The sequence below is a fragment of the Phocoena phocoena genome, chromosome X (assembly GCF_963924675.1).
Source record: "Phocoena phocoena chromosome X, mPhoPho1.1, whole genome shotgun sequence".
NCBI lineage: Eukaryota > Metazoa > Chordata > Mammalia > Artiodactyla > Phocoenidae > Phocoena > Phocoena phocoena.
Window position 1 is genome coordinate 11,001,590 of NC_089240.1, and position 72,089 is coordinate 11,073,678.

A 72,089-nucleotide genomic window follows, 5' to 3' on the forward strand; every position below is an offset into this window, starting at 1 on the left:
CCACGTGGCACACGGAATCTTAGTTCCCCAGTCAGGGATTGAACCAGCACCCCCTGCAGTGGAAGCACAGGTCTTAACCACTGGACCACCAGGGAAGCCCCAAAAAGTCTGTTGAATTTTATTTTTAAGGGTTAAAGATTACTTGGCCAGATCTTAAATGTTCAGAAATTGATGCAGTATGACACTGTCTGCATTAGACGGGTTGTGTTGGGGGTGTGGAGAATTATATGTAAATTCTCAGAGGCAAGGCAGTATGAAAAAGTGGGTAAGAACATAAGCTGTGGAGTCAGGATTCTGGGTTTTACTCTTCGATCACTCCATTCTAGCTGTCACTCTGCAGAACTTACCCACCTGTAAATGGGATAAAAATAGGACGTGCCGCATAAAGTTGCTGGGAGGCTGAAAAGCGTTGATGCAGGCAAACCGCTTAGTGCAGCACCTGGCGCATAGTGGGTACTCAACAGGTGTTTGTTTTATGGAGTGGGGGGCACTTGTTCTGCCCTCCGCATATTTCCATAAGGGGAGAGAATTTCCGTTCCATTTTCAAAGAGTGTAGTAGGCAGAATTCCAATATGTCTGCCTCCCAGTGAACACATGTTATATAACCCCCTCCCCCCAAGTTCAGGCAGACCCTGTGAATATGACACAATATCTCTTCTGTGATTAGGTTGCATTATATGGCAAAGGTAAAGGAATTTTGCAGATGTAATTAAGGTCCCTGATCAGTTGACTTTGAGTAAATAAAAACAGAGATTAACCTGGGAAGGCCGACCTAATTAATGGAGCCCTTTAAAATAAGAATTCTCTTTCTGGACTTAAAGAAAACTGCACTCTTGTGGAGAGGGTCACATGGCAGGGAGTTGTGGGCAGCCTCTAGGAGGGGAAAATGGTTCCTGGATGACAGACAGCAAGAAAACTAAGACTTCAGTCCTGTAACTGCAAGGAACTGAATTCTACCAACAACTAGTGAGCAGGGAAGAGCACTCCAAGCCTGTGATGAGGATGCAGGCCAGCCAAAACTTTCATTTCAACCCTGTGAGACCCTGAGCAGAGAACCCAGTAACACTGCGCCCAGAGTCCTGACCCATGGAAACTGTGAGATAATAAATTTTTGTTGTATTAAACTGCTTAGTTTGGGATAATTTGTTACATAGCTCTAGAGAACTAATACAGGGGATGATATAGCTTGATTCCTCTGGATCAGGGGTCACCCAACTATGGCCCCGCTCATATGCCAAATCCAGCCTACCACCTGATGTTTTGTTTGTTTGTTTTTAATGTTTACTGGTACTTTTTGCATTAAAAGGAATTACAAATGTGTTATTAAGGTTTCCACTTTAAATGTACAATTTTACCTCATTTTATTTATAAGGAATTGTTACAGAAAATGCAAATATCAATATTTGAAAAATACATTCCATTACACCGACTCCAAAGAAACAATGCTGCTAAGCACCATTGTCCTCTATGATGCTCTCGCCCCACACTGAGCACCACCCGGAACGGCTTGGAAGCCAAGGTGATCAACCCAAATGTGTGCCTGCAGTTTCGGCCCAACCCTCCCCCTGGGTATAGCACACAGGTGTGTCATGGTAACAGCAACACATCTGCCAAAAAAGGACATTAAGTCATTAAGCTGAGCAGGCTGCCAACTCAAGACTCCCTAGCTACAGAAAACCAATGTTGTCGGTTGTAACAGGTTAACATATTATTTATGCCACACAAAAAAGTAACTGTACAGGCAATGATCTTCCAAAGAAAATCTCTAAGGCATCTATGATGACTTCTGGAAATTTAATAAGTGTTTAGTCACATAATCAGCTCTTCACTAAATTACTTCCACAAAATGAGAGTGTGGCTTCCAAATGCTTTAGAAAGTTATTTGTCCTCGGCTTCCTCCTCTCCCCGGCGGGGCTGGGGAGCTTTGGCCACCACCTGATTTTGTAAATAAAAAGTTTCATTGGCACATAGCCATGCCCATTTGTTTACATATGGTCTATGTATCTATGTCTGCTTTTGCACTAGAGTTGAGTAGTTGCAATGCCTAATATGTTAACTATCTGGTTCTTTATAGAAAAAGTTTGCTGACCCCTACTCTAGAAGACCTTGGATAAATACTTGAGAACAAGTAGCTTACTTGGGTGGCAATACCTAGAAACACTAGAGAGTGGGGAGTGAGATGGGTAAGGAAGACAGCCAATAAAGAGTGTATTTTTCAAAGAGTCAGTTACAAGGGAATCCCCATAATAAGGCTTTCAGCTGATTTCTCCATGAAAACTTTGCAAGACAGAAGAGAGTGGCAAAATATATTCAAAATCCTGAAAGGGAAAAGCCTGCAACCTAGAATACTCTACTCAGCAAGATTATCATTTAGAATAGGAGAGACAAAGAATCTCAGACAAGCAAAAACTAAAAGAATACAGCAGTACTAAACCTATCCTAAAAGAAATATTGAAAGGTCTTCTCTAAATAGAAAAGAAGCAAGCATCTATAGGAAAGGGAAAATCACAGTAGGAAAGGCAAATATAGAAAAAGATTGAAGATCACTTAAGTAAGCCAGTACATAAATTAAAAAACAATCAAGAAATTTTGTAAAGGTGATTATAAACACAATGAACAGCAAAGGATAAACATGAAGATGTAAAAGAGAACATCAAAATCACCAAATGCGGGGGAGGGGAGTAAGAGAATGTAGATTTTTTAGAATGTGTTTGAACTTATATGACTATCAGTTTAAAGCAAGTATATATAGTTATGGGTTAACATACTTGAAAACCAGGGCAACCACAAATTGAAAACATACAATAGATTCACAAAAACCAAAAAGAAAGGAATTCAAGCATAATACAAAAGAAAACCATCAAACCACAAAAGGAAAAATGAAAAGAAGAAAGGAACAAAGAAGAAATACAAAATCAACTGGAAAACAAGGTTTAAAATGGCAATCGATACATACATATCAATAATGACTTTAAAAGCCAATGGACTAAATGCTCCAATCAAAAGACAAAGAGTGGAAGACTGTATAATAAAACAAGAGCCTACAATATGCTGCCTACAAGAGACCCACTTTAGGGAGAAAGACACACATAGATTGAAAGTAAGAGGATTGTAAAAGATATTTCATGCAAATGGTCATGACAAAAAGTGGGGGTAGCAATACTCATATCAGACAAAATAGACTTTAAAACGAGGGCTACAAAAAAAGACAAAGCAGGACACTATACAATGATAAAACAATCAATACTCGTTAACATATATGCACCCAATATAGGAACATCTAAATAAATGAAACAAACACTAAGACCCATAAAGGAAGAAACTGATGGAAATACAATAATAGGAGACTTTAACACCCCATTGACATCAATGGACAGATCTTCCAGAAGGAACATCAATAAGGCAACAGAGATCCTAAATGACACAATAGAACAGTTAGACTTAATTGATATCTACAGGACACTACATTCAAAAAAACCAGAATACACATTCTTTTCAGGTACACATGGAATATTCTCTAGGATAGACCACATACTAGGACACAAAACACACCTCAACAAATTTAAGAGGATAGAAGTTATTTCAAGCATCTTTTCTGACCACAATGGCATGAAACTAGAAATCAACCACAGAAAGAAAAATGAGAAAAAAATGATTACATGGAGACTAAACAACATGCTACTAAAAAACCAATGGGTCAATGCTGAAATCAAAGAGGAAATAAAAAAATACCTCGAGACAAATGACAACAAAAACACAACCCTACAAAATCTATGGGATGTACCAAAGCAGTCCTAAGAGGGAAGTTCACAGTAATAAAGGCCTTCCTCAAAAAAAACAAGAAAAATCACAAATAAACAACCTAACCTACAACTTAAAGGAATTAGAAAAAGAAGAACAAACAAAGCCTAAAGTCAGCAGAAGGAAGGAAATAATAAAGGTCAGAGAGGAAATAAATAAAACAGAGATAAAAATGACAGAAAAAATATCAGTAAAACCAAGAGCTGTCTTTTTTAAAGGATAAACAAAATCGACAAACCTCTAGCCAGGCTCACCAAGAAGAAAACAGAGAGGACACAAATAAACAAAATAAAAAATGAAAGAGGAGAAATAACAATTGATACTGCAGAAATAAAAAAAATCGTAAGAAAATACTATGAACAGTTTTATGCCAACAAAATGGACAACCTAGAAAAGGACAAGTTTCCAGAAACATACAGCCTGCTAAAACTGAATCAAGAAGAAAGAGACAATTTAACAGACTAATCACTAGAAGTGAAATAGAATTTGTAATTTAAAAAACTCGCTGCAAACAAAAGTCCAGGACTGGATGGCTTCACTGGAGAATTCTACCAGACATACAAAGAAGAACTTATACCGCTCCTTCTCAAACTCTTCCAAAAGACTGAAGAGGAAGGAACACTCCCAAGGTCATTCTATGAAGCCACCATCACGCTGATACCAAAACCAGAAAAAGACACTACCAAAAAAGAAAATTACAGGCCAATATCTTTGATGAATATAGATGCAAAGATACTCAACAAAATATTATCAAACTGAATCCAACAACACATAAAAAGCATCACACACCAAGATCAAGTTGGATTTATTCCTGAGTCACAAGGAGGGTTCAACATACGCAAACCTATCAGTGTGATACACCACATCAACAAAAGAAAAGACAAAAACCACATGATCATCTCAATAGATGTAGAAAAAGCATTTTATAAAATTCAACATCCATTCATGATAAAAACTCTCACCAAAGTGGGTATAAAGGTAACATAGCTCAACAATAATAAAAGTCATTTATGACAAACCCACAGCCAATAAAGTACTCAATGGTGAAAAGCTGAGAGCCTTCCTGCTAAATTCTGGAATAAGACAAGGATACCCACTCTCACCACTTCTATTCAACATAGTATTGGAAATCCTAGTCACAGCAATCAGACAAGAAAAAGAAATAAAACGTATCCAAGTTGGAAGGGAAGAGGTAAAATTGTCATTATATGCAAATGACATGAAACTCTATATAGAAAACCCTAAAGGCTCCACACAAAAACTTTTAGAACTAATTAAATGAATTCAGCAAGGTAGCAGGATACAAGATCAATATATAGAAATCTGTTGCATTTCTTTATACTAACAATGAAATATCAGAAAGAGAATATTTTCAAAAATCCCATTTAAAATTATTTCAAAAACAAAACAAACAAAACCAACCTAGGAATAAACCTAACCAAGGAGGTGAAAGATTGAGGACTATGAAACATTGATAAAGGAAACTGAAGATGATTCAAAGAAATGAAAAGATATCCCATGCTCTTAATTGGAAGAATAAATATTGTTAAAATGGCCATATTACCCAAAGCAATCTACAGACTTAATGCGATCCCTATCAAATTACCCACGACATTTTTCACAGAACTAGAACAAATAACCTTAAAATTTACATGTAACCACAAAAGACCCAGAATTGCCAAAGCAATCCTGAGAAAAAAGAACAAAGCTGGAGGCATAACCCTCCCAGACTTCAGACAATAGTACAAAGCTACAGTAATCAAAATAGTGTGGTACTGGCACCAAAGACAGACATATGTATCAGTGGAACAGAATAGAGAATCTAGAAATAAATGCACACAACTACAGTCGATTAATCTTTAACAAAAGAGGCAGGAATATACAATTGGGAAACGACAGTCTCTTCAGCAAGTGGTAATGGGAAAGCTGGACAGCCGCATGTAAATCAATGAATTTAGAACACTCCCTTACACCACACACAAAAATAAACTCAAAATGGCTTAAAGACTTAAATATAAGACATGATCCCATAAAACTCCTAAAAGAGTACACAGGCAAAACATTCTCTGACATAAATCGTAGCAATGTTTTCTTAGGTCAGTCTCCCAAGGCAAAAGAAATAAAAGCAAAAATATACAAATGGGACCTAATCAAACGTATAAGCTTTTGCACAGCAAAGGAAGCCATAAAGAAAATGAAAAGACAACCTATGGACCGGGAGAAAATATCTGCAAATGATGTGACCAACAAGGGCTTAATTTTTAAAATACACACACATCTCATACAACTCAATATCAAAAAAACAAAACACCCAATCAAAAAACGGTCAGAAGACCTAAATAGACTTTTCTCCAAAGAAGACATACAGATGGCCAATAGACACATGAAAAGATGCTCCACATCGCAAATTATTAGAGAAATGCAAATCAAAACCACAAAGACGTATCACCTCACACCAGTCAAAATGGCTATCATCAAAAAACCTACAAATAATAAATGCTGAAGAGGGTGTGGATAAACGGGAACCCTTGTACACTGTTGGTGGGAATGCAAATTGGTGCAGTCACTATGGAAAATAGTGTGGAGGTTCCTTAAAAAACTTTAAAAAAATGTTACCACAGGATCCAGCAATCCCACTCCTGGGCATATACCCAGAAAAGACGAAAACTCTAATTTGAAAAGATACATGCACCCCAGTGTTTATAGCAGCACTATTTATAATAGCCAAGACATGGAGGCAAACTAAGTGTCCATCGACAGATGAATGGATAAAGAAGATGTGGTGTATATATACAATGGAATATTACTCAGCCATAAAAAAGAATGAAATATTGCCATTTGCAGCAACAAGGATGGAACTAGAGATTATCAGACTAAGTGAAGTAATTCAGACCAAGAAAGACAAATATTATATGATATCATTTATATGTGGAATCTAAAAAATAATACAAATGAACTTATTTAGAGAACAGAAACAGACTCATAGACATAGAAAGCAAACTGATGGTTACCAAAGGGGAGAGGGAGGGGAGGGATCAGTTAGGAGTATGGGACTAACAGATACACACCACTATATATAAAACAGATAACAAGGATTTACTGTATGGCACAGGGAACTATGTTTTATACATATGTGTGTGTGAGAATCACTTTGCTGTACACCTGAAGCTAACACAATATTGTTAACCCACTATAGTTCAACTAAAAAAAGAAGAGTATGTTATTGAGTCGGCCAACTATCATTGTGGGTGACTGGGATTTAATCCCACCAGAAAGCTCTGTGAAGCATCAGAGAACATGTACCACAGAGTTATCTATGTGATGGGCAAGGGAGCAAGGGTATTCAACTCCCATCAGTTACTGGTTGTGGACTGCTGCTTCCCTCACTTTGGAGAAATCCCTTGAGCAAAAAGATAGCAATACAGGCAGTTGGAAGTCAGCCTTGAGTGGTAAATCCTGATGGATAGAGGCAGGGCAGGAACAGGGTCTGCTACAGGAGGGAAAAGGACATGTGGACAAGTCCAGCTTCTCTCCACGCCCCCACCAGACTAATCATCTCTCCCCAGAGAATAAGGAGTGGCACATCTGTTTGGTGAATTTGGAAGAAGAAGATGAACATGCTTGGCTCAGGGTTTCTTGAGTTATTTCTCTTTCAGATTTGCTTGCCCACATAGAGGGTCCATAGAGTAGGTCTGCTCTCCACTACGAGAGGAGCTGCTTATGGGGTGAGCGTTGCCCCAGAAAGAGTGGAGCCCAGAGTTCAAATCAGTGGGAATGTATTGGGAAGTCCACTTGCCCCTGGATTTAAGGCCACATTCTTCAATCATCTCTTCAGTAACAAAGTTGATATTTCCATCTCCATCGGTTGGACTCCTAAATTTATTTCTCACTTGGTTCTGAACTTGGGTGGAAAGAGGGTGGCAACTGATCAGGCTCTTAAACACCACAGATAATTATTATTTCTATGCACTAACTTACTTCCTTAGGTTCTTAACACAACCTAACAAATTACTGTGAAAGACTGAAACAATGCCCAATTTGTGGAATGGGTGTCTTGCGGCTATAGTTATTCAGTACATTTATTTCCTTATATGAAACAAGACTGAGTACAGAATATAGAATGTTTTATCAAAAATCTGTTTTTCTAATTAGTACACAAAACTGTTTTGCTGGAAACATGACAGAAAAGTTCCATGTGCTGGAAAATGCTCACGATGGATTAATCTTCTTCTTTTCATCACTTGGGCAACAATCGCCTTTTGTGAGCCAAAGAGACATATCATATTCTAAAACAGAAATAACAGATGTGCATGTCCACCATCAAGAGAGACTTGCACAGGGAGTGCCATTTACCCCAGGGAAAGCAGAAGGAATCACAGATGAGAGAACAGTAATGCCTTTTATGGTTTCTTTTTAGAAACTTGATTTTTATACGCCTTTGCTTTTCACTGCATGCATGGTTACAATGAGATTCTCTGCTACTTGTGTTGCTTCTATTTGGTAACTACTATTTCTACTGTACTTGAAAAAAAAAACAGCTTGAATCATCTCACGAAATGGCTCTAACAGAAAACAGAAAGGAAAGTAACTATGTGTAGGGAAATAGAAAAGTCAGACAAAGTAAGTTATTATAAACGTGATTAAGGGGAGCAGAGGATGTGCGCTGATGATGGGAGGAAGTTACCATGGCTGCTCTCCATCTTGAACAGCCCAGATCCTGACTGTCCTGACATAGGCCTTTCTCACAGTATGGCTGAAGGGTGCATGTATCAGAAAGGATTAGGTGTAGGTAGCAAAGACTCTAAATCAGAAGAGGTCAAGGAGATAGAAATTTACTTCTCTCACGTAAAAGTCAAGACAGGGTGGTCCAGGGCTCGTGTGGCTGTTGTGCTTCTCAAAGTCCTCAAGGATCCAGACTCCTTTCATCTCACTGCTCCCCAACCCCCAGGGTGTTGTGACCTTCCACCTACGGTCTAACATGAAGGTCAGGACACCAGCCACCACACTGGAACTCTGGGCAGTAGGAGAGTGAAGGGATGAAGAAGAAAGCTGCACAATGGCATGTGCCAGCTGCACTTTAAAGGAGGTATCTGGCAGCAACCATGGGACATCATTAGCCAGGACACGGTCACATGGCCACACCCAATCGCAAGGTATGCTGGGAAATGTAGTTTTTCCATGCATCCAGCTAAAAACCAGGGTTTCTATTACTATGGAAGAGAGAAGGTTGCAGGGGCTTCCCGGGGCTTCCCTCATGGCGCAGTGGTTGAGAGTCCACCTGCCGATGCTACGGGACACGGGTTCGTGCCCCGGTCCGGGAAGATCCCACCTACCGCGGAGTGGCTGGGCTCGTGAGCCACGGCCGATGAGCCTGCGCATCTGGAGCCTGTGCTCTGCCATGGGAGAGGCCACAACAGTGAGAGGCCCGCGTACCGCAAAAATAAATAAATAAAATTAAAAAAAAAAAAAGGTTGCATATTGGGGTACAACTGGCAGTCTCTGCCACAGTGAGACAGAAATTGATCAGTGGGATGTGTCCTCCATGTGTTGTTCCCAAATGCTGGTCCTTAGAACCAGTGCCAACCCACAACGAAGTGTTCACTGGGCTCTGCTGAAATGTAAGCAAATTTGTGCAACGTGGTGATTTCTTAATAGTTTTTTTAAAAAGCGACTGTCCATGGGAACTTCTGTGGAGCTCCCTGAGACACTGTCCCCTTCTGCCACCCTCAGACACATGGGGAACAGCCGGTGGTGCCTATGACTGGCTGCCCGAGACCCCTCTGCCAGAGACCATGGGGCCATATTTTTCTGGGGTCTTGTTCCCGCCTCCTCTAGGATCCCTGTGTGGGACTGGTATTAGAAGGCTTTGGCGGCATGTCGAGAGGCAGAAAGTATGGACTGAATCATCTCACATGACAAGAAGGTTGGAAGTAGACAGGCTAATTCTCTGCCATTCTCTTGGCTTCCCTCTCTTCGTCCTAAAATACTTGCTGCGGCGCTAAGTATCACATTCTCCCGTGACTGCATCCAAAGAAGGAAGCAGTGGTCCTCTGCTTTCTCTCGAGGAGGAAAAACCTTTCTGGAACCCTGCTCCTTAACAACTCGCTGGGCAGAACTGGGACACAGGGCACCCCCAAAACCGCCGACTGGCAAAGAGCAGGATTACCTTGGCTGGTTTAGAACAAGCGTGATTCATTCCCTGGGGCTCAGCACCTTGTTACAGCATCAGCCAATGGTGTCTACCACAGCTTCTGTCTGTCCTCTGTCTGCTCCAGGCTCTTCTAAGGGAGGGGGTGTAAAACCCAAAATGTATCTCTGCACGTATAACTGCCCCTCAGCCAATTCCCTCCCTCCTGGGAATTATCTAGTGGGGCAGAGTGGCTGAGAGAGGGTGACAAAGCACTGCTTTAATTTATCTCATATTCTCCACCATGAATGGTATTTGCACACACGAGTTCCATTTATCCCTTCTGAGTGTGAGGCTTTTGGAACTCAAAATCCCATAGATGACTCAGCTTCTCTATTTCAGGTCCTCATTCCTTCCCTGAGTTAATGAATGACTGGGTAGGGTAGGGTGACAGGGGAGAATATTTTTTTGTCATACTCATCTGTGTCCCCAGGATAGCCTGCAGCTCCTTGAGGGCAGAAGCTTGGTTTTGTACCCCTAGCACGTGACTGTCAGTAAAAAGTCAAGCAATACAGATCTCTCAGGGGCAGGAAAGGGAGCTGTCAAATAAGTCAACAGATTTGAACACTAACCTGTGCATTCACAAGTCAAGTGAGATGACATTTTAGGTCCCCTGAACTTTCTGATTTTCCTGAAAGGGAATATCTAGATCAGAAAGATGAGGTGTACCAGCTTAAGCCAAGGTAACTAGAATATTATCTGAGTCACTACAGGATTAATAAGTCATGACTGTTTCACACATGAAGGGCATGGAAAGAAAGTGTTAGAGTTGAAAAGTGTTCAAGATGGGAGGGACCATCTCCAGTGCTATGACGCCCAACAGAAAGGTGGTAGAACTGGGTTACAGAATCCCTCGAATTTGTGCCAACTGTTACACTCCGAGTTAAGAGCAGCTTGAGAGGTAAAGCTTATTTACTAAGAACGAAGCTCGTAACACAGAGGATAGGGAAGCTATTGACTATATTCGGTAGAAACTTAGCAAAATGTTGAGATGTTCAAAGACTAGAGTTATAGAGATTTAGTGTAAAATTTCCTTCTCACTGTAGATAAGACCTTCTTTATATATATTTTTAGCATTTTTATAACAGCTTTATAGAGATATAACTCACATACCATATGACTCAGCGATCTAAAATGTACCATTTAATGGCTTTTAGTATATTCAGAGCTGTGCAACCATCGCCACAATCAATTTTTGAACATTTTCATCACCCCCCTCCAAAGAAACCCCACACTCATTAACATTCCCTTTCCCCCTCAATCTCCTTAGCCCCTGGCAAACACCAATCTACTTTTTGTCTGTATGGATTTGCCTATTCTGGACATTGCGTATGGATGGATTACATGACAGACACTGTAAGTGGCCATGAATTTCATCATCCTCGTAAGTAGTATTGCTACAGTTAAACAGACTAGAGAGAGCCACACTTGTCACTAAATGGGCACAATCACATAATCAGGCCATTGTCAAGGCATATATGGAAAAAGTTGAGACAACCATTAATTCCTTTAGTAGAATATCTGAGCTATTTGAAAATTAATAGTAATATAAGATCATATATATTTTTTAAATTTTATTAAAAAAATTTTTTTTGGCCGTGCCACATATCTTGTGGGATCTTAGTTCCCCGACCAGGGATCGAACCCAGGCACGTGGCAGTGGAAGCACAGGTTCCTAACCACTGGACCGCCAGGGAAGTCCCAAGATCCTATTTTTTTACTTGTAGTACTATTAGTATTGCTTTTTCTTTCTTTCTTTTTTTTTTGCGGTACGCAGGCCTCTCACTGTTGCGGCCCCTCCCGTTGCGGAGCACAGGCTCCGGACGCGCAGGCTCAGCGGCCATGGCTCACGGGCCCAGCCGCTCCGCAGCATGTGGGCTCTTCCCGGACCGGAGCACGAACCCGTGTCCCCTGCCTCGGCAGGCGGACTCTCAACCACTGCGCCACCAGGGAAGCCCTTAGTGTTGCTTTTTAAAAATCGTTGTTCTCGGTATTTCCTCCTGCCAATTTGTACATGCAAGCCCTGCCATTCTGCCTGTTCTCATTACCAAGGGAAGGCTTGAAATGCAGAAAGAAGAACGATGAAGAACCTCTTCATTGCCCTGTTTACTGCCCTGTTTGGTGGCACTGATGAGGTCCGGGGTGCACTGGCATGGGCCCGCATCCACCGGGAGGGAGGGGCGCTTTGGTCTTATGTGCATAAAGCTGCCATATGGGCTGGCAGCAGCCCTTCCCTTAGCTGAGAATGGAAAGGGTTTAGGTTTACGCAGTAGACAGGAGAATGCTTGGGTCAGAATCAGGCTTCACCAAAAGACCCCACACATAGATGTCAGAGGGCCTCACGGAGGTGAGATCATACCTTTTCCCCCTTTAAAAACATCTGTTTGCTTCTCGGTGCATATGGCACAGATCTACACTCATTTCCCCCAATGATGACTGCCAACCAGTACTGTCCAACAGAACCTCATGTGATGCTGGAAGTGTTCCACTCTGTGCTGTCCACGTTGCAGTGGAGCACCTGAAATGTGGCCCATGTGACTGAGGAACTGCGTTTTCAATTTTAAGCAATTTAAAGTTAGATGCCACACTTGGCTCGTGGCCGCTGGACTGGACAGTGCCGACACTGAACATTTCCATCATCGAAGACAGTTCTATTAGACGGCATTGTTCCTTCAGAAAGCAGCCTCACACAGGGTTTGGCATGGATTTGGAAGGATAAGGGAGTGGGAAAGTGAGACAGGAAAGGAAGGCATGTCCGCACTCTGGGAGCCAGTGTAGAGCACACACCGATTATCTCAGAATCACCCCGCCAGAGAGGTAAAGGAGTCGGTGTGTTTCTCCACCAAATCCCATCAGTCATTGACTGAGCATTGATTGAGGGGTGTTCATTCCTGGGCACTTCCACCTGCTCAGGGCGTGGACTCAGAAGGCTCTGTAGCCAGAGGGAGCCTTCCGGCCGGGTCATGCAGGGCAGTGGTTAGGGTTGCCACGGCCTGAGTGCTTGGGGCCTGGACACTGCCTGCCTCTGCCACTCCTGACCCGAGTCTGCTCTCCAGATACTACTGTAATATTTCACGCATATCTTTAAGGACATTTTTGTATCTATAAATAGAAGTACATATATGTAAGAACATGTTTCTTTTTGTTTTTTTCATTTATACAGATGGGACCATTCCATACATACTCTTCTGCATTTTGCTTTTTGCACTTAATTGTACAGTGTATCCTGGAGATATTTCCTTGTAGTCATTTCCTTAACTTCCTCCGCTTGGCTGTCTTCATCACAAAAAAGTTCGGACTTAAAGAGAAAAAGAGCTGCAATGGCTTGGCTGAAAGAATGCAAAGAGATTTGTGTTTAGCTTATGGATTTAGAAGGCAAGCTGTTTGTTGAGACTGCAGAGCTTCATTCAAGGCATTTCAGGATGGCGTGATTTTCCCGTTAAAAACAAATGGGAATTTTCTTGGTGGCAAACTCAGGCAGTGTGTGGGCTGATGGGGCAGTAGAGGATGCAATCAATGAATTAACCTCCTGGGATGACTGCAGCAGCACCAGCGGTCTCCGGGGTCGGGCATCCGCAGCCTGCCCTGCACAGAGGCATCGGGAGTCCCGGGTTCAGGCTTGAGCTCTGCCACTGACTTGCTGGGTCACTGTTGAAGCCTCTGGACCTCTCAGAGCCTCTGTTTTCATGTCTATTACGTGAACATGGTCACGCCTATCCTAGTCTCTCTCAACGGGTTTGATGCATGGACCGCCAGGGGTTGCAAACCCAAATGCCTTCAGGGGCTACGTAGGCAAGTACTTGAGTCAAGCGAGGATGCTGTAAGTAATATAGTTAAGAAGGAAATAAATCACACTCACATCCCATCTCCCAGATTTAAACCTTTAAACTAATATCATACTAACCTGGCCAAACAAAGCGTATCTGTGGGCTACTTGCAGCCCTTCAGCAAGAGTGTGCATCCTATAAATTTGAGTTATGATTTCCAGGTAGAGGAGATGGCACTGCTGTGACCGTTTACTAAGCCGCATCCTATTGAGCCTTTCGGAAGCTGCATCTCCCTCTTCAGCCGTCCCTTCCTGCACCAGTCAGGAGAAGTTAGGTTGGGCTGTGCGAGTCACTCTAAAAGGTCATGGCTTTAAACAGCAAAGGTTTATTTCCTGCTCACTCTCCATGGCCCTTGTGGGACTGCACTACCATGTGGGCGGCTGCAGGCTGAACTCCACAGCCTCACGCACGCAGACTGACGAGGCTCACCGTCCAGGGCCTCACGTCATCCAAGCACTAGCATTGCTGGGGCCAAGGAAAAAGGAATCATTGTACACAGGCTCTGAAAAGCTTCTGCTTGCATTTCATTGGCCAAAGCAATCACGTGGCTTGGCTACCTTCCAGTCCTACGCTGCGTGGAAGGAGGACTGGAAATATATGTGCATGGCACACACTCCTTCAGATGTCCAACCAACTGCGTGCATCCCTTTCTTCCATTTCTACAGTTCGATGGGTATGGACATCCCTCATTTGGCTAAGCTCTTTTTCTCACAGTTTTGTAAGCGTGAAGACTGACATTCACTGAGCCTCCAGGCTGCTGCTCCTTCCTTGTCACGGCACTCAATACCTGAGCTCACGATAGCCAGAGCAGTGCCATAGTGGTGGAACTGTCCCTTTTCCAGCTTCTGCTAGAACCAGAGGTCCTTAGAGGTATCCATTCTCCGGCAGGTTTTCAAAAGACTTAGCTCTTTTTTTTTTTCCGAGCAGTTTTAGGTTTACAGTAAAATTGAGAGGAAGGTACAGAGATCTCCCTTACAGCCCGTGCCTCCACATATGCACAGCCCCCCCATTATCAACATCTCTCACTAGAGTGGTACCTTTGTTACCAAGGATAAACCTAATTTGACACATACTATCATCCAAAGTCCACAGCTTTCCTTAGGGTTCAGTCTTGGTGTTGGACATTCTATGGGTTTGGACAAATGTATAATGACATCTATCCATCACTGTAATATCACAGAGTATTTTCACTGCACTAAAATTTCTCTGTGCTGTATCTAGTCATAGCCCCCACCACTCCCACCAGCAAACACTGATCTTTTAACTGTGTCCAAAATTTTGCCTTTTCCAGAATGTCATATAGTTGGAATCGCACAGTACATGCCTTTTCGGATTGGCTTCTTTCACTTAGTAATGTGCATTTAAGGTTCCCCCATGTCTTTTCCTGGACCACTGGATCATTTCTTTTTAGTGCTGAATAATACTGTGTTGTCTGGATGTACCACAGTTTATCCATTCACCTACTGAAGGACATGGTGGTTGCTTCCAACTTTTGGCAATTATGAATAAAGCTGCTACAAACATCCATGGGCAGGTTTTTGTGTGGACATAACTTTTCAACTCCTTTGGGTAAATACCAATATATTGCTGGACTGACTGTATGGTAAGAGTACATTTAGTCTTGTAAGAAACCACCAAACTGTGTTTCAAAGTAGCTGTACGATTTTGCGTTCCCAACAGCAATGAATGAGAGCTCCTTTTGCTCTGCATCAGCAGGTGGTATTGTCAGTGGCCTAGGCTGTGGCCGTTCTCTAACAGATGTGAAGTGGTATCTCATTACTGTTTTAATCTGCATTTTTCTGATGTGTATATTTATGTGATGACATATGATGTGGAACATCTTTTCATATGCTTATTTGCCATCTGTATATCTTCTCTGTTGAGGATTTTTGCATCTACGTTCATGAGAGAGAATGCTCTGTAGTTCTTTTCTCTTGTAGTGTCTTTGTCTGGTTTGGGCCTTAGGATAATGCTGGCCTCACAGGATGAGTTAGGGAGTATTCCCTGTGCTTCTATCCTCTGAAAGAGATGGTAAAGACTTGGTATAATTTCTTCCTTAAATGTTTGATAGTGTTCATCAGTGAACCCATCTGGGCCTGGTCCTTTCTGTTTTGGAAGGTTATTAATTATTGATTCAATTTTTAAATAGATAGGCCTATTCAGATCACCTGTTTCTTCTTCTAAGCGTTTCGGAAGATCGTGTCTTTCAAGGAATTGGTCCATTTTATCTAGGTTGTCATATTTGTGGGCAGAGAGCTGTTCATAGTATTCCTTTATTATCCTTTTAATTGCCATAGGATCTGGAGTGATGCGCCTTCTTTCATTACTGATATTAGTAATTTGTGCCTCTCTTTCTTAGGGTTCTTTGTTCCAATTTTTATCTTCCACCTATTTTCTGACTTTTGTGATTTTAATGAAGCATTTTCTAGGATTCCAATTTCTCTACTTTCTCCTATCAGCTATACCACTTTTTTTTGTTTTTTACTTTTTTCAGTGGTTGCCCTAGAGTTTACAATATTTTACAACTACTCCAAATCCATTTTAAAATAACACTATACCACTTTACAGGTAGTGTACCTTATAATAACAAAATAATCCTAACTCCTCCCTCTCATCCCTAGTATCATTGCTGTCATTCATTTCACTGATACGTGAGCATACATAAGCATATACACACACACACACGATATATATATATATATATACACACACACACACAGACATATGTAATTGAATACATCGTTGCTCTTACTTTGAACTGTTATCTCTTAGATCAATTAAGAATAAGAAAAATAAAAAGTAAAAGTAAAAAATAAAAGGTAAAATAATCTTACACCATACACGAAAATCAACTGAAAATGTATTAAAGACTTGGATGTAAGACCTGAAACTACAAACCTTGTAGAAGATAACATGGGGGGGGGGGGTAAGCTTCCTGACATAGGTGTTGGCAATAATTTGTTGGATTTGACACCAAAAGGCAACAAAAGTAAAAATCAACAAGTGGGACTACATCAAACTCTAAAGCTTCTGTACAGCAAAGGAAGCTATCAACAAAATGAAAAAGCAACCTACTGAATAGGAGAAAATATTTGCAAATCACATACCTGAAAAGGGGTTAATATCCAAAATATATGAAAAACTCATACAACTCAGAAAACAAACAATCTGACTTAAAAATGGGCAGAGGATCTGAATAGACATTTTTCCAAAGAAGACATACAAATGGCCAACAGGCACATGAAAAGCTGCTCCACGTCACTAATCATCAGGGAAACGCAAATCAAAACCACAATGAGATATCACCTCACATCTTTTAGAATGGCTACTATCAAAAAGACAAGAAATAACAACTGTTGGCAAGGATGCAGAGAAAAAGAACCTTTGTGCACTACTGGTGGGAATGTAAATTGGTGCAGCCACTATGGAGAACAGTACGGTGGTTCCCCCCTCAAATTAAAGACAGAACTACCATATAATCTAAGGATCCCACTTTTGGGGATATATCCAAAGGAAATGAAATCATCATCTTGACGAGACACCTGCACACTAATGTTCATTGCAGCATCATTCATGATACCTGTAACATGGAAACAACCTACGTGATGACAGATGAATGGATAAGAAAATGTATAAATATACAGTGGAATATTATTCAGCCATAAAAAGGAAATCCTGCCATTTTCGACAACATGGATGGACCTAGAGGGCATTATGCTAAGTGAAATAAGTCAGACAGAGAAAGACAAATACCGTACGATCTCATTTATACGCGGAATCTAAAAAACCCATGAACTAATAGATACGGAGAAATGATTGGTGTTTGCCAGAGGCAGGGAATGGGGGTTGGGAAAAATGGGTGAAGGGTGTCAAAAGGGACAAACTTCCAGTTACAAGATACATAAGTCCTGGGGATGTAATGTACAGCATGGTGACTGTAGTTAACCATTTATTAATTGTAATAGTAATAATATTAATAACATGTATATTTGAAATATGCTAAGAGAATAAATCTTAAGTTTTCATCATAAGGAAAAAAAATGTAACTAGGTGAGGTGATGGATGTTAACTACTTACTGTGGTCATCATTTTGCAATGTTTACATACATCAAATTATTACGTTGTATGCCAAAAATGAATACCATGTTATACATCAACTACATCGCAATTAAAAATTTTTAGAAACTTTAAGTAAAATAAAAAGTAAAAAGAAAATTCTAAGTAAGATCCATGTTGGAATTCAACTTGCAAAAGAGGTAGCTGGATAGCTTAACAAGACATGCTGTTAAATGATGATGCTTTATAATCAGCTCAAGTTTTCAAATGATCACATTTCAGAATTGTTTTTTAGCCCATGATTAGGCCTCATCCTCTTTGACCTACATGTCTTACATGTCACTTGTTTGCACACCAACTGTATTGCTAATCACCAACCATTTTGGGGGGACGTGCTGCAGCATTTCCCAAAGAAACTTCCCTGTAACTTTGCAAAATAAATGTACTCAGACATTCCGAATTTTTACTTGGGGCAGAACAGCTTTCTAAGTCTCCCTTGGACTTAAACATATAGATATCTTAAAGCAAGAGTGGGAATGGGAAGCATAATCTAATTCTCTTTCCTACAGAGATTCTATTTTAAAATTTATTTTGGTGCTAGTTAGAATCCTGCTTTTTGGCCAAGTATTTTCAGGTCTGATTTTGTAGAAGTTGGGGTGGATCAGAGCCTACTGAATAAGAGAATTAGAAGCAGTTTATAAAGTTTGCTCACTCCTCATTTCTCCCTGATCATCTCCGTCAAGCTGTCCTACCCCCAGCTGGGAGAACAGAGATTTTCAGTACAGGTGGGATAAATGCTCTGACAGGCTCTAGCCAGAGGAATGAGCAAATCGGCAAATGTTTCCAAACTACTTGAAGGCTTAAAAAATGATCCATGAACATTAAAAAAAAAGTTCCAGAAAAATAAAATCTTATCAAGATATGTAAAAAAAATATTAAAAAAAAAACTGGCCAAAGAGTCATGTTTGAATTTGACAAAATTACATAAGATAGAGGCTGTTAGTGTCTTCTTCAGGATGGAAATGAACCACTTAACATAGCCATACCACCTTAAACGACGAAACTGCATCAAAATAACCCAACTATGAAATGAAAAAAAAAAAAAACGTTTTGTCTTACCTTCATTTATCCCTTCTTTGATGCTCTTCCTTTCTTCATGTAGATCCGAGTTTCTGACCTGTATTATTTTCCTTCTCTCTTAAAAAACTTCTCACATTTCTTGCAAGGCAGGTACCTTGGCAAATTTGTTCAATTTTTGTTTGAGAAATTCTTTATTTCTCTGGGTACAGAAATTGAAGTTGGTGAGGCTTTTTCTCTCAATCCTTTAAATATTTTACGTCACTCTCTTCTTGCTTGCATGGTTTCTGCAGAGAATTTGGACATGATTCTTATCTTTGTTTCTCTATAGGAAAGCTGTTTTTTTGTCTAGCTTGTTTCAGGATTTTTCCTTTAGTTTTGATTTTCTGTAATTTTAAGATGATATGCCAAGTTGTAGTTTTCGGGGGCTATTTATCTTGCTTGGTGTTCTCTGAGCTGCCTGGATCTGTGGCTTGATGTCTGATATTGACTTGCAGAAATTCTCAGTCATCATCATTTCAAATATTTCTTCTGTTCCTTTTTCTCCTCCTCCTGGTATTCCCAATTACGTGTGTATTACACCTTTTTTAGTCGTCCCACAGTCCTTGTATATTATGTTGTCGCTTTTTTCAGTCTTCTCTTTGCTTTTTGGTGTTTGAGGATTCTATTGATCAGAGCTGTTTTTCCTCAGCTGTGTCCAGTCTACTAACAAGCCCATCAAAGGCATTCTTCATTTCTGTTACAGTGTTTTTTGATCTCTAGCATTTCTTTTTGGTTCTTTTTAGTATTACCATCTCTCTGCTTCCACTGCCCATCTGTTCTTACATGCTGTTTTATGCATCGGAGTCCTTAGCATATTAATTGGAGTTGTCTTAAATTCCTGGGCTGATAATTCCAACATTCCTGCTATGTCTGGTTCTGATGGCTGCTTTGTCTCTTCAAACTATGTTTTCTGCCTTCTGGTACACCTCGTTGATTTTTTCTTGCTAGTTGGACATGATGTACTGGGTAAAAGGAAATGCTATAAGTGGGCCTTTAGTAATGTGGTTAGGAGTTGGGGGAGGGGAAGCATTCTACAGTCCTGTGATTAGGTCTCAGTCTTTCAATGAGCCTATGTCTCTGGACTGTGAACTTCACAAATGCTTCTCAGTTTTTTCTCCTCCCTTAGGTGCACAGGATGCCTGGAGTTGGTTATTTCCCATCCCCAGGTCAGTTAGGCTCCGACAACACCCCAGCAGGTGAGGCTCTGGCTAACTCGTTGCCCTGAGGGCAGGCCTTGCAAAGAAAAACAAAGTACTCTGGCTTATTTCACAACGGTTCTGGTTCCTCTTCCCCGGCTGGAAACCCGAGGGGATCCTTCTCCAGTATTCACTGTGGGAATCTGGTCAAGCTCCTGGAGAGAAATACCACCATGTAGTGTGGGGACCCCCTTATGACTGGACCCCCTGGAGGTTTTAACCCTCAGACTTGTCCACACGGAGCCTGCAGCAATCTGTCAGCTGCAGTTCCTGTTTTCCTACCCCGACACTGGTTCCCGCGAGGTTTCCGCTCCTGAGTCTCTGCTTCGGCAGCGTGACTCCTTGTATTCGCTCGTCTCTCCAATCCTGGGGGCAGTGGTTTGCTCTGCTTCCTCCCCTCTCTTACAGATCCAAGAAGAGCTGTTGATTTTCCGGGCTGCTCAGCTTTTACTTGTTGTTGAGATGGAGTGGGGACTCCCAGCCTCCTTACACGTGGAACCAGACTCTGCAGTTTTTAATCTCAACAAACAAATGAAAGGTATATACACGCGGAGTTTAAAAGTCAAATAATCCTGCCAGACAGGCTCAAAAAAGTCACAGAGGGCTTCCCTGGTGGTGCAGTGGTTGAGAGTCCGCCTGCCGATGCAGGGGACACGGGTTCGTGCCCCGGTCCGGGGGGATCCCACATGCTGCGGAGCGGCTGGGCCCGTGAGCCATGGCCGCTGAGCCTGCGCATCCGGAGCCAGTGCTCCGCAGCGGGAGGGGCCACAGCAGTGAGAGGCTCGCGTATTGCAAAAAAAAAAAAAAGTCACAGACCTAGCCCCCATCATTCCACACCTGATTCCACTCCCCAGAGGCCACAATTTTCAGGTGGTGATAAGAGACGTCGCGGGGGAAAGAAAGGCAACGCAGCGCTTAAGGAGTGCCCTCCTGGTGGAGAGGGTTTTGCAACTTTAAATAGGACACGGAAAAGGTGCCATATGAATAAAGGAGGGAGGGAATGATTTTTGTGGATACTCAGAGGCTAAGCCATCTGGGTAGAGGAACGACAAATGGAAAATCCTGCGGACAGCAGTGTGCATAGCTGTGTAGAGGAATACCCTGGGGGTCTTGTTAAAATGCGGATTTTGATTCAGTAGGTCTGGATGGGCCCTGAGACACCGCATTTCTAATGAGCTCCCAGATGATACTGATGCTGCTGGTCCAGGGACCTCACTTTTGAGAAGCAAGGTCCTAGAAAGAGTTAGATCATCAGTGGGGTTGGAGCAAAATGAGAGCCTGGGCAAGTAAACTGAACCATGTCAGAAAGATAATAGGGGACCAGATCTCGCCGTGCCTTAGAGCGCACTGTGAGGACTTGCGCTGTCATTGTGAAGTAGATGGGGGCTGGGAAGTGATGTGATCTGGGGTACGTTTTAAAGGCATCTCTGCAGGAGCTGTGTTAAGAACAAATTGTAGGAGGGCAAAGGTGGTTAGGAAGCCGCTGAATGAACCCAGGTGAGAGGATTTCTGATGGATTGGTTGGAGGAGTCACTTGAGCACTTGGAGGGATGGAGTTGCCATTTCTGCCCCATCTCTCACATCCATCTTCTCTCTCCAGTTCCACTGCCACTTCTTTAGTCACGCCCCATTAATTCTCATTACTGTAATTGCCTTCAAACATCTTCTTCCTGAGAAATGGCTTTGTTCAGTCCAGGCCTTTGTAAAGACCTTACGGTTGCTTACAGAGTCCATAGTCTAGCATGGAAGACCCTTCATAAACTGGCCCTTTCCCCCACTTCTGGGTCATTACTCACCTTCATGAACCCATCACTCTTGCCCGCGGCTTCACGTCCTCGCCATCGTCATGTACATACTATGGAGGATGAAAAGCTGTGGGATATTTGCAAATCCTGGCATGGTGACCCTTAAACCACCACATTGTCTCCCACTCACTTTAATCTATTTTTGTTACATATACCTGAAGAAAGCAAACTGTTGGCAAACCTCCTTTATGGTTGTATCACGGTGCTTACATCAGTGCTACGCGATGTGGAGTCCATGGACCAGCAGCATCACCTGGGAGCTTGATGCTGATGCAAGTTCACAGGCCTCACCCCAGACCGCTAAATCAGAATCTGACAGTAGGGCCCAGGAATCTGTGTTGTAACGAGCTCCCCAGGTGATTCCTACACATGCTAAACTTGGAGACGTAGTGGGTAACATCACACTGCAAATCGAACATCACTAGGTTCTTACATCATATTTTGAGAACAGCTGATCCAGACTGGTGGGCTCAACCCCGGCTGCACATCGGGATCACCTAGAGAGCTTCCAATAAAATAGCAGTGCCTGGGCCCCTACCCCCGGCAATGCTGATGGAATCGACTGGAGTGGATCCAAGTGACCCTAATATGCCCCCAGGTCTGAGAACCTTACGAGTCTGGCAGATGGATCTCCATTCTGTTTCCCATACACAACCCAAATTTCTGCCTGTCGCTGGTCGCTCTACCTGGAGTGTGTGTCCGTGCCATCTCCATATTGTCTGACATATCCGTTCTAGGAATAGAATGAGCCCCAGTACAGCTTCTCTTCAAACTGGTCTTGGGCCCTCTTCTATTTCCTGAAGCCACATGGGTGGCTTCTATGGCACTTGCAGGCAAATGAGATCCCTACATTGTTCTCTGTTAAAATGAGGCCTCATTCAATGAAAAGGTGTTTCTCAAACTGTGTTCTTTGGAGTAGTAGTGCTCTGTCATATACTAATACTTATTTGTGGGGCTGTTCTTTGGCCAAAAAAATGAAAATTGAAACTATCACACACCACGTGATTTCTGCACGTCACTCTCCACGTGTTTCTCCCATCCCCAGACCACAGCTTCTCAACCTTTTAAAAATATTACACCTTCTTTCACAGAGCTGAAATTCACATAACATGAAAGTAACCGTTTTCATGTGAACCATTCAGTGGCATTGAGTACATTCGCAGTGTTGTGTAAACACCACCTCTTTCAAGTTCCAAAATATTTTCCTCACCTCGAAAGGAAAGCCTACCCCCATCTGCAGTCCCCCCCCAGATCTCCATCCAACCCCCCAGCCATTAGACATGTTACTACTTCTTACTTTGAATCAATCTGCTCTTAAGAAAATTGGGGATCCTGCTTTATCAGGCTGTTAGGAGAAACAACCCAGGTAATGTGTATAAATCACCCAGCACTACACACATCAGGTACCTAGTAAAGGTCGGATCCTTCCTTCGCTTTGCCTTCGGTCTCGTCATTCTGGTGTCCTAGATGTCAGAGTCTACAGCATTTAGAAGAAAAAAGGCTTTGTAAATTCCTTTCTTTAGAAAAATAAAAATGTATTTCCCCTCTTTGAAAGGTGGAAGAAGAGTAACTGCTATAAAGACCATCAGCAACACCCTGTATTAAATTTGTTTTTATTTAAGCCCCTTTTTATTTTGGAATTATTTTAGATTTACAGAAAAATTATAAAGATAATACGGTTCCTGTGAACCTTCACCCAGTTTCCCCCACTGTTAACCTTTTACCTGACTATGGGACATTCGTCAAAGGTAAGAAATTAACACTGGCACATGGCTATTCAGTACAACTACATACTTTATCTGAATTTCACCAGTTTCTCCTCGAATACCCTTTTCTGCTCCAAGATCCAACCAGACTCCCACACCACATTTCTTCATCATGTCTCTTTAGTCTCCTCTGACAGTTTCTGTCTTTCTTTGCTTTTCATGACCTGGAGGGTTTTTAAGAGTACTGGGAAGGTATTTTGTAGAATGTCCCTCAGTTTGGTTTTATCTGATATCTTCTCATGATGAGACTGCAGTTATAGGTTTTGAGGCTACCACGGGGGTGAAGTGCCCTTCTCATCACGTCAGATCACACCAGGTGGTAGGACAAGGTCCCTGTAGAACTTACCACTGGTGATGTTGACCTCGAACGCTTGGATAATGTGGTGTCGGCAAAGTTTCTCCACTGAAGGTTGTTATTTTCCCTTTTCTGTACTCTGTACTTTGGAATTAAGCTACTAGTTTAGCCCCTACTCAATGGGGAGGGAGAGTAAGGTCAGCCCCCCTCGAGGGGGCAGTATCTGCAGCCATTATTTAGAATTCTGGAAGATTTGTCTCTTCTTGCCATTTTTTTATTTAATCACTTGTCAGTATGGACTTCTGTGTATTTCTTTTATAATTTGGGTTATAATCCAATTCTATGTTATATATATTTTTGCTTGAATCGCTCCAGTTTGGCCAGTGGGAGATCTTTCAGACTGGCTCCCACGTCCCTTTGACATGGTGCAATCCTTTTTTCCCCCCAGTATCTTAGCTTTTGATGTAAACTTTGGTTTTCCTCCCCACCTATCCACTGAAATTGCTTTAAGGTCTTTTATGTTACAATGGTTTCTAGATTGTCAGGCCAAAGTCTACTTGTCTGTTCTTAGTTTGCAGACCTTTCTGTGACAATACTATTAATCTGTTTCTTTCAAATTCCATTTCATTTTCTAAAAATGTACTATGGAATTTTCAAACATAAACAAACCTAGAGAAAAGAGCATAATGAATCTCCATGTATCCATGACCCAGCTTCAACATTTCTCAGCATTTTGCCCACCTTGTTTCAACTCTTGTTTCACCTCTCCCACGCTCTGCCACTGGAATACAAACCTTAAAGGAAACCCCAGACATCATATGAGTTCAACTGTAAAGAGTTGTGTCTTCAACAGCTCAGAACTTTAAAAGAATATATAACCACAAAACAATGATTACACCTAACAAAATTCATAATTCTTTAATATCCTCTAATACTCAGTCCATATTCAAATTTCCTCCCAAATTTTAATAATTTGTTCAAGTTAGGATCCATACAAAGTCCATACATTACATCTTTTATTTTTATTAATTTTTAAAACAACTTTATTGGAGTATAATTGCTTCACAATGTTGTGTTAGTTTCTGCCGTACAACAAAGTGTATCAGCCATACGCATATATACATCCCCATATCCCCTCCCTCTTGCATCTCCCTCCCTCCCACCCTCCCTTATCCCATCCCTCTAGGTGGTCACAAAGCACCGAGCTGATCTCCCTGTGCTATGCGGCTGCTTCCCACTAGCTATCTATTTTACACTTGGTAGAGTATATATGTCAACGCCACTCACTCACTTCGTCCCAGCTTACCCCCTTCCCCCTCTGTGTCCTCAAGTCCATTCTTTATGTCTGCGTCCTTATTCCCGTACTGCCCTTCGGTTCTTCAGAACCATTTTTGTTTTTTTAGATTCCATATATATGTGTTAGCATACGGTATTTTTCTCTTTCTGACTTACTTCACTCTGTATGACAGACTCTAGGTCCATCCACCTCACTACAAAGAGCTCAATTTCATTTCTTTTTATGGCTGAGTAATATTCCATTGTATATATGTGCCACATCTTCTTTATCCATTCATCCGATGATGGACATTTAGGTTGCTTCCATGTCCTGGCTATTGTAAATAGAGCTGCAATGAACATTGTGGTACATGACTTTTTTGAATTATGGTTTTCTCAGGGCATATGCCCAGTAATGGGATTGCTGGGTCATATGGTAGTTCTATTTTTAGTTTTTTAAGGAACCCCATACTGTTCTCCATAGTGACTGTATCAATTTACATTCCCACAAACAGTGCAGGAGGATTCCCTTTTCTCCACACCCTCTCCAGCATTTACTGTTTGTAGATTTTTTGATGATGGCCATTCTGACTGGTGTGAGGTGATACCTCATTGTAGTTTTGATTTGCATTTCTCTAATGATTAGTGATGCTGAGCATCCTTTCATGCCACACATTGACAGTCCCTCCCTCTGCCATGACCCCTTCTCCAACACACACTTTTTAAAAGTCCATTTGTGGGCTTCCCTGGTGGCGCAGTGGTTGAGAGTCCACCTGCTGATGCAGGGGACACGGGTTTGTGCCCAGGTCCGGGAAAATCCCACATGCCGCAGAGCGGCTGGGCCCGTGAGCCATGGCTGCTAAGCCTACGTGTCCGGAGCCTGTGCTCCGCAACGGGAGAGGCCACAACAGTGAGAGGCCTGCGTACAGCAAAAAAAAAAAAAAAAAAGTCCATTTATTGAAGAAATTGGGTTTTCTGTCGTTATCAAATTTCCCAATTCTGGATTTGGCTGATTGTGCCTTCATGGTGCCTTGTAACACATTAGTCTAGTCCTTGAACGTCCTATAAATTGGTAATTCGATGTAAAGTCTTAGATTGTTTTCATATTTACAAAAATATTTGTAATATATTTGATAAATCAATTTATCTATCTATATCTCTATATCTCTCTCTCTATATATATATTTGCAAAAATACTTCATTGGTGGGTAAGTCAACTTCCTAACGCATCACAGCAGAAGCCATACTGGCCACCTGTCCCACTTATAATTTTCTCTTTCGAAACGCCCCTGGCTCCTGGTTCTCCTCTCCTTTGTCTTTGCCATTTCTTCTCAATTCCTTTTACAGACTCCTCTTTACCTGCATGTTAAAGTCATTGTCTTCAGGGCCCCACTGTCACTGGTCCATTCCTCCTAGTCTGTATATGGTCCCCTTTTCCATAATCGTAAGGCTGAGGACTCAGAAGTCTATATATATATTATTTTATTTTATTTTATTTTATTTTTCGCTGCATTGGGTCTTCGTTGCTGCGTGTGGGCTTTCTCTAGTTGCGGTGAGCGGGGGCTACTCTTCGTTGCGGTGAGCGGGCCTCTCATTGCGGAGCACGGGCTCTAGGCGCACGGGCTCAGTAGTTGTGGCACACGGTCTTAGTTGCTCCGCGGCATGTGGGATCTTCCCGGACTGGGGATCGAACCCGTGTCCCCTGTATTGGCAGGTGGATTCTTAACCACTGTGCCACCAGGGAAGTCCCAGAAGTCTGTGTCTTTGATGTGGACCCTCTCCACTGAGTTCCAAGCCCGAATATCCAGTGACCGACAGGATGTCACTGGGTATCCTGTGAGCTATTCAAACTCACTGTGTCCCCAAATGGAGTTAATTATCCTTCTTCCTAAACCTGTTTCTCAGTGTTTTCTTTAGCTCAACGATGAGAACCACTATCCAAGACAGAAACCCGAGCCATCCTAGACTTTTCCTCACCTGCTCCAAATTGCCAAGCCCCAGAACATCCATTTCTTCAATAGCTCGACTGTGTCCCCTCTTCTTGCTGCTATAGGCTCATTTCTAAAATTCAGAACAAAGAACATTATCCAGAGTCACACATTCTCCAGCAGGACTAGAGCCTAACCCTGTGCTCCAGCATGGAGCACACTGGAATCTTGCTGAGGGCCATAATCAGCTCCAGATTCTTCACCGTGCTCTGGATACACTGTGCTTTACACATATTGTGAATATGGTTGTAGAGGCCAAGTTCAGCAGGGTGGAGCAGCTAAAAGTGGGGAGTTCAGGAGTCAGAACATCTGGGTTTGACCCTCACTTCCACCACTGAGAGCAAACTTAAGTCGGTCAATTTCTCTGTACTTCAGTTTCCTCATCTGTGAAATGGAAATAATATTCCTTCACCACTTTCCTGAAGCCCCCAAATCTCTGGAAACTGGAAGTTGTGTTACATTTTGTTTTTAAATAATTTGTTTGCCAGCCAAACCTGACTAGACTATAAGGATTTGATGACAAAACCTGACACGAATGGAATTGGGGATATTTATGGTCTTTACTTATCCCACTTAGAATATTCGTCCATTTTACTGCAACTGGCTTTGATGGCAGGCTGCTGCCCCAGCCCACCGGGACAAGTTCCACGATACGCTGTTCTACTTTTCAAAAGTACGATGTCTGAATTCTGAAACATACCCGACCTAAGAGTTTTGGAAAACAGGTTGAATACCTACAATAGCTACTTCACAGGTTGATTGCTAAAGAAATTCATATTTGTAAAGCAATTAGAAAAGTATGTGGCCCATAGTAAACCTTGTATCAGTGTTTGATAAATAAATATTTCATGTTACAGTTAACCCTAAAACTGAAGTGAAAGAGAAACTAGTTTGTGTCAGAAGTTTGACGAATTTGGGGGCCTCCATCAAAGCTGGGTTGCTGATCCCACGTGCAGCCAAGTGGCTGGGCCCGTGAGCCATGGCCGCTGGGCCTGCGCGTCCAAGGGCCTGTGCTCTGCAACGGCAGAGGCCGCAGCAGCGAGAGGCCCGCGTACTGCAAAAAACAAACAAAAAAAAGCTGCGTTGCTGCTACAGCTTTTCTGTTATAAAGAAATTACATCAGGGAGACAGAAAAACCCCTTTGGATTGGCACTCCAATCCTCTCCCTGCTCAGAACTAACCTCTGTTCTGAAGCTGGTGTGTGTGAATCTTTTTGAAGAGAGTTTCTCAATTTGAGTACATATGTATGCATCCATGGTATGTACTATTTTAGAACAAAGGATGATCCAGCCCCGAATGTCACCGATGCTGAGGCCGACAGAGCCTGCCCTCACCTCCTTCTCCACTGTGCACATACTGCAACTACAACCATCGCACACCTGTCTGCCCCTCCCAGGCTGCCACTTCCCCGAGGGAAGAGGCCATGGTCCAGCTAACTGGGATGGAAAAGACTAAACACCTGCTGTGTAAATGAATGAACAAGTCATGGGTCCCTCCTATCACAAATGATCACAAATGAGACATCAGGGAAGAAGGACAGGTGGGACTCAGGTGTCAAGAGCCAGTCCATCCATTCCAATTGCTGACAGGGAGACATGTCTCCATATCTGGAAGAAGTTCCATAGCTGGCACTCTTTGGCAATTTTTAAAGACAGGGAATAGGGCTTCCCTGGTGGCACAGTGGATAAGATTCCGTGCTCCCAATGCAGGGCGCCCGGGTTCGATCCCTGGTCAGGGAACTAGATCCTGCATGCGTGCTGCAACTAAGAGTTCGCAGGCCACAACTAAGGAGCCAGCGTGCTGCAACTAAGGAGCCCACACGCCACAACTCAGGAGCTGGCGAGCTGCAACTAAGGAGCCCTCGAACCACAACTAAGGAGCCCGCGAGCCACAACTAAGACGCAGAGCAACCAAAACAAAAATTAAAGACAGGGAATAAATAAGTGTCAACACTGACTGAGTATATACTGTGTGGCCAGCACTATGCATTTTCCAGGCACTAATTCCAGGTGGTCCGCACAAGGACCGCATGTGGGGGAATCATGGATGCCCATCTCAAGAGTGAGGAACACCAAGCACTGGGAGGTGGAAGTAACTAGCCAGCACGGGTGGGACCAGCCTGGTGGTTTCTCTGGGGGAAGGTAGGAGAGTCCTTTGTAAAGAGAAACACTTCACTCTCAAATAGCTAAGAACCTGCTGCAATTATAGACTTCGGTTTGTATATGTGCCTCAGTCACGTTAATTTTCTATTTCGGCGTACGGGTTTCAAATAGAAAAAGAGAACTGGTAAAGGTTTGAAATTTTGGTCACGTGTCACCTCAGGGGAAGTTAATTCTGATTTTTGTCTGCAATACCCAAGCACAAACTGCAACTCCAGTAATAAAACGGGAACTTGGAAAAATAAGCACCCAGGGCTGATGAAAGTAATGCATTTGTCTCAGGGCAGGGGCTGGAACGTGCAGTTAAGCGTTCCGAGGGAGAAGCATGTTAATACTACACCTTTTCAACAACCTTTGATGGACGTGGTAAGATTCTCAGGTCAGCGCGGCTGACCCCGGCAGCGCGCTGTCGTAACTTATTTAAAAGGCAGCTGGCTTTTACAAATGGACTGTCTCGTCCATTTTTAGGTTTTCGTTCTCAGAAATGTATTCTTTTATCAAAACAACAGTCACTCCCTGTAGTAAGAGCTCAATTATACCTTTCCTACAACAGAGGAGACTGCAGAGGTGAGCAGGTTGGGGAACTGCCGTCCTTGGCTCTCAATTCTGGATGACATTCAAGCTCTGTAGAGACAAGCAGATAACCAGAAGGACATCACACAGGGATTCTCACTCCTTTAGAGCAGGAGTTGGCAAGCTACCACCAACAGGCCAAACCTGGCCTGTAGCCTGCTTTTATAAATAAAGTTTTATTGGCATGCAGCCATGCCCAGTTGTTTACTTACCATCTCTGGCTGCTTTCCTGCTGCAAGGGCAGAACGCAGGAGTCAGGACACAGCCCACCTGGCCTGAAAGCCAAAACTAGGAACTCTTAGGCCCTTGATAGAACACGCACGCGGAGCTCTGTGCTGGAGAAGCGGTATTCGTCCGGCGGGCTTGCATCCTTTTCCGCGGGGCTAAAGGAATTGGAGCGGGAGAGGACACCTGACTCACTGAAGGCCGTTGCCTAGTTCGGTTGGTTAAAGATACAAGAAAACAGAAACGCAACAACTAGGCAGTATCTCCAAGCGAGAACTTTAATGAACTGGTCGCTCTTAGTGACATTAAAAACCAGTGGGATGTATATGAAATTCCCATTTTACCTCAAGAGAAGATCTCTCATGTTGGCAGCAGGGCATGTCCTGCCCACCTCCAGGTGGCTGACATTTCCCCCGCCCCCAGGGGACTTTGGTGAACGTGCTCATTAGTCAGTCTTACCCAGAGAAGAGCCACGGGAGAGGGGGAGGGGACAGCGAGAGGAAGGGGCGCGGCTCAGAACTTGAGCGGGATGACTGGCCAGTACTTCGGCTGCTTGCGGTCGCAGTGCTTGTCGAAGCTGAGCTGCACGGCCGCCTCCATGGCCTGGATCTTGGCGGCGCCGGCCCCGTACAGGTGCCGCATCTCGGCCCGGCGCCGCTCGCCGGGCCGCTCAGCTGGGGGCAGCACGGAGCGGTGGCGCGTGTCGCGGTACAGGTCGTGGTCCGCGTTCACGTAGTCGTTCAGGCGCGCCGCGTCCAGCTGCTGCTGCCGCCCTGGAAAGCAAGCGACAAGGGCGCCGGCGACGCCATAAGCCGGGTGATCTCAGCTGGCCCCCGGCCCCCTCCGCCCTCCTCCTCTCACTGCCCCACGCCCGCCCAGCTCAGAGGTTCTCGGGTCACGCCGGATTATCGTTATCTCCTTAGTTAGGAGGCGCATCGCTCGCTCACTCACTTATCAGAGGGCTACACGCAAATAGAAGTGGCAACAAGCCACCATGAAACATGTCAGTCCGAGTTACCCAACCTCTGCAACAGGCCCTGAAAACAGAGAAGAGAAATGCAACCATGTGGGTCTCCGTCTACACCGCTGCCCACAAGCTGCCCGGCGGGGCATGGCTGGTGGCGCTCCCATGTTTTCAAACACTGCACCGGGCCGGCAGGGAAAGGAAACGCTTCCCGGAAAGTCCAGCGTTGCAAGAAGTGGTACTTCCCACCACAAATGAGATGGTGGGGAAAAAAGTCACCTCTTTGGAAGCGGTATGGGTTTGAGGTCATCTGGAAGAGGGCAAGGCTAGCAGGTACAGAACTCCACCACGATCACGATCTCTGCGTGCGTCGCAAACGCAAATCACACTACACAAGGAAAGGTTAACCGATTCAACCCTTGTCGAAGGTAAAAGGGCCAAGAAAGGGTAATTCTGCAGATGGCAGGGAGGCCTTGGCCACCTCATCTTGCTGCTGTGTTGCCCGCAGCAGCCGGCCCCCTTCCTCACCGAGGGATGGGACCTGCCCCTTCACCTCCCAGGTCAGCTTAGGCTAAACTTCAGGTGGGACGGTTATATGCTCTAATCCTACGAATTTAAATGGATTCTTGTAAAGCAAGACAGATTTACTCAGGTTATTCTCCCCTGTCAATTTTTACTGTAACAAGTCCTAGGATCATAACTTGTATTCTTATTATGTAAATAGAAACAACATAAAAATGTCAACAAAACATCAGGTCAAATTTAGCCAACTTACAGATTTTTGTGACTGTCAAGAACAGAGAAACTGGTAGCAGAATGCACACATCTGTAGCCACTGCTAGCAAGAGAAATACTAAGGAGTGAAGATGGTTGTAGGGGAATAAAACAATGATATAAATCATTCTTTCCTTCGTTAAAAAAAAAAAGTAGCAGAATGAAAGCTGAGTATGGAAGGGAACACAACAGTGAGCAAGTCAAGTGACTGGCGAGATATTTACATGGCTATGCTATTTATGTGGCTAGGCATAGACACTCCCAAATCCCGTTCTTTATAAATCGTACCTTGGAGCTGGAGGGAAGGAGTTCTATACTCTTGGAAACATTATTAAAAATGCATACGACCATTTGTCTCTTAGCACACCTGCAGTTTATTTTTCATTTTTTAAATTGTTTTTCCCCCTGGAGTCAGTGCCACCATCTTCCCCCTACACTTGGTGATGCTGCTCCCCCGCAAACAGAGAAAAGAACGCCAGACATGAAGATAAAGGGTTCCAGCTCTACATCACGCTTTACTGCTTACAATTTTAGAAAAGGCACTTTGCCTCACTAGATTTGGAGTTTCTCATCTGTAAAATTAGGAGGTTGGGACTGACCTCCACCATCGCTTCTGCAGTTTGTTTTTATACAAGGAAGTACTATGGGAATAAGCCAAATGACTGTCAAGCAAAAGACATGCAATGTAACTGTTACCTTATCCATGAAAAAGACAGAATTGACCTACTGTGAAAGGTGGAAGTAAACCAAAATATTGGCTTGATATGCAAATGAATGGGAGGTCAACAAGCATTTGTTTCTCATTTTGGTCTTTCTGGCAAATCTGAAACTTCAGGATTTAAGATGTTCAATTCTCATGGGTGTCTGAATTCTACCCCCCCCCCCTCCCCTGGGGACTACTCTTCCAAAGGCTTGGCATCTCCACCCGAGCCAGGGACAGAAGAGCCCCTCTGCCACCTGTGACACGTTACCAATCCTCGGCCCCAAGGAGGCGATCCCACGTGATCCCTCAGAGCCTCTGCATGTAGACGAAAGAGGCTCCCAGACCACGGGCCTTTCACTCTCGAATTTGTCCCAAGACTATCATCATTCTCACTGACAGGTTTAGTGACACAGCAGATGTTCAACTTCCTGTCGAAATCAGTGTCTCAGTTTAAAAGTTTTAAAACACTGGAATCTTTGCTATCTTAGTAAGTGTTGCTCTCTGCCGTTAGGATATGTGAATTTAACCTTTTTACTTTTGCATCTTTATTTTCCTTTTCCTTATAACTTAACATGGTTATAACGATGCTTCTTTCTGCTGCCCTTCTGACAAAAACTATCTTGCAGACGTTAAATCAGTCTAACAATTTATACGCCAAGAGCCGTTTCCTCTTATTGACAGCTGTGGATGAAACGCTACGTGACACCAAAGCAACCCCAGCTGGCCGGCCGTCAGTGAAGCCTGTGCTGTTTTCCAAGTCTGCACTCAGCACGTGCTCATCATAGCACCATCACGGGGTTTTAGTCCTTAATAGACTTTATACCGTGTAAGAATAAAATAAAAGACACGGCCCTCTGCTCTCAGTTCTCTATTTTTATCTCCTTCCCATCCAGGTTTCCTCATGAAAATTTAAGGCCCAAACCCTGGTCCCCTCCCAGTCTCACAGGAGGTTTCCTGGTTTCCTGCACGGCCGGTAGTTGCCCTCAAACACAGATCGGAGGGACGGGAAGCGGGTCCCCTGGCACCAGCAGCCCACCTGCGGGAGTCCACTACGGGGGAGGGCACTGTGGCCTTTACTCACCCTGTCTCCCCAGCCCTGGGGGAGGCCGCAATGCCCGACTGAAAGCAGGTGCTCAGAGGTTGTCAAGAGAGAGCTCTGACAAAGGCCAGACATTATTATTATTATTTTTGCAGTACACGGGCCTCTCACTGTCGTGGCCGCTCCCGTTGCGGAGCACAGGCTCCGGACGCGCTGGCTCAGCGGCCATGGCTCACGGGCCCAGCCGCTCCGCGGCATGTGGGCTCTTCCCGGACCGGGGCACGAACCCGTGTCCCCTGCATCGGCAGGTGGACTCTCACCAACTGCACCACCAGGGAAGCCCAGACATTATTTTTTGTAAACAGCTGTTCCTTCCAGATGCTACTGGAAAACAATGACAACCCAGGGATAGAGAAAGAGATGCTCAACTCTCAAAAGGCGCTGCATAGAGCCCCCTCCCGCGGGTCCTTGAGTCTCCATGGAGGAGAGGTTGGGAGAGGGGGAAGGAAGGGGCACCGCTGAGTTGGGGGTGTGATTTTGTTCCCTTACATTCGAGTTGCTTTGCCTCTACTTACTCACAAAAAAAGAAAAGTTCTAACATTAGACTATAAATTTGAAAACCAGTCAGCTTAAAACTAAATACCCTCAGACTAGCTGGGCGCTGGAGGCTACAGGCAGCACGTGAAAGTACTTTAGTGTATACCGACCTAGAGGACCAAGCAAGCCTGAGGATGCAATACTCACTTGAAGGCATCCACCTATTCTAGGCTCCATTTATTGCTTCCTCCCTCCCAATGAAAGAAAGGATTCTCAATCACTGGTGGTTTTTCTTCCTGTCAAAACAAGGTGAGGGCTCAGCCAGCCAGATGGAGAGTCATCTGACTGAAGCAGAGAAGTCGAACACCACACTTCACAAATAACTGAACAGGGGCCTCGTCATGCAGAGGTCGGTCATTTTTCCCAAAAACAGCTGTGGGACTCAATGTTACCAAGCACTTTTTTCTTGTAGGATACTTGACCAAGGCAATTTGTGTTAATACACATCAGAGTATCTTTTTCAATTTCAGCTTTAAAACAGGGTTGTAGTGGGGGGAATAGCCTCCCCGCAAATTTCCATCAACCCAGAACCTCAGAATGTGATCTTATTTGGAAATAGGGTCTTTGGGGATGTAATTAAGCATTGAGATGAGATGATTCTCCATTAGGGTGGGTCCTAAATCCAGTGAGAGTGTCCTTATGTGAGACAGAAAAGGACACATACAGACACAGGGGGAAACCATGTAAAGATGACGGCAGAGGCCAATGAAAGCCAGGAGCCGCCAGAAGCCGGAAGAGGCAGGCCCTAGAGCCCTTGGAAGGAAGCGTGGCTCTGCCAACAACTTGATTTTGGTCTTCCGGCCTGCAGAACTGTAAGAGAATAAATTTCTGTAGTTTTCAGCCACACGGTTTGTGGTAATTTGTTACAATAGTAACAATTAGGAAACTAATTCAGTTACCATGCATACAGAGTTAAAACAGGAAAAACAGTATTATACTATTAAGGAGAAACTCTACTGGACTCCATCTGTGTTCAGGATATACAACCTTTGATATTTTTTGCCTCAATCTATACATTTACATGGTGTTACCGACGTAGGCTTAAAGTCTGTAAAGGAAAAAACAATCATGGGAAGTGACTTGCACTTCAGAGACCCTGACATAGCAGGAAAACATTCATTCAGTATTCCAAGATAATTAGCTCAAAGGCAGAACATTTTGGAGGACAAAGCACTAAGACAAATGAGTATTAAAGAATGTGATTTCCCTCCATTTTTCTAGGATTAGCGTGTCTGATTATATTCTCTGCTGTGTTGCCAGAATTAATGACCTCAGCACAACCGAGCGAAAGCACAGACTTGATTTATATCATGAATGCCTCATTTCTGGCTTGTCAGCAACACACCCAGAACACAGGTGCTTGCCAGCAGAGCTGGAGCCATTACTGACGGGTCTTCCATCCTCACCCCACATCCCTCACTCGACAACAGATGTAATCCCCAAGTCCGTGGGCAATCACCATGTTTACTTTTAGAATAAAAGTGCGTTTCCATCCCTCCCTTCCATTTTTCTATGGCCATTCACACGTATCTTCTCACGGACTGCTTTGATGCCCCGAACATCTGGACTAGATGAAACACACACATGACGGAATTGTGCTCAATCAGTATGATTCCACACTTGAATCTCATTGATGAAACTAAGACAGCTCCCTGAACACTGGGCCGTAGGTTTCGTTATATCTTCTAGGTTTTCTGTGGAGGGTGCAATGAGGGAGAGCGGGACAGGTTCCAGCAGACTGACTGAAGGCTCACTAGGAAGACTAGAGTCTAAACCTTCCTGCTCGGGTGGACACAACGTAAAGGAGCAGATGTCGCCCATCAAATGTCTACAAAGTACACCTGGGCCCTTGGTAAGACCAGCACTTTTAAGTGCTGGGCGGGGAGTGCAATCAGCCCTTTCTTTCCCTCTCATCCGCACTGCCCCCATCCCTCAAAGCCTAGTGTGCACTCCGTTTCTCCGCGACCAGCCCGTGGAGCTCCTCTGACCACTGAGCCCACTCACTCACCGGCTCTGCCCCTCATTTGCAAAACTACCCATGGCGCACACCATAAATGGCTCTTGTAGGTATCATTTTAAACTTGATTTTGTCTTCTCTTCCCACGTGGGTTTATGCTCTTTGAGAAATGTCCCTGTTTGGACCCGACATCTACCCCCAAAACACAGGTGACAACTATCTGATTGGCTCGTGTGGAGACAACAGTGGCAAGGGTTTGTTTCGGGGGGCCTGCTTCTCTACGGGGAATGACAACTTTCACTCATTTTCCCTCTAAGTATTAGGATGAGGACCTCGCAGTCTCAACTGATGGTTATTTATGACTATAAAATGGTACCTTCCTCAACCTAACAATAAACATTTTTCCTAAGAAATAACTGACAACACAGCTGACCTTTTAAAACTTCACAACTGTCTACTTTCCCGTAAGTAATGTTACCAGTGAAGTTTTAAATAACAGCAATATCTCGCTAGGAAACGATGACATATAATATAATGAAAAGCATGCCTGTTACTGCTGCACAAAAAAGAGTTCTTTGTTTACTCTACTTAATATTTTTTTGGTTTTTATTGCTGAAATATGTGAAATTAGAGACTGTCTGGAGGAATGGTAATCACAAACAAGAACACGTTGTCCAGTCTAAAGGATTTTATCCCAAGAAAATATTAAATAAGACACAGATGATGATGAATTATATACATTCCTTTGGAGGCGAATAGTCCTGAAAAGCTGTGTCTTTCAAGTTTAGCTACATTTTCCCTTGCTAGTAATATTTTATACAATCTGTGTTCTCTAAATGATTCATGTTCAGGGCTGAATTTGTCCTAATTGAATAAGTAGCTTCTAGTGGCTCAAAGAGCAAAACAACTTCAACCGAGTATTCACGTGACTCAGGTCCCTCATCTCTTTATTCAAACATTTCCCAACTGTGTATGTAACTAAACCTCTGTGAGCATTTCTAGCGAAGGTAATGGATTGGAAAGCACCACGGGCATTCCAATTACTTATGTCTGAATGCCATCATTCATGACTGCTCCAAGGAACACGAATTGATCCTATACGCCACTGAAAGTGCTGGTGAAAAACCTAGCGCTGGTGAAGTGCTGCCCATTATTTTTGGTGGGGCAGCGTCAGGGCCTGACGGCTGCTTCTCACAGAGACCGCATCTTTTGCAGGAAGATTAGATTCCGACACCAAAGCCTTGTTCTCACCCTCGCCAGACAACACCCATGTCTCCCGGGGACCTGATAAAGCTTTCAGGGCGGACTGCAGGACACAAGAGCATCAGAGATCCCAGCACAAGCAATTTTGAATTATGCTACAATTACATGTTTTTAAAGCACAAAGTAGCGGAAGCTCAATGCGTTTAGTGCTGTTATGAGGAAGGTGGAAGCAGGTTCATTTCCCCAGCCCGTGTAGTTTACTATATTAACTTATATCAAGCAAGAATGTCCTTGAAACAGAACTAAAAGTTGTGGTAATGACTACTTTGACAAAATTGTATTAGTGGCTCGATTTGACAGATCTCAAAGCTTTTCATTCTTTTATGTTTAAAATATTCTAAATCAATTTTAGAGTTTGAAAAGTGCTGCCTAGGGCAGAAATATATGACTTCTTTTTTTTCAAAGTCAGAGAATACTTTATTAAAAATATGCAGAATCTTAATCAAGCACTCACCAATCAGCAACCAGAGGTGATCACACTAAGTGAAGTCAGACAGAGAAAGACAAATACCATATGATATCGCTTATATGTGGAATCTAAAATATGACACAAACGAACTGATCTATGAAACAGAAACAGACTCACGGACATAGAGAACAGACTTGTGGTTGCCAAGAAGGAGGCGAGGTGGGAGAGGGATGGAGTGGGAGTTTGGGATTAGCAGATGTAAGCTTTTATATATAGGATGGATAAACAACAAGATCCTACTGTAGAGCACAGGGAACTATGTTCAATATCCTGTGATAAACCATAATGGAAAAGAATATGAAAAAGAATGTGTATATATGTATAACTGAATCACTTTGCTGTACAGCGGTAATTGACATGACATTGTAAATCAACTATACTTCAATCAAAAAAATAACAATCAAGCACTAATCAAGACAGTATCAGAGTAAAACCAGTTCATGGTTAATAATCCATGTTAAAGGATGAGTTATTAGCAACAAACCATAACAAGTAACACTCCTTGGGCACTGACTTCCGTACAGAGCACTGTTGTATAACTTTTATCTCATTTAATCTTCATAGTTAGCATCCCATTCATTAGAATCCCCATTTCACAGATGAGGAGACTGAGGCACAGGGTAGCGGTGCACAGGATAAGAACCTCCAGCTAGTAAGTGCTGGAGTGGGGCTGGAAGCCTGTGATTCCAGCGGTCCTGCCACAGCTACTCCTGTATAATTCTACTAACAATAATGTAAGTACTGGTGAGTAGGGATGGAGGTTGTAAGGGTTTCCATAAAATTCCCTTTTTCGTTGGTTTGCTATCTAGATCACGGTAAAACAAACATGTACCAGATTTTCTTCACAGCAATGACAAGACCTGCGTGGTTCACTTTACGTCCCACTCACAGACTGCATTTGGAAACAAAGAAAATTCTGCCAGGGTGATTGTATTGGTTTCCTAGGGCTGCTGTAACAAAGTGCAGTGCACTGGGTGCCTTAGAACAGAAATGTCTTGTCTCACAGCTGGGGAGGCTGGAAGTCTGAGATCAAGCTGTCAGCAGGGCCATGGCCGTCCACAGGCGCTAGGGAAGGTCTGTTCCAGGCCCTTCTCCCAGCTTCTAGCAGTTCTTGGCTTGTGGCAGCAGAACTCCAGTCCTCTCGTGCCATTCTCCCTGGGTGCGCGTCTGTCTGTTTCCAAATTTTTCTTTTTATAAGGACACCAGTCATACTGGATCAGGGCCCACCCTAATCTCATTTTAACTTGTTAACCTCTGTGAAGACCCTCTCTCCAAATAAGGTCACATCCTGAGGTCTGGGTGGGGTTTAGGACTCCAACAAATCTTTTTTTTAGCGGACACAATTCAACCCATAACAATGACGATAATAATAGGACTTGGAGCCCTGATGTCAACTAAGCAGATTTAGGGATGATATCAAACGAAACATGCAGTTCCTCAAGTTATAAAATATTCAATGCCTACATCACCTTGTAAAATGGCCCAAAGAACCACAGCAAGTTTAGCACTTCATGGGATAAGGTTTGAAAAGTTCTGATTTAAGGCTCATAATTAATACTGAAAGACTTCATTCATTCATTCAAAATAATATTAAGTGCCATGCAAAACTTAGCAGGCAATTTTCATGACTTTTTCTTAACCTACCTGACAAAGGCAAGACGCAGAAACAGGGATGGTTCTTAACCAGACATCTGTAACTCAACTGACATGTGAAGGACACATTTCATTATTCTATTTTCACATCATTCATCTCTACTTTTCATTGAATAACTCTGTCAGGTTTATTTTAAATTAGCAGGTCATTCAAAATGGCCTTTTAGATGGCTGGGGTTTGCTCCCATCCTTAATTACAACTTCTATCATAAATGTGGCACTCTCTCTGGCAGGAAAAACATGTTCTTCTGCCTTTGGGTACGGACAACAGAAACAAGCCCTGTCTCCATCACATTTTCTTTTTCAAAAGCTGTAACAAACAGCATTCCAACCACACGTGGACATGCTCCAATGCCAAGTCTCCCTCATCTGTTATATGCTTTTAACTTAGACTAACAGTTATTTCAAATGTATTTTGAAAAAAGGTAAAATTTATTCCCGAAGGTCAAGGAAAGACATGCATTCTATGTGTAATAGAAAGTACTGTTTTAAAAATACTTGTTTGCGTATACTTTCTAATATGCATCAAAGAAGTCAAAGGTTTAATCAAAAGAAGGGAAGTAAAACTGAATGAGTAGTGAAGAATCATAGGCAGACACTAAAGGGCATGAGACTTTATACACAGCCCATTGCTCGGTTCCTGGCACCCAGTGGGGGAATCAATACATGCTCGCCCATCATTAGGAAAACACAGATCAATCAAGATGTAAATGAAATGCACCCATCCCCAGGCTTCTATGTCTCCGTTTACTAGAAAATTCTAGGCAAAATATATAATTAGAACTCAATAAAAACAATATTGAGATGGCATGTTGTAATAGGGAGGAAAGCATCTGTATGTCTGTTAGAGACACTGAAAATGTAAATGGACCGGTGAATCTTAACAGTAAGGAAAGCACAAAAAGCAGTTTTAGTTTTTTGTGGCAAGTTAGTAAGAAATTAAAAACATAACATTCCTGCTTTCCGACTGAAGATTTAAGACCATTATCACAATTCTCTAACCCCAGGAACAGACAGCCATGGCACAGAATCAAACCGGAGAGGGTAAATACCAGGCATTTTGTTATTCTTTTTAGGTTTGCACTGGTGTCTACTCTGGAGGGAGCTTGAGATTTAAGACCCGGTAGCTCTGCAACAGCAGGGCAGTCTCTGAGCTGTGCACCAGTGAGGCAGCAGCAGCATTTTAGGAACCTAGTGGTCCTAAGCCCTGAGTCTGTGCTAGAGGAACGAGCACAGGAACTGCAGTCACACACACCTTGCTTTGAATCCTAACAGCAAATTACTAGTTGATACCACAGAACAAGTCAATGAAGCTCCTGAAGGCTCACTTTCCTTATATGTGAAATGGGCTTAAAACTTTGAGGGACTGTTGTGTAGACTAGGGAATGCGCGCGCGCGCACACACACACACACACACTCTCCATCTGGTATAGTATCTGAAATTCAGTAAATGGCAGAGGTACTATTAGGATAAATTTTGTTCTAGAACTAAAAAAAAAAAAAAGTCCTATATTAAAACAACCCTGAAAACTAATATAAGTGAGGTACCACATCACCAGAGCTTTTCCAGGCTTAGGATTGGGTTTGAAATATTATCTGTACCCAAGGGAGGACTTAGAAGGTTGTAAATGAGGGCAGGACGGGACTTTCCTGGTGGTCCAGTGGGTAAGACTCCACGCTCCCGAAGCAGGGGGCCTGGGTTCAATTCCTGGTTGGGGAACTAGATCCGGCATGCATGCCACAACTAAGAAGACTGCAGGCCAGCGAGTGCTGAAATGAAGATCCTGCGCGCAAAAAGTAAGAGCCAGGACAGCCAACATAAATAAAAATAAATGTGGGCAGGAGACAAGGCCCGGGGCGGGGCCGTGGAAAAGGGCGGGCTGCACTTACGGCGCTCCTCCTGGTGCCTCTCGGTTTGGGCGAAGTACTGGCGTAGCTCCTCCGTGATCTCCATGTTGCTCACGTCGCATTCTATGCCACCATCGTCGGACTCGCTCTCTTTCTCCTTCTCCTCCTCTGCGTACCAAGCTGGCTCTTCTCTGCCGCGTGGATGTGGTCCACGCCCGCCAGCATGTGAATGACTGTGGCGGGAGTTCCAGGAGGCTGGGGGATGCTCGTAGCAGGACTGAGGCCTTCTGCCCTCCTGAGCATAAGCACTCTGGGGAAGGCCCATGGCAGAAGAGTACCACGGGGACGTGAAGCAAGATTCCATGGCCTTCCGATAGGCATTCTGGTGGCAGCGCATCCACGCCATCGCTTGATGGTAATGTTGCCAGTATCTTGCGTAGACCGGATGAGAGGGCCAAGACTCCAGAGCTAGCGCTGTTGCCGGCTACAAAACAAAAAAAAATGTAGGCTAGACAGCACGTGGTTCAGCCTCAAGAGAAACCTTCAAACGTTCAATCAACTAACCGGGTGTTTACTGCGTATCTACTAAATATCTCCTCTCCACGAGGGTGCTACGGGGCCAAGGAGAATATAAGACGGGTCCACGCCCACGACGGGCGCCAGGCATGTGCACACTTGCTCTGAAGTACATGCGCATGAGGCACACAGAGAACAATTAGTTTGAGGTTACGGCCCATTATAAAGTGGGGACAGAGGCTAATAATGATCATTTCTAGATGAGACGCAGGGGGCAAGAGGACCCGATGTCTATCATCTTGGGCCTTTCTACCCACTGTGATTAAATGACTAATTCCAAGTTAGAAACGCCTGCCAAGAACCACATGAACTGGTGAACATGATGATGGTCTCCGGTCCCTCCCTCTCTGCCCCCTAAACGTGCTGGCGGCCCGCTCCTCAGTGCCTGGGACAAAAGATGACGAGCAACACACCCGATGGTGCTCTACCTTTAGTTTTCTGATGTATTTCTTTGGTGTTCTCCATCATGCAATGAGACACCAAGACCTTAACGACTAAAACTTACCTTTTTTCTCATCAGTTAAAAAAAAAAAAAAACTTACCTCTGCTGCCATCTCTGATTGTGAAAGTCCAAACGAGCGCCGAAGCTAGGAAAGAACAAGCAGAGTGCAGACGTCTGGTCAGTCCAGGGCTGTGATATTCATAGCTATTTTGCGGTTTGCATAGCAGCTCCTCAGAGGCTGCTGTCTCCCCAGGATGGTGCCTGATCTTCACGCAACACACCACGACAGCACCGACACCTGGGCTAGTGGTCTGAAAAGGAGGGATCCCCTTAGGTGTGATTCAGTGGCTCAAAGGACACTGCACTTTTCAAGTATAGTACTTGTTTCCCTATTGAAAGTAAAGTCCACGAGAGTAACCACATAAATAGCTAGTCATATGTATGTAAAAAAGAATACACGGAACATGAACTAAAAATGTACAACTATTACTTTATTTACTAACCCATAATTCATGCCAATGCCTATTTAAATTAACCCTGGAGGGCTTCCCTGATGGCGCAGTGGTTAAGAATCCGCCTGCCAATGCAGGGGACACGGGTTCGAGACCTGGTCCGGGAAGATCCCACATGCCGCGGAGCAACTAAGCCCGTGTGCCGCAACTACTGAGCCTGCGCTCTAGAGCCCGTGAGCCACAACTACTGAAACCTGTGCTCTAGAGCCCGCGAGCCACAGCTACTGAAGCTCGCGTGCCTAGAGCCCGTGCTCGGCAAGAAGATAAGCCACTGCAATGAGAAACCCGCGCACCGCAACAAAGAGTAGCCCCCGCTCGCCGCAACTAGAGAAAGCTCGCGCACAGCAACAAAGACCCATTGCAGCTAAAAATTAAACAAATAAATTTATATATAAAAAAAGTTAATAAAAAATAAAATAAATTAACCCTGGATCTCCCAGAGGCCTGAGTAGAATAGAATACATCTTGCCAACTCACTGGAAACCTTTGTTGGGTCTTGCTGCAGGCCTGGGACTCGGAGAAGCCTCTCTAAATAAAACAACTCTCTCGGCTGGGTTGTACCCTGGGCTTTAAGCCCCTCAAATGCACCTTGCTTTGGTTTTGACTGCAAAAAGCATCTTTCAGCCAGCGTGTGACACTACACTCTCTGCCTACCCACACTGCGTCTCTGCGGGAGGAGGAACTGGTCGCTTGGAGACTGTAAGGTCGGATCTTAACAAACAGCACCACGAAACAGAGGAAAGCTTCAAGTGAGCTTTATTAGGGAGCGCTCCCGGGCGAGGTTCACTGGTCCGAGAGAAAGGGGGCCAGAGAAATCGCACCCGGGCGAGGGTTGGGCAAGAATTTATAGGGGAAGAAGGGAAAGGGGTGTGGTGAATCTGGGAGGGCGCAGGGTATTCCTTATTTGGTGGTCTTTTCGGGTATCCTGGGGGACCGTTAGTCCCGCCCCTCGAAAGGCGGGAAGGCTGGGCTGGGTTCAAAGTCCCCAGGTCAGTTCCTGGAACTGGGTGGTCCGGAATGCCTCCAGGGCAGTTTCTGGAACTGGGTGGTCCGGAGAATTTCGGTCTGATGCAACCTGTGAATCTGACTGTGTTCCCCTGCCTCGGGCCAGTTGGCCTTATAGAGACTCCACCAAGTGACCGCATAGAATACCTTTGCCCAACAGCCTTGTTCTGCCAGGATTTACTCCCTTCCGTGCTATCTACCTCTTGTGATTTACTGATATGGCAGGAAGCACCTCAAAGTAAAGTTTAATCTGTATCTGCACCTTTTACAGCCTATTTAAAACACACTTCAATTTTTTTCCCTTCTGTTCAAGGGTTCAGAGATGCTCAAGTGCCAGCCGACACCAGAATGTACTTTAAAAAAAAGTTAAACAAAAGCAATAGCCTAAAATGCATGAGAATTTAAGCATCTATGAGACAAAACCCCTAACACAATGTGATGCTGAGCAAACAGGTACTTGGGTTTTGAAACTCTGGAAATCAGATACCGAAGGAGTCCTATTTTTCCTACTTTACTTAATTATAGGGTAGAATTAAAAAATCTCCAAGCCTTAAGAAATAAACTTGACTTATTTTGTTATCTCCACCAGATGTTTTGCTATGGTTAATGCGGAACACTGAGATGTTAAATTGACCACATCTTTTAAGATTTAGCCTAAAGAGAACGATTCACATTCTTTTTAAATATAATAAGCTTTCAAAGACGGTATTTCCAAGAGGGCTGACATGGTCTTCTGTAAATTTATCTTAAACACAGCCCACACTTCCTGTTCCCTGTTCTAAATTCACAAACACACACACATGCAGTGAATGTAAACCGGGGAAAAGCTAACAAATACAGTGAAAATACAAGTGTAAATTATTGTTCACACTACAACTATAATTTAAAGGCTTAAAACATAAACAATTATCTGAAAACCTGGCTAACTGCTATGTGCTTTATAGGCTACCGAAGAAATACATATAAAAACAGTCAACACAACTAAGGGGCTAACCACCTACAGGAGTAAAACCAACACAAAAGAAATTACAGTAGAAATCAGTATACACTTGAGTGCTAAAGTGTAAGGTACAGCCTTTAAGTGGCTAATTCACTCCAGCCAGGTTTTATATGTCTACCACTGAAATCTGAACAGCTTTCTGAGTGCCTGAAGCACAAAATGACATTAAAGTGAACTCCATGTGTATCTTAATCAAATTTGTTTTAGAGATTAACAATTAGCATAGGAATTAAATTAAAAAAGCCTATGAGACATCTGCACATCTTGGGGAAATTAAGAGTTTTGAATCCAGACTTCTATGCCTTATAAAATATGTACTTAAAACCAGATCAATGTAAATATTAATTATCTCGAACTGGGAGATCTGACAGCTTCAGATATATAATAAATATCATTGTGACTGAACACTACTGCAGACCTCAGACGATCCTGTTTTTATTTATAACTGGGAAAATCCAGCCTGGCTTTAGAAGCAGTAGTACCAGTATTCTGAAAATGCACAAGATGGCTTATGAGAGGCTCCCTTCTGCAGAGCTAGAAGTTAGGCATGCCTGGTAGAGTAAACAACTGTTTAAGAGGTTCAAGTGTAATTCAATGAGTGCCCCAGGCTGTTCAAATGCCAATGGCTGTGATTAAAAACGGATGGGAGTGCTAATTTGAGGAGTGGTTACTTACTTATGCTTTTGATTCAACAAATAATTTGATAGAAGGGCTGCCATGTTCCACTGCGTCAGAAATCACGAAAGGCACTCTGAGCACTTTTGCAAGAAAGCAGCCAGGACTAAGAGCTGGGGTGGCTGAAGAAAGCCAGTCCCAGCATTTGGACCAGAGGCCGTTCAGATTCAGCGCAGGCTGCTGACTACCTATAAAGCATATCAACTAATTTGCCGAGATGCTGACTTCTTTTAAGACCCAGGCCATTAAGGAAAGATGAATTTACATTAATCATGGAACACAGGCACCTTTGTCATCGATTTTCTTCTGATTATGCTTTTCTCATTGCTTTGGCCACTGGGACACTTATAATCAGATCTGCTGCCATCTTACAGCACGTTTAGAGTCCTCAGGCTCTACGTTCAATATGCCGCTCATGTCACCCTTGGATCTATTATTTTCCCTCCCCAAATTCCAAAACCTATCTATCACATCCTTTTACATTTTAAGTATCTTTAAGATTCCTAAAATCCTGTAGATACTCAATTAAAAAGAGTATCGCTTATATGTGGAATCTAAAAAAAAACGATATAATAAATGAACTTATATACGAAACAGAAAGAGATCCACAGACAGAAAACGAACTTAAGGTTACCAAAGGGGGAAGGGGGGGGAGGGATACACTAGGAGGTTGGGATTACCATATACACACTGCTATATATAAAATAGGTAACCAACAAGCACCTACTGTATAGCACAGGGAACTCTACTCAGTATTTTGTAATAACCTATAAGGGAAAAGAATCTAAAAAAGAATATATAACTGAATCATTTTGCTGTACACTTGAAACTAATACAACATTGTAAATCAACTATACTTCAATAAAAATAATAAATAAAGTTTTCTTCAAGTTGAACAAAATAATCCTGAGAATGAATGACAAATTAATCAGCCCCTCTCAAATCAAGTAAGAAAAAGTATAGGGCTTCTCTGGTGGCGCAGTGGTTGAGAGTCCACCTGCCGATACAGGGGACGAGGGCTCGTGCCCCGCTCCGGGAGGATCCCACATGCCGCGGAGTGGCTGGGCCCGTGAACCATGGCCACTGAGCCTGCGCGTCCGGAGCCTGTGCTCTGCAACGGGAGAGGCCACAACAGTGAGAGGCCCGCGTACCGCAAAAAAAAAAAAAAAAAAAAAGAAAGAAAGAAAGAAAAAGTATAAAAAAACACATCCAAAGAAAGAGCAGCTTGCATAGAACTTTATTATGAGCTTGCTATTTCCAGTATTACTGTTGGTATTTTACACCAGCAAATTTTTTTCTCTAAAGGGCCAAATAGTAAATATTCTGGGCTTGTGTGTCACGTATACTGTTACATAGCCGTACTTTTTTTTAAAATTAAAAAAACAACCTATTAAAAATGTAAACATCATTCTTAGCCGTGGGCCATCACTTGGCCACCCCTGCTTTATGTTAATCCATTACGAGGCTCCATAGACTCTTCCCTCAGTACGTTGAGCGTCCTAATCGTTCCTCGCTTTGCACTTGCAAATCAGTGGAGGAACTCTGAGATTCTCACCCATCTCATAAGTTATTAGGCTCAGAATAAGACTAGTGGAAGCAAGAAAACTGTGATTATGACCAATAGCAATTTGGTGACCAGTTCCTAATACTGGGGACAAAAGAATCCTCTCTGTGACTAAATAAGCAAATCGGACCATTTCTTAAAGAGCTCCAGAGACATTTAAGGACTTAATTAAGAAAAACAAAAAACAACCCACCCTAACTCCTGCAAAACAGGATCAATCAACAGGGCTTAGAAAGCATATGTAGTGCCATGATTTCTGATGGAGATTCTACGAGCTGCCCCGGGCTAGGCAGGAACCCAACAAGGACGGGAAGCAGGAACTGGGAAGCAGGAGAGAGTTCCTCCCTGGAAGAAGGAACCCATATCCTTCCCGGCTGATGGCATCAGTTAGCACCCAAGGGAAGGTGAGACCCTACTCTAAGAATGGGCCCTGTTAGCTTTTCAAAACTGGGTTCCACAAAGGAGCTTAAGGACCTAATAAAAATGCCTGGGCTTCTGAAAAGCCAACGTTAAAATAATTCTAGACACTATAGCAGTACTGTCACACACCACCACCAGCTCAAAGGAGAGAAAGTTTAAGGTAGCAGCAGACTGAGCTGCCCTTTCAATGGTTTTTAATTTTATCTTTCATTCCCCACCTCCCCAGAGTGTCTCCTACTTTTTTCTGGCACCTGGCTCTGTGTACTGCGCAGCAACTCTTCTCCTAACGGGATGGTGGAGCTGAAAGAAAAGAGAGGGTCAATGCCAGGGAAGGCCGGGATTCACGGCACTACCAACTGGGCAGCCCTCCCCAGGGAGGACAATGGCACGATAGTCACTGCCCAGCTGAGCCTGGGCGAGTACAGAGACCGAATTCATTGTCTGTCCTCAGCCACGAGAAGAGGAAGAAAAAAAACAGCGTTGAGGTCATTCACGAAACACTGCTGAGGCCCACAGGCAAAAGGCAGTGCCTCTGAGTCTCCAATGATATATTTTTCCGTATAGCCTTTCTTAAAAACTGCACTCATTCTTCAATGACTCTGCTTATCCTGGGAGACACATTTTTAAATGCATAAATATACACGAACAACAACAGACATGAGCTTTGTGGTTTTCAATGGACAAAATGTGACTATTTCCATTGAGTCATTAAACATTTCCACCAATAAGGAATGTGGCTTTTTTTTTTTTTGGCTGAGTTGCACAGCTTGTGGGATCTTAGTTCCCCGACCAGGGATTGAACCTGTGCCCCGGACAGTGGAAGCACGGACTCCTAACCATTGGACCACCAGGGAATTCCTTGTACAAATTCTTTTTACTGCCTATTTAGATTCTTATAAGTATAGGATCTAGGATGCATCATAGCAACCAGATAAATAAAACACAAATTCCCTTTGAAATGATAATGTATCCTCTGTAACTGGATTTTCCTCTCTATCCTCCTTTTCCACTAGAATTCTGAAAATTAAATATATGAAAATTCATCGGCTTTGATTTTTGCATAGAAACACGTTCAACGTTGGTCATTAAATAAGATACGCAACTTTCCCATAAGGCTCTCCCTAATTTGGTTCTCTGAGCGAACCAGAGAACTGGGGGGATCTAATTGGGCCTTCAGTATACACAGTTTCAAAGTAGAAGAAATGGGGTCTGCTGGAGATGGCTCAAAATAAATGACGGTATGGTGAGAAATCTGAATTACATACATTGAATCATATGCAGTTCTACGGATCTCGGTATATGTGGTAATAACCCTATCAGAGAAGATGTCTCCCAGTAAACGCACACACTGGTAGGAACTTCCTCAACTAAGTCAAATGAGAAAAGGAGGTTTTTTGGAGAGCACTGCTTCTTGCCATCACCCCCAGCTTCGATCTGAGGCTGGCAAGTTCAGCTGGCTTGTTGCCCTCAGAGGCTCCCTCCTGTGGCTTGGCGTGGTCCCGGCTTAGTGATTCAGACATCAGAGATGGCTCAAGTCTGAAAGGCCTTTTCCCACCCTCAGCAGTCCAAGCTCCATCTTTCCTCCAGACACAGGCCTCCTACAAGCGCACAAGCTACTGTGTTTAGAAGGCCTGCCTCTGTCCACCTGTAACAGTTAAAACTGATGGGTGAGGGAGCCTCAAACCTGAGTTTCATTTCCCTTTCATTCTCTCGACCCCAAGCCTCAATTTACTCTTCTGGCTGTTGCAATAAGAAGCAAGGTCACAATGAAGGCACAGCATGGGGAAGGAACATAGCTCCTTGGCTGAAAGTTTCATGGCTGAAAGGACGTAGTTAACAATTCTTCTTTTTCATACAAACCATATTCCACCCATAGAACGGCACCGTTTAATTTGTCAAGCAAGGGTGATGGATTTGGGAATGGATTTATTTGCAAGTTCACCAAATCCCCATGTGACTAACATAAGAATCAGAAGTGAAATATGAGGACAGCCCCAAAACAAGGTTACCCCTTGACTCTTGAACACAACAGGCAATGTGAAAGCTGAAAATTGGGGTAACCGACAAGGACAGAATACAACGCAAAAGAGGAAACAGACAAGTTCCCCTCATTGCAAGTATATTCTTCAAACAGCAAAACCTAGTGTGACCATGAAGGAATAAGGGTTGGACAGGTAGGTAATACAAGTTAAGAGCATAAACCACGACTGGTTTAAAGTGGTTAAAGTCACCACTGGATGTCAGGAACCTTATTTCAAATTTTCCTTCCAAAAACACATACAGGGTAATTCCACGTTAATCTCTCTTTTCTGAATTTAAACGGCACTCACTATGCCCCTTTCATTTGGCCATTTAATCAACTACTTGTAGGCCTGGATTCTGCCATCTGTTCCTTTTAAATTTCCTTTTTTCCTTCCAGCATAAAAAAGTCATAGGTAATATTTCCTGTCCTTCGATGCTGTTGGGATCGCCATTTCCTGTTAACACTCTCCTGCAACCTCTACCCTCCCTAAAATCATTGAGTAGCTAGTAACTCAAATAACTCTGGCTATAAAGCTCCAAATCTTTTCGGAAAGTAGATATCTAAATACATTAATATGTTTTCAAAGATATTTTCAAATCATCTGATCTTTGATCAACAAGTTACGCTCTTTTTTCACCTGTTCACTTTTTTACACTGTTCTATAGCTGGATTTCCTATTGTAGAGAAGTACAGACGTCCCTCGGTGTTCGTGGGGAATTGGTTGCAGGACCTCTCCCCGACAAGAGACCAAAATCCGCGGATGATCAAGTCCGTTACATAAAATGGTGTGGTATAGTCGGCCCTACGCATCCGCGAATGCGGAAGGAAGTTTCACAAGTTCCGCATCTATTTTGTGAATTCTCCAACCTCTACTCTACGCTTACTCGTTCAGTTTTCCTCCCTTTCTTCTCATTTCACCCTATCCTTAAATGTTGCACCCTAAAAACCAAAATAATCCTTCACCCTCTGTAAAACACTTTTAGAATGAAAATTCTCTCTGGAGCTTTAGCTTATATCCTTTCCCAGCACAACAACGAATACTCAGAGGAGATCTGTACACCTTACTGTGAACTTGCCTTCAGTTATGCCTATCCAAAGTTACTAGCTAACAGTCTTGGAAAATATATGGTTTCTGTTCACATTGCCATCCCAAAGGGGCTGTTACTCCTATAAACTATATTAGTAAAAACTGTACGTATAAAGGTTACCCCCACCCCATAATTCATGGGAACTCTGAGAGTAAGTAACTCCAGAAATGCTATTTGTGTTATTAATCTTCAGTCTAAACTTTCAAGTAATGTTATTCTGACTTGAGGTGCAAAACAGCTGAATACAGAATCTAGCCTGTGAAACAACTTTAAAAATCATTCCTGAAAAAAATAAACTTGTTCAGAACCATCTGGTCTGTACTAAGGGACTCTCAGGATTTCAGAGCTAAAAGGTACTTCGTTGGCCACTGGTGCAACTTCACTTAACTACTGAGGAAGAACAGAGGGAAAAGACATCCTCCACCTCCACAGGTAAGGCGCAGAGAAGACCGCAGGTGCCAAATGTTCTCCAGGTAACTGCCATCAAAACCTCTGACCTCCCACAGAGGACAACGTGCGAGGGAAAAGAGAGGAGAAGAAAGCCCCAATTTTTGAATAGACGGGCTAATATCCTAGACTTCCCTCTAAGGATGAGGCTGACCTGGGTGATCTGTTCTGATTCTGGGCTGGATGGGCAAAGTCCGAATTCACCTTCCAGACCTGGCTTGACACAGCGTTACCTGGAACATCAGAATCACAATGGGGAGCTTTCAGAAAAATACCGATGCCGGGGCCCCACTTCTAGAAATTCGAATTTTACTGGTCTGGGATGGAGGCCCGGGCATTTAAAAACCATCCAGTGATTCTGGCGCACGGCAGAGCCGAGGGGCTCTGGAACCAGTTCCCTCTCACAATTAGCGGGATGCTGATAATTACAACGATAACGTGACAGGCAAGCCCTCTGCTCTCCCGGCCTCACAGAAAGTCAGGCTCAGGGGCCGCCACGCTCAGGGGCCTCCAGGGGCCTCCTTCACTTCCCAAATGATACCCAGCCGCCCCCAGAGTCACCTCAAGAGCTCGTAGCCTGCAAATCCTGGGCGGTGGGCGAGCAGGGACCTATTTCCGGTGGGAAACAGGATACGCGGTGCGTGGGAGAGGATGTTGCCGGGGCGACTAGACGTGAGCGGCCGGTGCGGGTCACGTGGCCATGACGCGCAGGAAGTCCCGCCCCAGTGGTTGACGTTCCGTCCTAGCCGCGTTCCGCACCACTCAGGGGCAGTGGCGCGAAATGGGGGCTCCGCCTCTCGGGGCGGAGCGTGGGGACGGCCGGTGTAGGGAGTAGTGACCGGATCGCGGCACTCGGGGCGCGGTGGGGGAGGGGGGGCGGGCACTCCTGTGCCTCGGAGTCGGGCGGTGGGTCGGGAAGACGACAGTCGTTTCTGCACGGCTTCCGCCTCCGCTACAGTTCCTTGACATTTAACTCTTCGCTCTGAACTTTCTCACTTCCGTTCCCTTGTGTTTTGTTAGCCTTTGCTTTTTTAAAAAACTGAAACGGAGGGTGGTCGTGGCCCAGGCTTTGAAAATAGTCACCCAGATCTGAGTTTGAGTGCGATTCTAGCGCTTAGTTTATTAACCTCCCTAAGCCTCGGGTTCTCGCCCCGAAGAGGTGAGAAATACCTGGTGCACAGGGCCTGATGCGTGATAGCTGACAAAAATTGGTGCCTATTAATTAACATTTTTTAAATCATCACAATAATTATCAGCAATACCTGTTCTGTTAGCATCGCAGAGGATCAATAATAACCAAGCATAAATCACTCAAAGCCTAAGTGGCATAATCCTTTCCGGGGTAATTTGGCAAATTGCGCCAAGAGCCCTAAAAGGGGGCCTATTTCTGTACTAGAATGTTCACTTCTGAGAATTTATTCCAAGGAAGAACAGACGTAAACCGGATGCTCATTGCAGAATTATTTCAAAAAGTGGAAAGTGGAAACCACTTAAATGCCTAATAAGAGTAAATGGCTAACTCAAATAGACTTTATCAATGGTGTGAACATTATTACCATGTTATTCCTGTACTCAAGAAGAATCAAATACTATAGAAGAATATTAACAAATTAGTACTGGATGCCTACTGTGTGTCAAGTATTATTCCATATTTGCATTGTCCATTGCAGCCACTTGCCATACGTGGCTGTTAAGAGCTTGAGATGTAGTCTGAACTGAGTTGGGCTGGAAGGGTAAATTACACAGTGGCTATTGCAGAATTCGTTTGAAAAAATGAATGTGAGATACCTCATTTTAAAATAGTAACAACATGTTAGGGAAGGACTGTTTAGGTTAAGTAAAATATAGGATTAAAATTAATTTCATCTTTATCTTTTTACTTTATTAATGTGGCTACTAGAACATTCAGCATTCTCTATGGGGCATGCAATATATAATTATATATGTCTATTGGACAGCGGTATTCCATTTACTGGATATGTGGTGATAAACAAGACAGTTTTTGACCTAAAATGAGCACCACTGAGTAGAGTGCAGACAGCAAATAACATCACTGTACACCATGGTAAGCTCTTTGCAGAAAACATAGCAGGGTAAGGGCCAGAAAGTGTGTTTATATTGAGGGTGGTTATTTTAGACAAGATTCGTCCTCCAGAAAGTGGATGTGGGAGGAACTAAGATATTTGTGGATAGAAGGGTGGGGAGATAGCAGGGGTGTCTTCTAGGAGAAGTCAGGGATGGATTGAGGCTGATAAATCAATTGAGTCCTGGTGGAGTCTTTGCCAGAGGGAAGAAACCACATCAGAGGAGGAAGGGAAGAGAGAAGAGGGGTAAGATACCAGGGAGAAAGAGCTTAGGGGGGCCCTGGTAAAAGCAGAACAAAGCAGACCTGGAGTGGATGTGTTTCAGGTCGAGTAGTTACTGGACTACTATGATTTATATACAATAGTACTATGAGTGTGTGTATATATTCTCTCTCTCTGGGTGTAAGGTGTTCAGAGTCGAAAGGGAGACCCACCAGGCCAGGGGCTCAAATTCCACCTACATTGTAGGTCCAGACTCCCCGGTTTGATGCCTTGGCACACATGGTCCAAGATGGTGCTTCACTGCACCTTGTAGCGGGTGGGAAGGGAGAAAGGTGAAGCCAGGGCATGCCACTTCCGTCTAAAGTATGGTTTCTCCACCTTGGCATAATTCACATTTGAGGCTTGATAATTCTGTGTTCTGGGAGCTCTCTTGTGTGTTGTAGGATATTTAGCAGCATCCCTGGCTTCTACCCAGTAGATGCCAGTAGCATCATCCCCCAGTTTTGACAGCCAAAAATGTCCCCAGACATTGCCAAATGTCCCCTGGGGGCAAAAAGCCCCCCCCCCCCGGCGGATGACATCACGTCCGCACCACGTTCCGTCCGCACCCCAGCAGTTGAGAACCACTGCTTTAACTACTAAGTTTCCTACAACACTTCTGCTCAAATCCCGCTGATGGCCAGAACTTCATCACTCAGCTATCCTAAGGGTAAAGGAATCTTGGCACTGTCTGCCTGCCAGGTACCCAGCTAAAAGCGAGCTCAAGAAGAAGGCGAGAAGCCAGCTGATTCTCCCACACCCTGGTTGCTACAGGGAATGGAAATTCCATAGCTGATTGAGGAGGTGGCCCTGTTTTTTTCATCTTCCAGGCAGAGTTTTCATCATCATTCATTGTAATTCACCTGCATGAAAATATTGATGGTGAAGAAAACTAAGCACTTAAAAAGTAACAATTGTTACTCCAGAGAGCTGACCATGGAGAGAAACTGGATTCTGAAATGGAGGCTGGAGGTTGGATTTTTGACTTGTGTTTTGGCGCCATCTGGTGGAAATACAGAAACCCTACCGTTCCTCACCCACTTGTCTGGTATTTTCTTTCATTAGTCTCAGCCCTAAACCTCAAATTATAAATAACCCTTAACTGGATTTTAGCAAAGTTTTAAAGGGTCCTTTAAGAGCAGGGACTCGTTAAAGCAGGGTTTCTCACCCTTGGCATGACTGACCTTCTGAGGTCCTTTGTACTGTAGGATTTTTAGCATCCTTGACTTCTATCCACTGGAGGCCAGTAGCACCATTTGTGACAACTAAACATTGCCAAATCTTCCTTGGTGGTGGGACAAATTCGCCCCCAGTTGAGAACCATTCCTTGAAAGAGAGGATCTAAATTCCACCATCTATGAAGCCATATGCCATGGCAATCTCATGTCAGTGAATCCTGGGAGTGGGACCGGCGTGCCTGGGAGGGATGGGAAGACAGTGCTGGGAGAAAACTCCAGCTCTAGCCGCAGCATGACACGTTCTGTTGTGGACACTCTGGACAGCTCTGCTTCTGCTTGTCCCAAGAGCTGGAGATGAGGTTGACTGAGAGATGCCAAGAGGCCTGGTGAGAGGGTGTAGCCTTTCTTTAAACCCCATGGCGATGAAATCTACAGACGCCAATGCCTAAAGCCGGAAGTAGCTCAGAATCATCCCAGAGTGTGACACTCAGCCCCAGAGTCCCCCTTAGGGACGCGCAGGTGTGGACGGTCCCGCCAGGTTTGGGAAGCCATAGCTAATCTTGTGGGGCTCTGTGGATCCCTCGGGCACCCCTCTGTCACCTGAGTACTGTGGAGAAACTGGTTGGGAGCCAGTTCCGTTGCCTGGAAACAGTCCCGAGTCTTTTCCTGGAAGCTGGGAAAAGGAAAGATCAATTTCCCAGGAGCATCCCCTAGCACACCCGACTTTCGGTCCCTCTGAGGTCTCTCCTCCAATTTCCTTTTGATTTCGCCTCCTTCGAAAGTCCCTGTCCCACCACCCACACTCTCCCTTTCGGTGGAGGACAAAATGAAGATGCCCAGGTGTGGATTCCATCACTTCAAAATACATTGCCATCTGAACTCCGCATTCACTTGTCCTCTTGTTTTAGAGAAATAAGTATCTTGGCTTCCGCCTAAGCTGGTCCATTCTTTTATTCCCTGGATCCAGGCCCGCGTCCTCACAGGCACCTCGCTCCCTCAGTTATGCACCTCTCTCTTATATCAGCATCCCTCTCTTCCCTTCCCCGTCAGCAGCAACCTCACTCAGGCTCCTTGATCTTTACAATAGTCTTGGTTGATTTTTCATCTCTCGCTCCATCCTGTCCTTTCTGCTTCTCTTTTTCGTCCTGCTTCTGTAATAAGTGGGCGACTTTGTTTCTCTTCCCTTCTTTCCACTCAACTCACTTCCATTTCTCTTCTGGCGCGTCCGTTACAGGTCAACTGTCTGATCCAGGCTCCCTGCAGACTTTTTCCTATTTACTCTCCACTCTCATTTGGCCTCTCTGCAGTGTTTCATACTATTGATCATGCCTCTTTCTTTGCAATTACCACATTTTCCCTCCCCATACTGCAAAAGTAACCTGGGATCAATGCACAAAACACAAGAAGGAAACAAACACAAGAACAAAAACACAAGGCTAGAAAAACACATGTGCTTAAGCATGAAGGAAAACAACAAGAGACACTCCCACCACTTAAAAGTAACCACTCTTTTTTTTTTTTTGGATTTATTCTTAGATCTTTTTACTTTTATTTTTTTAAATTGAAGTGTAGTTGATTTACAATGGTGTGCTGATATCTGCTGTACAGCAAAGTGACTCAGTTATACACATATACACATTCTTTTTAAAATATTCTCTTCCATTATGGTTTATCACAGGATATTGAATATAGTTCCCTGTGCTCTACAGTAGGACCTTGTTGTTTTTACATCCTATATATAACAGTTTACATCTGCTAACCCCAAACTCTCAGTCCTTCCCTCCGCCACCCCCCTCCCCCTTGGCAACCACAAGTCTGTTCTCTAGGTCTGTGAGTCTGTTTCACAGATAAGTTCATTTGTGTCATATTTTAGATCCCACATATAAGTGAGATCATATGGTATAAAAATAACCACTCTTTATATTGATTGTATGTCCTCCCATTTTTGTTCTAGACTAATCCATCTTAGCAGGTGCATGCTACTCTCTTTCCTGTGTATAAGAACATATAAAACCATCTTCCATTCAGTGGTACAGCTCCTGAGAATTAGGGTCGGGCCTGGGAATGAATACTGGTTAAATGCAAGAATGAGATAAAATTGGACAGGGTGGGGGAGAGATGGAGTGGGAGTTTGGGGTTAGCAGATGCAAACTGTTACATATAGGATGTATAAACAACAAGGTCCTACTGTAGAGCACAGGGAACTATATTCAATATCCTGTGATAAACCATAATGGAAAAGAATATGAAAAAGAATGTATATATATGGGTAACAGCTGTACAGCAGCAATGAACACAACATTGTAAATCAACTATACATCAATAAAACTTAAAAAAAAGAAATGAAATGGGACAATAATTGTGGTTATTTGGATATCTGCAAACTTAAATACTATAATGAAGGGCTTCTTATGTATTTTCTGAGGTGTGGGAAACTTCCAAAAGATTAATCCCTGCTTATATTATTATATTAAGTGACCAGTACTTTTTTGAGAAGGAACAAGGGTCCCTATCAACTGATCATACTAAACTTTCTGAGCTTATCTTTTCTTTTGGAAACACTTCCTTTAATTTTTTCTGAGCTTATCTTTAATGGTGTTTTGAATCTTAGGTAGATGAGATTCTTTATCAGTAATTTTTAAAGAGGACCAGGGGATTGGTGTGGGATAGAACCAACTAATTTCTGAAAGGTTACCCAGAATTCAAGTAATAAAAATGTTTGCTTAAATAGCTATGATTATAAAGCAATGTATTATGTCTATGGCTAAACCTACAAAGTAGTACCCATCTTCACCCAGCAGAGGGCACACTGTACCTAGTTATTGACGCAGAAACACAAAGTGAAAGGAAGTGTGTTATTCTCACAGCCACACGCTACAGTAACATATGTCATCACACATAAGTGAGTGGAACTGTACATCAGAAGTTCCATGATATATTTTTTGTTGACTGAGTTTCCAGCTCTCTTCTTTCACATTGTTTTTAAAAGTTATTTTACCTTCAACAAGCTCAGGATTAGGTAAAAGTTAATCTCTAAATAATACTGTTAACTTCACCCGGCTAAAATCATTGGCGCCCAACAACGTGTAAGGGTTTTTGAGAGCATCATTTCACATATGGCATGTTTTCTGTTCTCACAAGATACCTTACAGGTCATGACACAGCAGTAAAGCACATCCACCTACGGATACTGTGCACTATCCCTCGTAGAGATTTAGAGAAAATCAGGTTCCTAGTGCCCTCCCAGCATTTTTAGATTTTGCTTGGCATGGATATTGTACACAAGAGCTCATGAAATGGACAAAGAATTGTTCTAGGGGACAGAAGATCTGGCTTTGTCCCTTACTGGTTGTGTGACCTTAAGTCACTACTTCTCCAAGTCTATCTTCATCTGTTACTAGAGGAACAGTGATGCCCACCAGACCCTCTTCCCAGCTGGGCGATGTGTGCTCAACGTGTAAGAGCCATAGATATGTGCCCCATAGATGCATGGGGTAATCTGTGCCACAGGACAGAGGATCTGAAGCAACAGCCGCTGTCATGAAGTGTCCACCAGATGGCGGCCAGAGCCTCTGGTTTTGTCTGTGAAGAGGTTGACTGAATCAGTCTCTAGGTTCTTGGGCAATTCAGGGCAGTGGAAGGAAGCAGGCTGGCTCCAAGTGAGAGGTTAGATTTCTGCTTATCTGGGAAGAGGGCTTTGATGAGTGTCCCAACCTTCTTTTTACCGCAGCCTTGTAAAGTAGGTCACTCTTCACCTATGTTTCTTACTTTACTTTAGATCTATTTCTAATTGCATTTTGAGGAATTTCTCTTTTGACAGGAATTCAAAACAATAAAAGGCCATTATGGCTACATATGTAGAGATGCTTATTGCAGTACTGTTTATGGATAATTAGTGAAATTGGAAGCGATTTAGGAACATGGAATATTAGGCAGACATCAAAATGCACATTATGGGGACTTCCCTGGTGGTCCAGTGGTTAAGACCCCACGCTTCCACTGCAAGGGGCATGGGTTCGATCCCTGGTCCGGGAAGTAAGATACCACATGCCGCATGGTGTGGACAAAAAAAAAAAAAAAAAAAAAAAGAACATTATGAATATTATATTTATATAAGTGCATGGTCTAGTGAATGATAATAATGCTTTATTTTTTAATTTTTATAAATTTATTTATTTTTGGCTGTGTTGGGTCTTTGTTGCTGCGCAAGGGCTTTCTCCAGTTGCGACTACTCTCCAGGGGCTACTCTTCATTGTGGTGCGTGGGCTTCTCATTGCGGTGGCTTCTCTTGTTGAGGAGCACGGGCTCTAGGCACTCGGGCTTCAGTAGTTGTGGCTCGCGGGCTCTGGAGCACAGGCTCAGTAGTGGTGGTACACGGGCCCAGTTGCTCCGTGGCATGTGGGCTCTTCCCAGACCAGGGCTCGAACCCGTGTCCCCTGCACTGGCAGGCGGACTCCCAAACACTGCGCCACCAGGGAAGCCCTAATGCTTTTATTTAAAAGCAGAATGAATTATGTGTCATGTTAATAACTGTGTTGAAATCAAGAGCATATGTGGCTGTGAAAAAATGGCAGGAAAGATGGAATGGTACTAACCCCTGACATGTCACAGAGTTAGCAGTCTCTTTCTTTCTGTATCTCTATCTCTGTGTGTGCCTCTCTCCTTCCTAAATGACATTATTGCTGTCATAGTGATATTTGCAGAACCTGACACTTCTAAAGAGATTTCCATGCTTTGTTTGAAATACAGTAATGCCTAGTGAATCCAGTATGCTAGGGAAGAAGTGGCATACGTAAATGACTTTAGAATCTGATTTTTTTCTGTTAACTGATTCTTATTCCTCTTAACACAAAAACAATAACAAAACCATTTTGGCTAGAAATCTTTCTAAAACGTATTGCATATTTTCCTGCCTTCTCCTACAGTGTCCTGCACATATCATATTCTTTTCTTTCTATCTCACATTTACCGTGATGAATGTCAATTTCTCTCTCACCCTAGAATATAATGACGTCTTCCTGTGTAGTTCAGGTATAGGGTTATTTGCCTCTACATGGCATGATCTAACCTCTGCTGAGTTTTGATTTCCTTGATTCGTGTTTTGACGGGTTTTCTTTTTTGTTGTTTGGTCTCTTTCTCACTTGCAGGCTATCAGGTGTCATTTTTGTGGTTGCCAGTGTCTCAGTCTTTGGCAGCCTTTCTTTCCTGATCTCCCTACAGATTTGCTGCTTCTAATATGCCCTGTTAGAAAATCACACAATCGAGTTTACTGCAATTATGTGCAGAGAGCTCCAAAGGGCTTTTGGTTTTGTGTAAGTGTTTGGCCAGTGGAGACACAGCCATATCTATTTTGGTTGCTCAAAGGTATTTTGGCTTCTTTCTCAGCTCTTGGCTGTTTCGTGGATACGCTGAGGTCTCAGGAAAATGACCTATGCACAAGAGACATGTTGCTACAGGGAAAATAAAATACTGGCTCTCAGAAACAAAGCACAGTCCTACTGTATAGCACAGGGAACTATATCCAATCTCCTGGGAAAAACCATAATGGAAAAGAATATTAAGAAAAGAAAGAATGTGTATATAACTGAGTCACTTTGATGTACAGCAGAAATTAACACATTGTAAATCTTCAGTTAAAAAAAAAGTAAAAAAAAAAAAAAGAAAGCACAGGAGTTGTAGATCCAGGCAATGCCAACAGATCAATGGAAAGTGAAAGCAGAGTCATTCCATCAATAGTCATCAAAAGCCCACCCTTGCATCTGCTTCATTCTTTTCCTGTGTCACTTCACCCTTTCTATTCATAGACTTCAGCCTGGTACAAATTTACCTCCAGTTTAGAAAGGAACAATGGAACAAGGCAAAGCAGAAACTGTACAAAACAAATTAGAGAATAGTAATTTACATGATGCAAGGATCTTTTCCCTTAGCCAACTAATAAATACCACGGATTTTGAACATATAAGGCATATTTTTAACATACAAAGCAGCTTGCTAGATGCCATGGAGACTCAAAAGAACTATGCATTTATGCTCCCTCCCCTGATTTTTTTTTTTTTTTTTTTTTTTGCAAAATAACGAACTGTAGAAGAGTGGACCATTTGTTCAATTAAAATGGAATTAAATGTAATTAATTAAATAACACTTAACTCTGGGAATATATGTGTTATATAAATTCAGTTATTTCTGCTACCCAGGGCCAGTGCTATTTTCTTTTAGTTCTTGTGTCTAAAGTAAGACTTCAACTCAATGGTGGCCACACTGGGTGTGTAGCCATTCTTTTTTTTTTTTTTTTTTTAATTAATTAATTAATTAATTTTTGGCTGTGTTGGGTCTTCGTTTCTGTGTGTGGGCTTCCTCTAGTTGCAGTGAGTGGGGGCCACTCTTCATCGCGGTGCGCGGGCCTCTCACTGTCGCGGCCTCTCTTGCGGTGGAGCACAGGCTCCAGACGCGCAGGCTCAGTAGTTGTGGCTCATGGGCCTAGTTGCTGCGTGGCATGTGGGATCTTCCCAGACCAGGGCTCGAACCCGTGTCCCCTGCATTGGCAGGCAGATTCTCAACCACTGTGCCACCAGGGAAGCCCCGTAGCCATTCTTTTGAAGAGAGCTTCTACCATAATTTTTGAATTCCACCCCACTCTTGAAGGTATTTATGGACTGCCTGGGTGTGGGAAAACTTATAACACTTCCAAGCCTTCTCGTTATCCCAAAAAATACACAACAAAATTGTCAATAACCATGAGACAAAGTAAGCAAACCCACCCTGAAATCTTCAGAGTAGTGGTTGAAAGATAACTCGCAATGGGACATAATTTTTGGTTTGCTTTGCTGAGTTTTGAAGAACCTTGCAGATTCCATGGATTGTGTGTGAGAAGCGACTTACACTTAGATCAGTGTATGAGAAGCGACTTACACTTAGATCAGTGTATGAGAAGTGACCATCTTCTAAGCATCAATGCAAATTGCTGGACAAAGTTTTGTTCACCGTGGTTAGAAATGATCATGAGTACTGGAGAAATGATGGGAAGGTCTATATTCTTCTATTGCTGACTATGGGCAGGTGTAGATCGTTCAGGAAATGAAAGGGTGTATGTTTGGAGTGAATAGCAGTGTCGTGTCTAGATTAGAAAAGATTGGCTGCTCATTGTGATAGAAAGTTGAGTTCATGGTTATCTTTTCCATAGTTTGAAAGCTATATTAATGAAAACCTGCAATCTCCTGTTATCTGAATAAATCGCACATTGGAAACTGACACATCTATTGAATTCTGGATTGGTCATGATGGTAGGGACAAGGTTAACTTTTATTTTATTTTATTTTATTTTTTCAAGGTTAACTTTTAGAAAAATAATTTCATCAAACATATTGGAATAATCGAAAAGAAAGTATTTAGAGCCCTGAAAAAATTCCAAACCACATTTTACCCAATAATTTAAAAATTCTTCCATCACATGTTTACAGTGTTGTAAAAAATTATGACATAATCAATAACCTTTCCATCTTCTTTTGCTCATTTTCTGTTGGAAATGATGACAGGAGACAAGATGACCAAAAGGTTAGGAACTAGAGAATACTTTCCTTTCTGCCTATAGAATGCTATGAATATCTACAAATTTGATGATCAGTAGCTCAATAATTGCTGAGAACAACGTATGTACTCAATTTGTTAGGTAACCATTGGTTTTGTTTTAAGCTAAACAAATGCAATCAACTGAATATGCATAGTTGGTAAGACCCATGGAAATAAAGTGAATGGATGAATCATTTATAGCAGTGGTTCTTAGCTTTGAACTCACACTAGCAGCATTTGGAGAGCTTTAGAAAACCGCAAACCCAGGCCACATCCCAGAAATTAGAATCTCTTGGGGCTGGGACTCAGTTATCAGTATTTTCAAAGCGCACGAGGTGATTCTTACATGTAGCCGAGTTTGGGAAACACTGCGTTACAGAAAATCCCTGCTCACTCTCAGTTAAGCTGTAGGTTAGGGGCTCTTTCTTGAACACTCTTAACAGTGTATTTAATAGTCTTTAGGGACCCTTTCTGTTTCTTTTGCTTTAAATAAAAGCAAATCATTCCGAAAGAATACTCTTATATGTTTTCTTTTATTCCTTTTTTTCCCTCTGCTCTTGGTTTTTCTGAAATATTGATCAATGTAGCATAATAGCATATGGCATGAGGTCATCCTAGATTTTGCATCCAGGCTGACTGTTTACTAGTTATCATAGATGGGCAATTTATTTAATCTCTAAGCTAGGTTTGTTTTTTTCCCCATCTATAGCAGTGGTTCTCAACTGGAGGTAATTTTACCTCCTAGGAGTCAGTTTTGATTGCCACCACTGGAGTGTTGCTTTTGACTTCTAGTGGGTAGAGGCCAGCAATGTTGCTAAACATCCTACAGTGCACAGGACAGCCTTCGTGGCACAGTATTATCTGGCACCAAACGTCACTAGTACCGAGGTGAAGGAACTCTGATCTACAGAGTGAGGCTGTGGAGTCTGACTGCCTGTATTCGAATTCTCATCCTCTCACTTCCTAGTTGTGTAACCTTGAGCAACTTACTATGCCTGCCTGAATCCATCTGAAAGTATGAATATTATTAGCACTCGTTTTGCATAAGCCTGAGAAAAACCACCTACAGGCAGTTTTAACAAAAGCCAGCCCCCCCCACCCCCCCCCCCCCCCCCCCCGCCCCGCCCCAGCTCTGAAACTGCCGGGGTTCTTCAAGGAAATCCCCTTGGAAAAAAAGTAACATTTGTTTCTATTTTCTTTGGTCTTCTGGTCAGTTTATAGGTATTTGAGAGCAAAATTCATACAGATATGTGGAAGAAAGTTTCAGTAGGCTCTTCCATTACTTCAGAAAATTTACTTAAAATTGGAATGATCTTAATTCCCAATGCATTAATTAGACAGCTTGCAGGGTCCATCTTCTGCTAAGTTAAATAATGTCCCTAAGTTCTACTTTACCACTTTTGTATGCAAAGATGTGCCACTGAACTAATTTGATCGTTACAAAAGGGACTTTTTTGACTGTAAAAAGTAGACCTTTAAAAATATCTTTGAATGTCAAATTATGAAAATAGGAATCCTTCTACACATTAGCTACTCATATTCAAACACTTACTGAGTACCTACAGTGTATAAGGCAAGATGCTGGGACCATGGACTCAGTTACAGAATGGGTTGGGTGCTAGCGAGAAAGACTAATTTTGATGCAGAAAAGTTGCATTATGAATGGAAAGGTGTCCACTGCATAGGGATTCTCTAACTAAGGATTCTCTAGACACCAGCTGTATTTCAGTTTCCCTTTTTAGAAAGCCTGAGCATCGGGATTTTTCCACGCTCCCCAGGTGATTGCCCTGGGTAGCCAAGTTGAGAACCATTGGCTTAAAGGCCTTCAATCCCAATGAATCATCCCTCCTGCTATCAAAGCTCAGAATGAAGAAATAGGGAGGGGCACGACAGGGGTAGGGGATTAAGAGATACAAACTACTATGTATAAAATAGACTTGAGCGACAAGGATATATTGACCAGCACAGGGAATTACAGCCATTGCTTTGTCATAACTTATAATGGAGTATATCTATAAAAAGACTGAATCACTATGCTGTATACCTGAAACTAACATAATATTGTAAATCAACTCTACTTCAATTTAAAAAAGTGGAAAAAAAGGCATATCTGATTATGTCACCCTCTTGATTAACGCGCGCGCACACACACACACACACACACACACACACAGAAATGGTGGCAGTTTGAGTAACTGAATCAGAGAATTCAAGAGAATTGAGAGAAAGCAGAAAGAATCCAGTGTGGACTGTTCTAGAGGGAGGGGCTAGGCCCATTCTCAGTGTGACACCATTAAGAGCTCCTCCTCTCAGAGACCACTGTGTTTGATCACTGAAGGGGGTAGGGGGAGCAGGAAACACAACTCCTCTTTAAAAGACCTGCTGCTTCTGTAAGGTTCATAAAGTGGCCAGTGCCTTGATTATGAAGGGAAACTTTTGTTTATGGAGGACAAGTGATCTCAACAGTCCTCCAGGGCCACTGGAAACATCGGAGGAGCATGGTCTGGCGACTTCCTCACCTAAAAGTAGGACACCTGTGCAGAGTGAGAGGCGGCCTTCACACAGCTGACAGAGAAGCGAGGCTGATTTCTTCAAAGACTCCATACTTGTAACTCTGTATTGTGTTTCTTCTCATTTCTAATGGCACAGCAGATGGCAGTCCAACATAAAAAGGATGGATCTGTGCCCATCTCCAATGGTGGCATCTGGGCAAGAGGTAGCAGAATCTGGGAACTGTACAGCATCTGAAGAAGCACTGCCCGATAGAACTTTCTGGGATGATGGAACTGTTCTATATCTGGACTGTCCCGTACAATAACCACCAGCCACATGAGCTCTTCAGCACTCGAAATATGGCTAGTGAGAGTGAGGACCTAAGTTTTTCATCTTATTTAATTTTAATTCAGTACAATGTAAATTTAAGTGGCAACACGAGGCTAGTGGCTTCTGTACTGGACAGCGCAGCTCTAAAGGATGAATCTTGATTCTGTCACTTACTACCTGCTTAACCTGGGGCCAATTTCTAAACTTCTGCAAGCCTTGGTTCCCTTAACTGTATTTCTTCTTACCTGGTACCAGAATTCCTCTTGGGGTCAGAACTTTCTTTGCTTGGGAAAATACCTTGATGGAAAATTTGGCTATGAAAATACAGGCCTCAGAGAAGGGTCTGGAAGGGAAATGCAGACTACAGAGAAGTCCAGTCATTTGGGGAGAAATTATTAATTTATTTTTGGCCCTGAGGAGAAGGAGTAAGGAACAAGGGGGAAGAGCAGCCAGTAAGAAAGGTTGGGGCTACACGAAGTGTAGCCAAAAGGATTCTAGGAACACGGAGTGGTAGTAATAGTTCCTTTACTGCTGTTACCATGTTGAACACTTCATCTTTCTGAATCTTCGGTGAAATTTGCTGTAAACACAAATGGCTTGATTGCATTTGTGTGTGTGTTTGTGTTCGCCTGTGAATTAAGTAAAGTGAATGGGCCCAATGTTTAGAGTAGAACTGAACAGAAAAGGGAAAAAAATGGAATGATCAGACAGTCACTAAGCTAAATTCATCCAGCAAAAGCAGGAGCTCAGAGGCAGGGGTAACAATGAGAAAGTAAGCCCCCAAAGAAGTTTTAGAAATCAAGGGGCTACTAGCATTGGTTTTTCATGAAATGGAGGTTCACACCAAGCTTATATATATATCTCAGAAGGAAGGGTCATCCCAGCTACTACTTGCATTATATGTAAACTGGGGATAATACCACCTACCTGAAGAGTTATTGTGAAGATAAAATAAGATAATGTTTGTAAAGCGCACATATGCATTGCACATAGTAAGATAGTAAGAGCTTAATAAATGATACTAAACTTCAGTTTCATATGTTTAAAATGAACGTAACACACTTTTTTTTTTTAAATAAGAAAATTAAGTGAAATACCATGTAAAGCTCCTGGTTCACATCTGGAATTCCTTAAATGCCATATTCCTTCGTTTTTAGGAAGTGAATCTTTTTCCAGACCCTTATTTGATAGCTATATCATTTTACATTGTAGACCTACACAGGACCCACAAACTCCTTAAGAAAAAATGAGGTGTTTCCTTTGTCCATTCTCTCAATTACATATGGGCATCACTTTTAGGAAAAGCAAACTGATGTGAACTACTTTGTGGCAGTACAGCACTTATACTGGGTTGCTGTCTAATGCCCAGGCTTGTCTTTCATCTTTATCTACAACCATCTCAGATTTTTCTCTCTCTGTTATAACTCATGTGGGAGTATTGCATAACATTGATGAGCCCAACTTCCATCTATTTTTACCTACTTGGGGGTCACGTTTACCCAATCAGTTGTCCTCACCTCTCGTATAATGACCTTCATTTTCAATCATTTTTATTCCTCCTGCTTCTCAAATGTCACTAATTACCGATTCAGTACATTTTGCCTTTGGCTGAAATGCTATTTGCACCTTTCTTCCACTTCTCTTATTTATGTCAGCCTGCTTCTTGTTGCTGAGTGAGTACTTACAGATCCTTCTGGTATGTAAGAATCAAGCCTCTTCCTGAGAGCAGGCTGGGAAAATTCTAAGAATCACAGGACTTGGATTACAGCTCTTGAAAAATTCAGAGAGTACAGGCTACTCTAGTGGTCATCAGAGAGATATGTGATTTTCCTCATGGACAAAGTGGTAACTTAAAGTTTGAAGATTCAAATTAAAAGTGTTTTATTCATCCATAAACAAAACAAAACAAAACAAAACAAAACAAAACAAAACAAAATGACTACCTCGGCTGCAATTCAGCTACCTTACCTCTAGGTGGGGGTGTGTTTGGTCCAAGACACTCATCAGCGTATGTGGCTAACTGAAAGTGTATTGATCAGAATAAAGACAAACATGCATTTTGTCCCTCAAAACATATGCTTCTTTTAAGAACAGCTTAGTATAAGTATGATGGCATAATTTGTCAAATTTATTACTTGAATTTTCAGCCAGCATTTCTATCCAAGAGACAGAGAACTGCAGTGGGATGCTTGTAGATTCTGATGCTGATTTGAGGCCTAGGGAATCTTATACTTTCCAGTAGGCTTAGATTTTTAATGCAAGGGCTCAGGTGTCCTGAGTAAACACCACCACAGCTCCACTTCTGAAACCCCAATAGCAGAATAATAATCCAGGAAAAGCTGTGTCCCACATTCTGATGACTAAAGGGAAACCTGATTTTGTAGTCATTTAATTTCAGCTGTTTACTCTCCATGGTGAATAATAAACACAGGCATGAACTGTAAAGAGGTATTTTCTTTTCCAGGAGATGGAACTGCCTAGAAAACTCTGGAATTAAAAAAAAGAAAAACAAAAACCTGAAAATAAATCTTGTAAGAGCTGATAACTAACGCTTGAGATTTTTATCTGCTCTAAGTGGTGAGAGCTGCCAAAGAGTGTATTAAGAGAAGCACCCCAGTTTGTCTCTGAATAGATAGATAGGGTTTTATAAGTCAGTATTAGATATGAAGAGTTCCCCACAGACTTAGTACATCCTGTCAAGCTCTCTTGTTTTACTGTGTTTGTAAATCATAGATCGTGTTTGAAATATAAAGTAACGGTGGGCTCTGATGTGTGGTAAAGGGTTGCCATTAGTGTCAATTTTTTCTTCTTTACACCTTTTCCTAGAGCTCCCATGAGGAAAGTACTAGTGGGTAAAGGGAGCACATGCTGAGAAATGGAAAATATCTGAGAGGTGCAAGGAACATTTACTTTTTTGGAGGGGGTTTCCATTTAGAACCTGAATCACAGTTTTTTCAATATCCCTAAGGTTGGTCTATCAGTTAATGTACAGCCAGAAGAGAGAAATAACAAACAAGGTATTTGAACTCTCAGTGGAAGAGTTTGTGAAATTCCGAATTTCCACAAAAGATTACCTAATATTTTCTCAGCATCTCCACGGCACCTCAAACCAGACTGTCATCATAATCTTATGAAGAAATTAAAGTTATGTATTTTAGCAGTTTCCATGATTCAGACACAAACGTAGTGAGGTTTGTTTGAAAAAATTATGCTTAAATCTGAAAAATGACATTGTGGAAGAAAATCCTAACTGTAAAGGAAAATGTTCAAGCTAAATTGTTAGGTGAACAAAGCAAGTCACCAAACAGTAGGCACAGAGGATTCTCAGGTTTAGTGATGGCAGAATAGCTTCGATCGGACGAACCCTCCTACACATATAAATTGTAAACGTTTGACAAAATATTAACAAGTAACTATTTGAAGGCAATAGAAAGTGACAAAAAGGCTGCAGAAATTGGAATTGACTCGTGAAACGAGGGAACTGCACTGGGTAAGATCCAAGTTTATATAGCTTCTTCTCTAAAGGCATTCTCCAGTCTATGCTAAAACACAAACAGAAAGCTGACATCACATTGGCTAGGGATGTCAGAAGACCAAATTAGGAGATGCAAGACTGGCTGGAATTTGAGTGGTAAAACTCTAGAAAGGAGGGAGTCACAGAGGTGGCTGCATGTAATCTCCCCTTAAATCCTACAAATGCATCTCATATACGCATACAAATGTGTGTACAATCTCCTCTGACATCCTAGGCTGATCCCTGAACCAGGAGGGAGCACCCAAGCATACTAGTGAAAGGCAACAGCTGGAAAGCTGAAAACTGTGGGCAGAGATTTAAGCTCCTGCTCACACAACAAGGGAGACAAGTACTTTGGGTTTTCCACTGCAACTCCAGAAAGGCTATGCCCAGAGTGTGAAAACTTTGTAACAGGACTAAGAAATTAACCCTAAGACTAAGGACAAATCAAAACAGATGCACTCTGATAAAAGTGTAAAACCAAGCCTCCAGAAGTTCACGGTTATCAGCCACTAATTTAACTGCCTGCTAAGACAAAAATCAACACTATTTCATAGGGGATAACAGAGTCTAGATTCTCGAAAACATGTCATCTACAATGTCCAATATATAATAAAAATTACAAGATATGCAAAAAAGCAGAAACATGTGACCTAAGGTCAGAAAAAAAGCAGTGAATAGAAACAGATGAAAATTTGCACACAGGAACTTCAAAGGAGTTATTATAACCACATCCAAGAGCTTCAATAAAAAATTATTATAATGAGTATGCAGCTGCGAAACTAAAGCCGAGAAATAAAACCTAAAAAAGAACCAAATGAAATTCTAAAACTGTAAAATACAATAATAGAAATGAAAAATTCACTGAGGGGCTTAACAGCAGCTTGGAATTGGCAAAAGAAAGGAGAAATGTATTTGAAAGAGAGATCAATAGAAATTATCCAAATTGAAGAATAAGGTGAAAAGAAGATTGAAAAAAAAATGAGCGGCCTTCAGTGACAGGTGGGACTATATCAAATGGTCTTACATATGTGTAATTGGTATATGAGAAGGCTTGGACAGAAAGGAGCAGAAAAAAATGTCTGAAGAAATAATGGCTGAAAATTTCCCAGTGGTGAAAACCATCACTTTATAGGTCTAAGAGGCTCAGTGGACATTAAGTAGGAAAACTACAAAGAAAACTTCACCTAGGCACATAGGCACATTATAGTCCAACCTCTGAGAACCAAAGGTAAAGAGAAAAATCTTAAAAGCAGCTTGGGGGAGGGAGATACATCAGAAAACAATGGTATGAATTATGTCTCACTTCTCATCAGATATAATAGCTACCCAGAGACAATGGAATGACATTTTATTTTATTTTTGGCCGCACCCGTGTGCTATACACCGTGTGGCATGTGGGATGCGGGATCGTAGTTCCCCAACCAGGGATTGAACCTGTGTCCCTGGCATTGGGAGTACAGAGTCTTAACCACTGGACCGCCAGGGAAGTCCCTGGAATGACGTTTTATTTATTTATTTAAATTTACTTATTTATTTTGGCTGTGCCGGGTCTTACTTGTGGCATGCGGACTTCTTAGTTGTGGCATGTGGACTCTTAGCGGCAGCATGCAGGCTTCTTAGTTGCGGCATGCATGTGAGATCTAGTTTCCTGACCAGTTATTGAACCCTGCCCCCCTGCATTGGGAGCATGGAGTCTTACCCACTGAACCACCAGGGAAGTCCCTGGAATGTCATTTTAAAAGAGCCTAAAGAAAAAAAAAATTCAACCAGAATTCTATATTTGGTAAAAAATAAATAAAATAAAAACCCAACACAAATCTATATCCGGAGAAAGTGTTTTTTAAAAATGAAAGGAAAAAATTAAAAATATTTTTTGACAAGAACAAAAACTGAACGAATCTGTTCCAAGCAGAACTGAACTGCAGGAAATGAAAAAGGAATTTCTTTAGGCTGAAGGAAAATCGCATCAAATGGTATCTCAAATACAAAAGAAGAAATAAAGAGCACTGGAAATGATCAATATTTGTATAAATGTAAAAGGCTCTTTCTTTTTCTTTTTAATTTTAATTTCTTTAAAATACAACTGACTCTTTAAAGCAAAAGTGATACTTTACTTTGGCATTAATAATATATATAAGTGTAATATAAATAGCAACAATAACAAGGGAGGGGTTAATAGAATTCGAGTGTTACAAGGTTCTTACATTTTATGTGTAGTGGTGTACTGCTAAATCCACATAGTTTCTGATAAGTTCAGGATGCATATCATAACGTTTAGAATAACTACTAAAAATAATACAGAGTTATAGACAAAAAGTCAATAAAGGAATTAAAACGGAATAATAAAACAATATTTGACTAACATAGACATCAAGAAAGAAACAGAAGAACCACAAAAATTGCACAAATAAATAGTATTCTAAAATTTCTCTAGAAGAATAAACAAATGGACGATAACCAAGAAAATAATAAAAAAGAAAATCTTGTTCTATCTGATATAAAAATGATCAATAAAACTGTAGTGATGAAACAGGGTGATGCTGTTGTAGAAAAAGACAGATCATTGGAAATAGGCCCATGAATATAGGGGAATTTGGTATTTAATAAAGATGGTATTTCAACTTGGTGGTCATGGTGGGGGAACCTAGAGCTAACATACTCACTGGTGAAAGAGCAAACGCTTCCCCCAAAGATTGGAAAGAAGGCAAGTATACCTGCTCTCACAACTTCTATTCAACATTGTATTTTATTTTAAATTTATTTTACTGAAGTATAATTGATTTACAATGTTGTGTTAATTTCTGCTGTACAACAGTGACTCAGTTATACATACATATACATTCTTTTTCATAGTCTTTTCCATTATGGTTTATGTAGTTCCTTGTGCTATACAGTAGGTCCTTTTTTTTCTCCACTCTCTATATAATAGTTTGCATCTAACACGGTATTGTTTTTATTTGTAGATGACATTATCATGCCACGGTAATTCACTGAAGGAAAGGATAATCTTTTCAACAAATATTCCTGGAACAACCGGATATCCATATGGAAAAAGATTAACCTCAGCCCCAAATTGATCCACAGACTCCACACCACTCCAATCAGAATGCCAACAGGCTATTGGGTAGAAATAGGTAAGTTCATTCTAAAACTGACATGTGAGTGCAACAGACCTAGAATTATCAAAACCATCTTGAAAAGGAAGAACAAAACTGGAGGACTTTACCTTACTTGAAAACTTGTTTGTTACGATTCAGATTCCACGAGGAAACGGTTCTGAGACTGTGACATTTGCATGCAGAAGCTTTATGGGAGAGAGCTGGAAGGAACAATACCTGTAAGAAGTGAAGGGAGTATGATTAAGCAGAG

The 72,089-nt window shown here is 42.7% G+C and overlaps 1 protein-coding gene across 1 annotated transcript; it reads right to left on the bottom strand.

Annotated features, from left to right (window-relative positions):
- Window positions 1-30,785: 30,785 nt before the first annotated feature.
- On the bottom strand, window positions 30,786-48,223 carry GEMIN8 (gem nuclear organelle associated protein 8). Its single transcript, XM_065901334.1, is given in 6 exon segments — window positions 30,786-31,045; window positions 41,582-42,023; window positions 42,658-42,701; window positions 47,950-48,016; window positions 48,018-48,161; window positions 48,164-48,223. Coding segments are annotated over 6 exon segments (1,017 nt in total).
- Between the last annotated feature and the right edge of the window lie 23,866 nt (window positions 48,224-72,089).